Source organism: Lotus japonicus, chromosome 3, assembly GCF_012489685.1.
Source record: "Lotus japonicus ecotype B-129 chromosome 3, LjGifu_v1.2".
In the NCBI taxonomy this organism is placed as follows: Eukaryota; Viridiplantae; Streptophyta; class Magnoliopsida; order Fabales; family Fabaceae; genus Lotus; species Lotus japonicus.
This window is the reverse complement of record NC_080043.1, coordinates 92568758-92623387: the sequence shown is the minus strand read 5'-3', so window position 1 is coordinate 92623387 and position 54630 is coordinate 92568758. Positions and strand designations below refer to the sequence as shown.

General features: G+C 33.1%; 5 protein-coding genes across 6 annotated transcripts; 2 read left to right on the top strand and 3 right to left on the bottom strand.

Annotated features, from left to right (window-relative positions):
• Positions 1 to 3658: 3658 nt before the first annotated feature.
• Positions 3659 to 7020, bottom strand: LOC130747479 (transcription factor bHLH63-like). The gene is made up of 7 exons (XM_057600427.1): positions 6276 to 7020; positions 5863 to 6111; positions 5616 to 5750; positions 5449 to 5520; positions 4934 to 5155; positions 4730 to 4832; positions 3659 to 4090 (listed from the first exon to the last, which is right to left on the bottom strand). The coding sequence occupies exons 1-7, from the start codon at positions 6681 to 6683 to the stop codon at positions 4053 to 4055; spliced, it is 1227 nt and encodes a 408-aa protein (XP_057456410.1). The 5' UTR covers positions 6684 to 7020; the 3' UTR covers positions 3659 to 4052.
• Positions 7021 to 25423: 18403 nt separating this feature from the next.
• LOC130747477 (protein RADIALIS-like 4) lies at positions 25424 to 27307 on the top strand. The gene is made up of 2 exons (XM_057600426.1): positions 25424 to 25879; positions 27086 to 27307. Exons 1-2 carry the CDS (start codon positions 25605 to 25607, stop codon positions 27111 to 27113), a joined length of 303 nt encoding a protein of 100 aa, XP_057456409.1. The 5' UTR covers positions 25424 to 25604; the 3' UTR covers positions 27114 to 27307.
• A 676-nt stretch (positions 27308 to 27983) lies between these two features.
• On the bottom strand, positions 27984 to 36456 carry LOC130747474 (probable methylenetetrahydrofolate reductase (NADH)). 2 transcript variants are annotated; one of them, XM_057600422.1, is made up of 13 exons: positions 36317 to 36456; positions 35742 to 35870; positions 35173 to 35597; positions 34406 to 34466; positions 34216 to 34298; positions 33831 to 34004; positions 31818 to 31991; positions 31375 to 31475; positions 31166 to 31277; positions 30126 to 30206; positions 29855 to 30032; positions 28519 to 28853; positions 27984 to 28402 (listed from the first exon to the last, which is right to left on the bottom strand). In XM_057600422.1, the coding sequence occupies exons 3-13, from the start codon at positions 35578 to 35580 to the stop codon at positions 28319 to 28321; spliced, it is 1791 nt and encodes a 596-aa protein (XP_057456405.1). In that variant the 5' UTR covers positions 35581 to 35597; positions 35742 to 35870; positions 36317 to 36456; the 3' UTR covers positions 27984 to 28318. The 2 variants fall into 2 exon arrangements, with proteins under 2 accessions (XP_057456405.1, XP_057456406.1); XM_057600423.1 differs by lacking the exon at positions 35742 to 35870 and having other exon boundaries at positions 36317 to 36448.
• Positions 36256 to 38390, top strand: LOC130747476 (cysteine protease RD19A-like). The gene is made up of 3 exons (XM_057600425.1): positions 36256 to 36889; positions 37404 to 37650; positions 37805 to 38390. Exons 1-3 carry the CDS (start codon positions 36332 to 36334, stop codon positions 38080 to 38082), a joined length of 1083 nt encoding a protein of 360 aa, XP_057456408.1. The 5' UTR covers positions 36256 to 36331; the 3' UTR covers positions 38083 to 38390.
• Positions 38391 to 42498: 4108 nt separating this feature from the next.
• Positions 42499 to 44747, bottom strand: LOC130747475 (3-ketoacyl-CoA synthase 4-like). Its single transcript, XM_057600424.1, has one exon. The coding sequence runs from the start codon at positions 44215 to 44217 to the stop codon at positions 42703 to 42705; it is 1515 nt and encodes a 504-aa protein (XP_057456407.1). The 5' UTR covers positions 44218 to 44747; the 3' UTR covers positions 42499 to 42702.
• Between the last annotated feature and the right edge of the window lie 9883 nt (positions 44748 to 54630).

Below are 54630 nucleotides of genomic sequence, written 5' to 3'. Positions count from 1 at the left end.
AATCAGATGAATTTGTACCTTTTTTAAATATTTTTTGAATTTCTTTAATCTTTAAACTATTTTTTCGACGAAAGCGATAGATATTTATTAGATAAAAAAAATCTTGAGAAAACCTCAAGAATGTTAGAAATAAAGTGAAAAACAAACAGCTATTGGGCTTAGGCCCTCCACGTTATTAAAAAAAAGCTACCTCTCAGAGAATCCTCAAGTTACAAAAAACAATATAAACCCAAAAAGAGGCTAAAACAAACAACAACATCTCCTTAGCCTTTTCCTTTCCTTCTATAACAAAAAAAGGCATTAAATTTGGATCTCCCTCCTACCTCTACAGAACTTTAAATTAATAAATCATTCAATCAGCTGGGCAATCACTATTTTGTAAGTAATCTTAGCCATTAGATACAAAAATCAATGGCTTAGTTCTTGCAGGAAAGGGTGGCTGTAGACAAAGGTGATGGAGATTGGAGAGGATTCAAATCCCATAGGTTAGGAAGTCTAGGAAGTATTTTTTTGGGTCAAGGATGTCTAGGAGTATGAATGTGTTTATATTTTTGCATCAATTATTATCAATATATCGAAGAATAGGATAACCAAATTTATTTTTGGTCACTGTTAAATAAAATTATTTTTGGTCAAAATAATATGAATATCTGTCCAACCCAAATATCTTGGGCCAGACTGTAGGCCCAAAAAAATAAGCTTCGAAGCTTGAAGTTGACCATAGCCAATTTTTTAAGCAAAAAAAAAATAGTTGATCATAGCCTTGCCTTTGGAATTTGAGTTCTACATTTGTTTTATGCTGCCTGCAAAGGAATCTTTCTGGTTTTCCTTAGCCTCTTCCACGCCTTGGAACTGGAATCGTAGTAAAACCGCGCCCCATCATGTGAGTGAAAGGGCAGAGAGTGAGACTTGAGAGAGGAAGTTTCCGAGTAATGATCCGTGGATATCTGCATAGTGCATGTACCCAATTGCCATTCAGAGTGAGAAATTAAAAAAATAGAAAGAAATAATGTATATAATATGCTACATGATGTGATAAAAACACATAGATAAAGAGAAAAATTATGTGTTTGTGTTGTGTCTTTGGTGCGTCGACGGATAATGACTCTAAAGTTTTTACATTAAGCTGAAGTGGGGCCAATGAAAGGAACATCCAAGACCATCTCTCACCATCCACAAATCAAAGAGAATCAACACAAGATCTTGGCTGTGGATGAGACAGGTCCACCAATCTCTCCATTATATATGGCTTGAAAGTGAAGGGAATTCTTGAGGCTCTTGTTGTAACTCCAAGATAAAATAACAACATACCCCAAGCCCAAGTGGTCCCAAAGTAACCATCGATGCAACCTTACACTGAAAAGCTCCTTTCATGCATATTATTAACACATGAATAGTTTATTGTGCAAACTATGCAAACTTTTCTGTGAATTTATAATGTTATATATAATCCTTTTGCATGGGAGGTCATTTGGGTGCTGCTGAATCACACTCATTGGAAACTTTGATGATGAAATTGGTAACATGTTTAAATCAACTTAATTTTTCTATAATCAATCATAACTCCCAAAAACTACTGACAAAAATTTATCCTCAGAATTGATTTTTTCTTTAAAATTAACATGAGACTACAATGTGAGTCCATGACACTCTCAGACTTCAAATTTCCAATGAACAATAGTAACATCTTTTTCATTTTTGGGTGACAATGTCTCATGTCCATATAATTCTAAAACATTTTAAACACCAGAGAATGACTATCTATCCTCGTAAGTTTTAACCTTACATGAGTTTAAATGTATTTTCTGATTGAAATGAATCATAAATCTTTGAGTACTTGAGGGACAAAAAGGCATTCTAATTAATGTAAGAAGTTGAAATGTCTGCCAATCCCCTTCTCCTCCCTTAATATTTAGGACTCTGTATCACTCTGTAGCTTAATATCACTGTCTCAATCAGCAGACTATTATTCTGTCCCAAAACCAAAAGGTGGTTTGAGAATTAGGGCCACTATCAGGCTCATGGCCTTGTTGTCTCTCTCAAGCATGTTCTGTGTTTGTCTTTCTGCATCATCCAACTAAATGGCTAAGGTGGTTTAATTCAATCACAGAAACTCTACTCAAACCTCCTATGCTTCTGCTTTCCCATTTACTTAACCATTTTATTTTTCTCCCTTTATTAAGCAGTAAATAGTACAATCATGAACTAAAAGAATGGCATTTCAATTAAAAGATAATGAGATTCTAAGGTTCAAGCATCATGATTTGTAGAGTAGAATACAAACTTTGTGCTATGGTACTTGAAGAAATTAGGACTTTGATGATGCAGTTTGTGGGGGAGGCTAAAGAGGTATCAAAGAAAAAAAATTGATTGACATTGAGGAAGATAATGAAAAAGTGGAGATGGATAGCTCTTAAAATTCAAGAAAGGGAAATAATATTTTGAACTTTGCTTCAAAAGGAAAATGTGGTAGTGGGGTGTAAGCATGGTAAACCAAATTATGAAAAAGGACTTCAAATAGAAAGTTTACCAAGATGTTGATCAAGTTTTTTACTTAAGTTTCATTCCTTTTGATTTCATAAAAAATGTGGAACTTATAGAGATATGTGAGATAATTATGAGATATGGAATTAGCTGTATACCTCCTTCCTATCATCATATTGGAGAAAAACTTTTGAAACAAGCAGTGTCTCAAATCGGTGCAATTCTTGAAGAGTTTAAGGAGGAGTGGAAGAGAATCAATTGTTCAATCATGACTCATGCCTAATGGATTGGTAAACAAGAAGCGTTCCAAGTTGTATTTTTTTTTTAATAGCCTTAAAGCCATAATTTTTCTCTATTCATCATACACTTTTGACATTGCTAAAACAATTGAAAATATTTTCCAAATGATGTAGTCAAATTTGAAGGAGAGGAGAATGTTATCCAAGTACTTACCGATAATGCTACAAATTACAAAACGTCAAGAGAGATGTTGATGCAAATCAGAAAGAATTTGTATTAGACACCATGTGATACCCATTTCATTGATTTGATATTTGTGGGATTTAGAAAAGAATATGAAGATGCATCAAGTCACTATCAAGTAAGGACGAAAGATCATCGCTTCAGTATACTCTAAAACAATGCTCATTAGCATATTAAAGAAGTTAACTTATGTGAGGGACTTGATTAGGCCTACTAGGTGTGACTCGATTTGCCATTAATAGGTAACTGAAGAAGGGAAATTTTGCAAATGTTAATAAAGAAAATGTTCAACAATGTCTTGGCGGTGAAGCCTGCAGTGTTGAATTAGTTGGAAGTTCAAACCAACTAACTTTTGATGTTGCCAATTTGTACCTTGATGTAAGTGTTGAACAAACTGTTCCTTAGGAAGAAAAGTTTGAAGATGACGATGAAATGGAAGAATTTGGAGGCTTTGAAGTTTGAAGATCATGAATTATGCACTTAGTTTAAATTTTCAGTTATATGAACATTTATATATGAATTATGAATTGACTATTCATATATGAATTATGATTATATCATGTACTAAATACTATTGCACTTTATAATTCTGGTTTGCTAAAATTTGTTTTAGCATGAGGTTAGAATGTTGAATATTTATTAGATTAATCTTAATTACTACTATTATATTATCTTTGCATACTATATCATGTACTAAATACTATTGCACTTTATTTTGGATAAACACTCTTACAAGTTTACAAGTCAAGCACTCTTAACAAAATTTTGATAAAACTTTTGTTTGACAACTTCTCATTGCATTCACTTGAAGTTACTTTCATTTTACCGAAGGCAACAGCATAAGCTTGCCATCAATTACCCTTATGTACATTGGTTTAGACGCCTAGCCACATATCTGCTCATAAATCAACCTTTTCTTTTTGTTCAAAAGGTGATTGAAGTTAACAGGTATTAATATCATCTTATTTATACTACGGAGCAGTGTACAACAAATATATGTTATGTACTTGAAATGAAAAAGAATCTTGATGAGAAGCATTCATTTGGAGTGAGCTCATCCAACAAATAATAATTGAAGATCTGCTTTACATCTCCATCTTCAGGTCACTGGCTTCAACCAAATCTGCAGAAGAGGTATAAAACAACACTTTCAGAATTAACATTCACAAGTAGCCTAGTTCAACTACTTTCTAAGTGGTAAATAATTCTAAGATAAGGGTTGTTGTGGAATGGCCTAAAAGTCTTGAAGATAAACCATTAACTCAGTCATCGCCCAAATTTCCAAAGAAATACAAGAATTTCAAAAAGAGGAGCTTCATAGGTGGTTTGTGTTTGGTTATACGGTGGGAAGCCTCATAATCAATTCTGGGAGAAGATAAAAAATGTAGCTTCTGGAGTTACTGTATTTTGGATTGTGTGTCACGACGAGTCCAAACTGACTACCATGCTTATTGTACCCCCCTTTACTTCACAAAGTACAATTAACTTCAAAGTTCCAACCTCATAAATGATTTTTGTCTTGTATTACAAACAAGTTAGTTATCTATAAAAATTAGCACTGATCTTTTTGTGTAATATGCCCTTAATACATTAACAGATCCTTTTGAAAAAAATTGCTTCATTTTGATTAAAAAGGTCTCATCAGTAACTGTAGGGTCCCATGTCTCTATCACCAATAAAAATCCACTCTGCTTTGTTTCTACTTTCTACTTTTAGGCTAAGGAAAAATAAGTGATTTGACAAGTCCTGAATCTGTAGCTACCTGTAAATGGCTGAGAAGGAAAGGATGATGATCTTCCTTGGTCAAAAGCCACACTTTGGAGGTTTTGGAAATCACCTTCCCATGATAAGGAGGGTAGAATTTGCTGCAGTGCATGCAATTAAAAATTAAGATCAGTTGGAACGTGAACATTAGAACATTAATCATTAGAACATGAACATTACAAGACACAGAAGGAACACCTACAGTGAAACATGATGAGTCAAGAAACGTTTCAGGCATAGATACAGGGACATTCATGTTCCTTCGAACCCCCATATCCGTAGGGATTATCTCTGTGTTGTTTACTAATCCACCACAATAGGAAACAAGTTGTTGTGCTGAATTGAATTGTAGATATGCGGGGTGGTTGGTCATGTCTGATTGCATCCCTATGGATGGAAAACTTTGAGCACAAGCAGGAAACACCTGTGTGGATCAAATAATATAAGAGCATATCAGCAACAAAAACACTTATATGATCATGTTTGAATCAACTTATTTTTTCTCAGAATCAATTCTAGCACCCAGAAAAAAAAGCTGATTCTCATAGTTTATTATGCCTTAAGAATTATTTAAAGAAAGATTTCCAAACATGCACTCAAGAAGCTTGTCCCCAGAATTGATTTTGACTTTATATTGATTGTAGAAAGTTTTCCAAACACGACTAAGAAATAAGAAGGATCTATAGGCTAAAGTTCTGCCATATTCATTGTCCTTACCTCTTTGACAAACAATTCATCAATGTTGAAGTCAAGCCTTGGATTTACAGCAGCTAATTTCATTGACAGGAACTGCATGAAGTGATAAAGGGCATTAAGTAACTTAATACTTCAACTTCCTACAGACCAATGTCAAAGGCAATGAATGAAGTTAGAGTAACTCTTACCTCAACTTGTCGTTGAAGAGACTGAACGTAGTTAATGATTTCATCAAGCATTCCAGCTTTTCCTGCAATTTTGTTGCAACCGGGTACTAAATCTTGTAAATACTTCATCCTCTCGCTAATTTTCTCCCTTCTAATCTGCAAGAAACATAACAGAACATTTACATTGAACTCCAAGTACATAGAGAAACACATTGAACCAACCTCTTAAACAAAAAAGAACAATTATTTTCTCTGTTAATCTACTCACCCTTTCAGCTAAGCTATGACTATCCGTGGCTTGACCACGACGTGCTCGGACATGAATGTATTCAGGCTTTTGGTTCTGAACCTCAGACCCTTTTGAATTCTCCTTGGAAGTATCCTCAGAAGTTTCCCTGCTGTTTCTGTTTGTGCAGGACTTGGTATTCTTGTTGCTGGTTTTCTCTGTGGTTTTGGATTCCCCTTCCTCACCACTCACTTTGATCCTCTTGTCTTTGCTATCACTCTCCACAAAAACCTAAACACAACCAAACAAAACCCTCACAGTTAATCGAGCAAACATTAAACAAACTATATAAATTTCCACACAACATGACCAACACTCACAGCAGAAACACAGAAACTACTCAATTCTATCCTACAAGAACAGTGTGGAATTGTAGAAAGCGAAACTTAACACACCTTGGAATTGGAATTCTGAGCCTTATTATCAGCTTTCCTCTTCTTCAAGCTTTCTTTCCCACTCACGGAACCCATCATCTTCTTGGTAGCAGAAACCAAGTCACCATTGCTACAAGTCCTTGAAATTGCAGAGCTAGCATCAAACCCAGACCCGAATCCCGCAACAACAAACTTTCCCAATTCAGGCCACCCGTTTTCAAAACCCGGGTCAGGTTTCACAGAGCGAGCCACCACCTCACCAAGCGCAGAATCAGCACCACCACCACAAAAATAGCCTTGATTCTCATGCTCCTGCTCATGCTGCCACTTCTTGCTGCTTACCCTTTGCCTTTCCAGCACTGTCATGTCGGAACAAGCTCCTCCTCCTCCACCTCCCACAGTCCCTGAAGTGTTGAGACAGTGCAACATGGTTGGTTTGAGTTAACGTTGTTGGTTGTTGGCTAGGAATGAACAGAGTAGTAGTACCCTGCAAACTCTGTGAGAAAAGTGGCCACCACGCAATGTGTGTGGGAAAGAAGAGGAAAGGTGAAAACAGAGGTGGGTCTCTCACGAGAACAAGGTACAATGTGTGTGTTGCTAACGTGCGCACTTGTGAAAAATGTTCTGTTCTGTTCTGTTCGTTAAGGATGAGGAAGACAAAAGGTTCAGCGTTATATATAAAGAAAAGAAAAAATAAAATAAAATAAATTTTATTAATTTTGAAAAATAAAATAAAGGGGGTGGGGGATGCCGGAATCTGAGAAGGAGTGGCCGGAATGATGGGGCAGAGAACCAGCCGATATATCCATAACCAAGGCTGTGGGATCTGGGGCCCACTGATATGACTGCCACGTGGGCATGTTCCAACCCCTCTAAAACGGCTGCGTTTTGCTTCTTCTTTTTCTTTTCCTTCTATGGTAATAAAGGGATGGTACTATTCAATAAAGTGAATTGGTACTTTGGACCTGTTTTGATTTCGGGTTTGTTTAGAGGTTAAGAATTAGATTAAATCTAAGTATCTAGCTAGTATTCTTTTGCTATACCACTCTTGCTTTTCTCTTCATTGCACTTAGTTTCAAAAGCTTGATAAGCAGCTCTATCGCACTAAATTAAAGTAGTTTTACGGTGAAAGATTGAGACCTAAGTTTGATAAAGAGAGGGATGAGAGAACATAGGATATTTAAAGGAAGGGAGAAGGTGGTGGCTTGAGGAGGAAGAAATATGACATGAAGTAGAAACAAAATCATTCTAAAAGGATAGAAAAAACCTTCACCGTGGAAGCGGGAAACTCACTTGAAGTGGGTGTGATATGATAGTGAAAGTGACTTTTATAATGTCAAAGTTGATTGAGGTAAAAAAAAATAGATTTTAATAAATCACTCTTCTAAACTTACAAAAATATAAAACCATTGATCGGTTAATAGTTATTCTTATAACATAAATAATCATTAGAACCTAACATAGTGCAGTCATACAATTGACAACTGCATTTTTTGAGATTTGGGACAACCAGCAAGACAACTAGAAATGTGTTTTCAACTTTTTTTTTATAACTTCACAAATTGATGCGATCTTAAACCACCTCAAACTCGCATATCAATTGTGTAACTAGCTGCCAATGGTTTACATATAATACTATTCTTGAAATCAAGGGAACTATACACATTAAACAGTAAACTAGCTAAACACATAAGGTGAACATGTAATTAATTTTTAATGAAATTAAATATTTCTTCAACTAAAGGTTTGGTAAACATGTGATCAACTCTGTACCAAAAAAAAACATGTGATCAACTTGATACTCTCAAAAATCCAAGTTGGATGTCACCTCTTTTGAGCATTATCTTGATAAATGGCGTTTAAAATCAATCTGTTTAATTAAATCTTGAGTGATGAATGGAGTTCTTAATTAGAGACTTATGGCACCTACTTGTTGCTAAAGATTGAAATTTCATTGTAGCTCATGAAATAGTCTCATAAAATTTGTGAGCAACAGTAGACACATATTTAGGTTCGATGGTGGACAATGCAATTGGGATTTGGTTTCTACATGACCATGATCAACGCATCATCAAGAAATTGACAAGCACAACTTGTAGTCTTTCTTTCCACTCCATCATTAGCAAATTGTGCATCACATTAATCCGTGAGGTCATAACTGTATCCTTTCTTGTACCAAAGGCAATGGTTAATTATACCAATCTAAAGATTCTACTAATAGCAATCACATGAGGTTAATTGGTTATAGATTGAAAGAACACATAAACTAACAAGAATGACAATATTTTGGCCTACTAGCAGGTAGATATAGCGCTATTCCAAACATACTAAAAGTAAAATGTGCTTTATTTATCCCAATATATGAGAATGTACCACCCCCACTCTCTCTCTCTCTCTCAAAAAAAAAAAAATCCCAATAGATGAGAAGGTTGTGGCACATGCTAATGTTGAATTATGATTAAAGGTCTATATCAAGGAGTTGCTTGTGTTTGATTAATCAACAAGTCTACATAAATTCAAGGTTACAAGTTAAAGAAAGTGATTGAAAGAACAACTTGCAAGACTGAATTAGATAATCATAGGTTAGTAATTAACATCCTGATTAGTAGCTGATGTAACGTGGATTTTTCAATTTTGTTACTTGTCAAAGAGTTTTAGCAATTGTAATGGGACAAATTAAGTGGTCAAAGAAAATAATATCTTCTGCTATAATCTGTTACTGGAACCTCAGTGATATCACTGTGCCATTTCCATATTGAGCCACATGACATTAACAATCAATTGTCAAAATCATGCTTTGTTAATTGCTTGCAAATTTGTGCATCCATTTGAGGTTTGAAGCAATATCATGACCAAATGTAATTTCTCAGATTGGTAGGAAACAATTCCAGAGAGGATGAAGGCAACTCCCATTATCATATCAGGGCCCCTCCCTCACCTAGACCTCCCTCGCTCTATATCTCTCTAACTTTATCTTCTGTTTCAGTCATTCTATCAATTATATTTCTTTCCCTCCTCTTTCTTTAGGTCCCCACTTACTAAGTACTAGTTGCATACAAATAACAATGACCCTGTACCACAGCTAAGGCAAATGGGTCCTGCTTTCTATATCTCCTTTTCTTTGTGGTATACATCAACATAAAACTACTATGTCACTATACCCTTTTAATTTGTTTTTCTAGTCTTTCTTTTTGGTTTTCTCAAGTGCTTTCCTTTCCATCCTATATCCTCCCCCCTTGACTATAGCTCTCCATATACAGTGCATTTATCATTGAAGCAGTAGCACCTTACACCCTGTACAAACAAATGTTCTTCTTCTAGTTATGTTTATTGAACTATTAGTCAAGTGCCATATTCTCCCTTTGCAATTTTCTCAAAATGGAATTCGTGATTAATAAGCGGAGAAGTTTGCATCATTATACCAAATAAGTTTTTGGTCCCTATCCTTTACAAAATGCTTGGTTTTCGTCCCTCACCGGAGCAAAGGTGGGTTTTAGTCCCTAACGTTTGTCAAAAGGTTTGGTTTTGGTCCCTCCGGAGCTCTGGGTCAACGCCGGAGCTCCGGCAGCCCATGTGGCATGGCCATGTGGGATTAATGGGCTGATGTGGAATTTGTTTTATATTTTAAATTATTTAATAAATAATAATTAAAATTGATAAAATAATTAATAATTAAACTATTCCTAATCTGTAAAAAAAATAATTAAAGAAAACATAACAAAAAAACTCTTTTAATCACCTTCTTTGTTCTTTCCAGCACCAAAAAAAAAACCTTCTTTATTCTTCCTCTTCATGGTCATCTTCATCAATGAAACCCAAACCCAGAAAGAATCCTAAACACACAGGAAAAATTCTCAACCCAGGAGAAAATCACCCATTCAATTAAGAGGAAAACCCAGAATAATCACTAAAATCCCAACCAGTGCGGAGGAGGAAAGAACTTAAAATGAGCAAATGGTAGACTAAAGAACCCAGAACCCATACACATCGCCACCCACCGCAACCCAGAAGCCATACCCATCGCAACCCCCACCCCGAAGAACCCAGAACTTCCACCCATCGCAACCCAGAACCCGCAACCTAAATGAATGGCTTTGTTCTTTCCTCCTTGCACAGATCTGGGTTCATCTTCGATTTGAATGGCACCACAGATCTAAGCATCGACTGTGTGTGTGTGAGAGAGACAGAGAGACAGAGCTCACGACGAGGTCTGGGTGTTGGTCGCGCATGTCGGTGTGGCGGCGCAGGGGGCCTGGGTCCGAAGGGTGGCGTGTGGTGGTCGCCGGAGTAGAGGTGCTGGAATGGATCGGTGACAGGGCCTGGTGTTGTGTTTGACACAAAAGTTTTGTGAAGGGAATGCACAGTGAGGAGCAAATGTGGAATGAACTTGAGAAACTAAGAATGATGGTGTTGAATTGGTTTTTCTTTTTTACAAATTGGTTTTTTTTTGTTACATAAAATTGGTTTTATTTAGATGTGTTAATTAGATTAATTAAGTTTGAATTAGTTGTGTTAATTAGATTAGTTTTTCAAAAAAAAATAAAAAAATTAGATTAGTTTATTAGTTTAATTATGTGTTTTTTTTCAAAAAAAATTATGTGATTTTTTATATATTTAAATGAAAAAAAAAATCCACGTCGGATTTATTAATCCCACGTGGCCATGCCACATGGGCCGCCGGAGCTCCGGCGTTGACCTAAAGCTTCGGAGGGACTAAAACCAAATGTTTTGGCAAAGGTTAGGGACTAAAACCTACCTTTGCTCCGGCGAGGGACGAAAACCAAGCATTTTGTAAAGGATAGGGACCAAAAACTTATTTAAGCCTACCAAATAGTATCAAATATAACTATAGCTTTTGCTCAATTGCAATTTGTAAGCATTTTAATGTCAACAAACTATTCTTCAGATAAGAAAAAAATTGTACCCTGCTGTTATAGCATGGCAGTTTGAGGCATGATGTACGTAGTGGCTTTTCTTTTAGCATAACCTTCACTTTTCTCATAATCAAAACTTAGCATGTTTGAGAATCTTTTACAAATAATTCTAAACTAAAATCAATTTTAGGAAGAATTTTTTGTATGTAAATTTTGAGTCACGGAATCTATTACGGTACTTAGTAAACGGTAAATTTTCTGGTTAATCGAGTCCTCCCGCACCAAACCTCCCACTGCACGCCCTGGAACCGTCATGGCTAGGATAGCGGCAACTCGGATCCCCCATAACGAACCTTAGTCGAACATCTGTCTATCGTACCTAAGAAAAACTGGCACCCTTTATTTCAACATTTGTCTTGAAGCCCTGCACAACTCTTGAACTCAGCACTGTCACATTGCACGCCACAACAACAACAACTCAACCTAGCTCGAGACATGGCCGGAAATGCCCTTAAGGTCATCCATATGATACAAGACCTGCATAATCAATAAACGACCCTCACTTGCCATTGAACTCTCTGACTACTAATACCAATTCGTGTGATTTGCATCTCCCGCAGCCGAATGTGTGCATCTCGACCGATTGCATCCCCCGTAACTAATGTGTCCATCTCAACCGATTTACATCCCTCACGACGGATTGTGTCCACCATATCTCATTCAGAGTCAGCATCTCTCCAATCAAGTACGAGCCCGACCCTAGAAGTTCCGAAGTGTGTCCAAACCCACCCGATTAAATGACACGTGAGAATATCTAACATCTCTCATTCAGATTGATCTTCATTTCATTCATATTGATCTTCATTCTACACTTCCTACTTATCTCCCACATTTGAACTTGGACGTAAAAATGTCATTGCAGGTCCCCAAATAGCGTAACTCAACGACATAGGAGCTCTTATCCGGTTCAAAGAAGCACTCTATTGACGAGAAAAATCATCATTTTTCCTTCCCTCAACACTTCCAAATGATTTGATCAAAATTATTTCTAAAAAATAAGTTGATCCATACATGCTATCTTGTTATTTGACACTAAAAAAATTATTGAAGTTTCCTCATAATTGATTTTGTTTTTAAGATTATTTGTACAAGGATTTCCTGACATTGTTGATTTGCTTCTTTTTTCTACTGTTGATAGAGTATCTGCTGTTGTTCTACCCTTCCTGTTTAAAATTCCAAAAATATCTCACCAGCTAATATATGAAAAAGTTAATTGGAGTGCCTTCTTATATATCTTATCTAATTGATATGTGCAAATATATGAGCCAAAATAATAATTGGGAGAAGGATCGGAGAGGGCATATGAGGAAGCAATGGAAGAGAGGGTGCAGCAGATCCAATGCATTGGGAATCCTTGTTCATGCTGCAGGCCCCTCCTCCTCCCTATTGAATAAATTTAGTGGCCACAGAGTTAAAAAAGAAAATTGGGTTCTTGGAAACTCTGTTGATATCTGCTGCTCCATTAGTCCACTTGCAAGTTGCAAGTGATCATTATGCAGATGGATAATATGGGGTTCCTTTCTCCTCTTTAATGCATAAACATGCTCACCAAACAATATCCCTCTAAAAACTTGGTCTTCTGCTTTCTGTCACAGTATCAGTCTATGATGCCAACATATTTATTAATTTCCACATACTATCAGCATAAGTTATTGGTAATTCAAATTTATATGTGTGAGTTTCTCTTCCCGCACATTTATTAATTTAAGTGTTTCTAACTTGACATCTGAAATGGCTAGACATTGGAACTTGACAATATAACCATTAATAATTGGACCATATCATACTAGCACTATGTCCCATGATGAGAAATACTAAACATTAACCAAATGAGAGCCTCTTTAAAAAAAACATATATATGTATTTTTTCATTAAGAAATTTAATTACAGGAAATTAAAATACCTAAAAAACACTTCATTGTTTCTGTGTCTTAGACTAAATCCGACCCCAAATTGGATACTCCCTCCGTTCCAAAATATAGGTTGTTTTAAGTTGTGCACATTGTTTAAGAGCTCATTAATTGATAATTTTTTTGATTAAAATACCCCTATTTAAAGTTGTGTTATATTAAGGAGAGAGAAATGTTATTATTGGTTAAGTGGATAGTGAGAGTTGTGATTGGTGAAAATTGAAGATGGTAATTAAGAGATATAATATTAAATAAGGGTATATGAGGAAGAAAGAGAGAAAAAATGCATTGGTTTTGCAAAACAACTTATATTTTGGAATATAGTACAAATTTTAAAACAACTTATATTTTGGAACGGAGGGAGTATGATATTACCTGAGCTGGCTTATATTTTTTTTTGGAACATCGAAAGCTGACTTATAAAATGCTTGAAATTTTGAATTTTAAAATTGTATAATAATCCGGAAAAAAAATTATACATATATAATAAATCATTAAATCTACTACCTAAGAGTTAGGACCCTGAAATTATAACTTCCAATTTGATATTGCTAATTTAAAGTCTCATTTAATTGCTAATGAAGACAACAATTGTTCAAGTTAATTGAAGACATAATATGCCATGGTTAAGTGGATCTCAACCCCATGGTTCATTTGGTATTTGTGAAGATGAAGTAGGCACAATCAGTGCTAGCAGACATAGCAAAGCACGGGCAACGAAAATGATAGAAGGGTATCTTCCTTTGTGCTAGCAGACATAGCAAAGCATTCGAAAGCGAACGCTGTATTAATGGACCCATTACACAATGGAAAATATATTTTGGTTAGATAGAAACAGAACGCTCACCAATTAAAAAACCATAATTTTATCAAAAGCAAGTTCCTCTAACTATCATAATAGTAGGTTTTATCAAGAGAGTTAACGGATATTTAATTAAAAAATTCATAAGACATGTTTTTCTAATTTGCCTGTAAAACATGATCATTACATTATTATTTTTACTTAATACATCAATATTGTTATGTTATTAAATAAGTTTAATTTTTGAAAAATCATTTAGTATAAATTACTCTTTTAGTGATATGCAATGTTATATCAACAACATAAAAATCATACTGATAAACAATCGAAATTAGAAAAGAAACTCTTGCCACTAAAATAAAAAAGGGAAAAAGTTTAATAATTAAATGAACAGTTTCAGGATAACAAGAAACATGAATGCGGCTATGAGCTGTTCTTAAAGAAATATGCATGGGTGAGTGGTACATGCATTTTTAGATGATGACTAAAAAGTCAAAACCAAAAGGAAGGGTCAACGACAATATATATGTGCAAACTTCACACCGTTTAAAAACAACTTAAGTACATTTTTTGTCTCCAAGTTTGATTATGGGAGATCATATAGTTTTTAAGAATTTTTTAAGCAGATTTAGTTCCTCAATTTTTTAAGTATTGCTATATTTGTAGTTTTTAAAACAGTTTTAAGTTTTTAAACAGTGAAAACATGTTTGATACGATCTGTTTCAAAAATTGTTTATAAAAACAATTCTCATTTTTATTTTTTAAAATTAAAAAACCAAAACAGTTAAAATACGTTTTCAATTTCTGTTTTTAGTTTTCAGATATCAGTGTTTTAAATGTTGGAAAACATGATATTTAAACTATTTTCTTCTTCTGAAAACTTTTTAAAATTGTTTATGAAAACTGTTTTAAAAACTAAAAACTAATCAAACTCTTTATCATTAGTAGTTATTTTTAAACTCTCAACTTCTTTTTTTTTAATGAAAAGTCATCACAAATTCAACCAACTTAATCATTGTAGATATTATACTTATCAAAACTCACTAATCAAAATATTAAATTTCAATAAAACCTTTAAAATTTCCCATTTCTTTCAACTCTAATCTCATTTCCTTCAAAATCCTTTAAAACTTATTAAATTTTCACCATTTTTTAACTTTTAAATTTAATTTGTATCATTTATCAAGGCCTCGTTTGAGAAAATAGCTTAATTAAGCGCTTATGGTCATAAGCGCTTATAACATAAGCGTCCATTCATAAACTATGTTAACAAATTTACTAAAATAAATTGAAAATTGACTTTGTGTTTAATTTGTTTGAATTTATAGTATGTTTTGATCAACTTCTCTTTACAAATAATTAATTTTGACACTCAAAACTTATTTGCATAAGTTTTTTTTTCTTAAATTGATCATCTCTTTAAAATTAGAAATTGTAAATGAATAACGTAGATGTAAAATATCGAATAATACATTATTTTAGACCCATTTGACTTGATGGCATGATGAGAGCTTGAATGAAAAAATGTGAATCCAAGCACATTTAATTCTCCCCTGTACTTCAATGTAAAGTTTTACATTAGCTACGTACACATGATAGCTTTCATGGTGGTTTGTTGCTGAACGTAGGGTTTCCTAAATCGTAAGTGCGACCAAATACTCTATCTCAAAGACACTAGTAAGTACTAAAGACAACTTTCCATGTCTCTACCAGCACTACCAAAATGGCCAAGCACAGAAAAGGAGCTGTTAGCATGCATATTCCATTTCTCCCCACCTCTTTAAATTTCACCATATTCTTTTTGTTTTTATGATTTTTTTTTTCAAATGTCTTTGTTTTTCTTTAAATATAGAGAGTGTCTTTGAATACAGAGCTAACATATATTTTTTCAAATCTACCAAAAGAGTTTCGTCTACCTTTTATATTAAAATACATGCTAACCTCTATTTGTAATAATGTCAGTAAATACCCAAACATACATAGCTTGAATTATCCAAACCAAAACCATTAGACCTTAGAGGATTGTGACGATGTCCTTCTATTGGACCCGTTGGATTTTGTCTCTGATAAAATAAATCTAGTCAAGATAGTTAAATGTGTGTTTAAATTTTTGTTGAAAATTCAAATTCGTATGATCCTTACTTAACAATTTAAATTTTTAGAATAATTATATTCGGCCATTATATTTTGATGTAGGTGATATCCGTTTGTGTTTGCACCGACACAAAACCATATACACCTTGCATTGAGGCTACAATTTGTGCAGATTCCCAAAGTTATTTCGTTTCATAGTGTGTGTATGGTAATTATGTTTCAACAAGGTCCAGCATATAGGACTGCATTTAAACTATACTGTGAGCTGAATGATGATCCTAGCTAACCACCAAGACAAGTTCCGGCAATATGATTCTTCTGTTTTCCTTTTCCATACAATTTTAACTGTAATGGAAATCAGGTATGCCAATTCCTAATTCAATTCACTAGTCAAGAAGGTAACTTTCAAATGGTAGCAGTATTACTGCAGCTGCAACGTGATATACCTGGCATAATGTCTGATATCTGAGGGAGGGGAGGCTGAACCACACCGAAAAGGGTCCCTAGCAGCAGGTTGTACAGCTTTGTTCACAATGAATGCTGCTTTCCATTAACAGGTTGAGAAGATACTCACCATTGAAGGCATGATGGTGACAAGATTTGACCACCCTCTCAGACATTTTCAGTCCTTTACATATGTTTTTGTTATTCGCCTATAAATATAGCATTTCTCGTTTTTGATAATTAATTTTGAATCTGAAGAAATTAAATTGATTCTGGCTCTTCAGATCATTTCTACAAGAATTTTTAAACATGCACTGTGAGTCCATATACACATTATTTCCACTACTCCACATTGTAGATTCTCCTCATGTAAATTCTTCTCATACGCACCTAACATCTTGCCGACGCCAAAACAAACATACACTAAACTGCTCTAACTTCAGAACTATGCATAAAAATATGAATAAAATTGGGAATTTGACCAAGCGTAGAATGTGTCTAATTTGGGTCCCAAAATTCATGAGTGATGATACCTATTCAATTGGGGTATGCTTTCTCCTAAAGGTCTATTATGTTCTTTTAGTTCTCATGAGGGTAGCTCTTATGACCTCCAATAATGGGGTTTTAATTTTATGGCGTTTAACAAGTCATTAATGAGATAGTCATTATGGGTAAGTTAATGGTATTTACGTGTGCAGAGAGATACACACATGGTCCCTTTGATTCTTCCCTATGACCCTATGCTCTCCTCTAAGTCGGCCATCTTACTAAAAGTCCCCATTGTTAAGTTTGGGCATTCACTCGACAGGTCCACAACCCTCAAAACCCTAAACATTTAGTTTCATGTGCTTGAATGGACGGACTTGTGACATTGAGACTCATTGGTATCTTAACCAAACTAATTTTATTTTTTTGGTAAAATTGAACTAAATAATACTAAGCCTTCATCAAGAATACATTAATCACTAGAAATTAAACCCGTGCGTTGCACGGGTTTGTTTTTAAGTTATGTGTCTATTATTTGTAAGAATAATTTATGTAATATGAAATATTATTGAATAGTAGATAGTTAAGAATATGATAAATATATGTAATGTAATTACATTAATAAAGCTCAGTAAAAAATTTATTGTACACTAATTTTTTAGTATATTTTTCTTTAGTATAAACATTTGGTACTGGTCACCCTTTGGATATACCTACAGATTCGAGATTTAGTCATAATTAAGGCTTCTCATCCCTCCTTCAGAGTATATTGTGTGGGGATCGAAGCACATGTTTTATATTTTATGTTTCTTTAATAAAAATTATTTTCAATTTATTTGTTAAATATATGTTTAAATAGTAATGCATTCTCAATATTATGTAAAACAATGAAAATATATAATTAGAGCTGAATAATTTAGTCCGTGTTTGTGTAAAGTCATCTATAAAAGTAAAACTACTTTAATAAAGTTGTATTTATCTCTTGCTTTCATGTTTTGGCCATGAAAGTAGTGTTTTCAGCTGAAACTTTATGAGAAGTGTGCTAATGAAAGTTTAATGTCAAAACATATTCTTAGTGACACATATAAAATTTATATTATTTATTGCATAATGAGTATTTAGTTAGTTAATATGCAGTTTGTAAGAGCATATATTTTTTAACTTATTTATGAATTAAGATAATAATTTATCTTATTCGATAAATTTTTATAGTTTTGAAGAAAGTAAAAAATTATAAAACCTCACAAGACAATTTTATAAACACAAATCGTTCAACCTAGTGAATGTCTATTACAGTGGTTAAAATTAAATCTTTGGATCCCTGAGATTTCGTCCTTAAGGAATGCACTTTATGATAGACCTTTAACTTTCACTACACTTGATAGAACTTGATTCCCTCAGTAGGGGATACATGTGGTTAACACAAATAAATTATAAGGACTAGTTAAAAAAATTCTTAAACTCGTGTACCATAATAATGTGCAAAAGTGAAAGTTGGTTAAGAATGATTGTTATTTTTTATCCATGAAGAAATATTGTAGCTATATCAAATATAATTTCATTTAGGAAGTTTATTAAATACTTCATTGTATACTACATTTTTAGTCTATTATAGATGAGTGCAACAACGATAAACCTCATAGGAGGTTATGAAGTCATATTAAATATTATTAGAAAACATATTTGAAATCAAAATTATAAAATTAAACTATTTTGACAAATAAATTTAATTTAATTATTCTATTATTTTTTATAACTAACATGACATGCACAACATATATATTTTATATATATCTCCTAATTTAAACTTAGTTTCAAATATATTTAATTTATTTATCATCATATATATAGTTAAATAGAAATATTACTCTGATAATTTTAACTATCAATAATTATTTAATAAAAAATATTTATTAATTTTAAATCTACTTTATCTACATTAATTAATTATAAATATTATTTATAATTGGCTTAATAGCTCTTTTGGTCCCTCACTTATCACGATTTTGCGCTTTAGGTCCCTCTAGAAAAAAATTAGCAAAATTAGTCCTCACAATTACACTTTTTTACCGCTTTAGTCTCAAATAGGGATATTTTTGCAAAGAATTAAGCAATGTTGCGGATCAAAAGTGCTAATTTTTTTATTGGGGACCAAAAGTGTAAAATCATGTTAAGTGAGGGACCAAAAGAGCTATTAAGCCTTTATAATTAATTAATTTTAATTCTTAATATTTGTGAACTCAAGTTATTTTTTTAAAATTATAACTATTATTATTTAATATAGGTATTTTTGTGAATATTTGATGTAGGTAGTTGAATAGCTTTTGATAATACAATTTTTTTTTTTTCAGTTTTTAATCTTATTATTTAATATATTTATAACAAAGATAATTTGTTATTACTTAATGCATTATAATATATGTAATCTTTACTAATGTATTTAATGTAATGGTTCAAGTGTGCTTTACTTATATATAGATATATAGATTATGGCATTTCATCAAGAAGCTTGAGAATTGATCATCCCCAATTAATTAACATCAATTATAACTTATTTGGTTTTGTTGTATGAAGTTTCATAATCACTTATGAGAAGAAGTTATAAAATGTAACTTATAAAGTTACTGTACTTAAATTGTGTGTTAATCGTAAATCCAACCACACCATTAAAAGTGGGATTTAATTGATAGGTAGAACCTTGAGAAAGACTTTGGTATGCCAAAGTTGGTCAAAAAGTGCTTGCTACATTAACAATTGCATTTTTCATATCACCCTCTTTCAGATTGATATATTTTAAGGAAATAATATCATTATACAACAATGATGCTCCCAAAGTCAGATACATAGAAGAAGGAAACCCACATAGCTTAAGAACATCTAGGGAGAAAAATAAGGTAAGATGAATGGAGAGATAGAGACAATATCACATGAAGGTTTTGGAGCAAGCATTAAGAACAGAGACATGAAAGGCAAAGACTAAGACTAAGCCATATTTTAGAAAAGATAGAATTTTGTAGTCAGCAACTAAAGGGGACTAGAGGGACCATGAGATCTCTGGGAGCGTATATAGTATCTTTGCTACCCTTAATTAACAGGGCATATGGGCTTGTTCCCATTTCTTGTGGGCACAAAACTAACTCATATCATTATATTTCTGATAGTATTTTATTTTTTTGGGTGCAACAACTCATTGTGTTTTTGTTTCTCTTCAAACCCATTTTATACCAACTAAGTAATAAGCATGCGTAGCTGCCTGTTTGTGCCTTCCTATCCAAGTATGCTGATAAGGCTCCTCAAAGTTTAAAAGCCTATATTTGGTATGAATTTAATTTATAATATGTTGTAAACTTTACCCACAGAAACTTAATGAAGTGCTTCTGAAAATAAACGATTACTCTATAAGTACTTATTGTATAAACACTTATCCATAACCTAATATGAGCAGATTATCAAAATAAACTCAAAACCGCTTATATGTATGTTGTAAGTTGTTTATGCAAATTCTCTTAAATACTAGTGTGAACGTTTATGCTATAAGATAATCTTAAATAAGTTATTCTAAACAAGGTACTTGATTAGACAAACTCGCTTCAGAAGTTTAAGCAAGTTAACAGTTCTGTTCTGATAATTGCCAATTGTTAGCAAATAGCAACTGTCCTATGAGATTGGGTTCGAGCTTCCTTACTCTACTTTTTGTTCCATACTCTATTGCTCTAAAAAGAAGATCAATATCTTTGAAGCCAATCAATCATCTTCCTCTAAAACGTCATGAATCTGCACATATTCGCTGGCAAGCCATCATAATCAAATCCAAATGGTGAATTGAGTGATGATTGTTAAGCATATAGACCCTTGAAGTCATTCTTTAATCAATTTCCTTAAAGTTTTCCTTTTGCTGTTGGATTGAAACCTCCTCCTCTTGGACCCCATCCCCAACAAACACACATGTTATGTTTCATTTGCCTTCCAACACACAGTCTCAACTAAGTACCTTAAGTAATTGGATGGTAAGAAGTTGATACATGGTCCATTTTCTATTCTTTTTTTTACGACATGTGTACTCCTATTTGAAACGGAAAGTCGGAAACATTCACATCCTAATTAAATTAACCCTCACAGCGAAGCTTGAACCCAAGACCTTATTGAAAGAAATAGTGTGTATTACTTGTTGAGACTTAGAGTAAAAGATGGTGGGAAATGAACAAGTCCTTCAATAATATGATTATGTCTGGTTAGTTGAAAGAAAAATCAATATGATATTCAGAAATCCAGCTGTATTTGGTGGATTTTATATTATTAAAGTATAATAAAACATAATATGGGAATAGATAGCTCTGTACACCACTCTTAGGCACAAAATATTCTACATATTAGATGCTCATTTTCTTGGGAAGTTCATGTATATTGTGTATCAGTGTATAGTTCAGGAGGCTTTAATGAATTTTTAGGAGAATAAAATGATTAAGTCAAAGAAAGATCTGCAAACCCCATCCTTTCTGGTTCAGACTACTCATCAAACTAAATCTAACATAACTAGATTTTTCTACTTTGACATCTTCCATTTGGCTAGTATTTCTATTGACCGTATAGCATGTTTGGTTACAGTTGTGTGGAATAATATAAATAAACTTTATGTTTTAAGAATAAAGTATGTTTTCAATTTTTATAAATGGTTAATTTTTTTTTAAATCGAATTTTGGTCTTCATCCATCAAATAAGTTTATTTACACTTGGGAAAAAAAACAATAAAACTACTCAAACAAGTCTAAACATAGATAAAAAATAACAAGAAATGAGGAAAAAACTTCCAAATATGCAGCAATGATGCGTCGTCGCGTCCCATAAAATTTATCTAGTCGGAGCTTTAGCAACGGTGTTTCACTCATGGGGAACATGAAGAAAATTGAACTTCCAATCACACCTCAACATGTCTTTGATCAAAATAATCACATTTATGTACTTGTGAGTAAGTACATTAACATTGCAGATAAATAAGTCAATGACATCCTTACAATCTGATGCACACAAAACCTATTTGTGCGTAAGTTCCCAAACATGTTTCTCCATGGCTAAATGTTCTACATAAGTTTCTCTCTAGATATTGATAATTATCTACAAAATTTACATATATGAGTGTAAGATGTGTGGAACACGATTTATAATACTTTATAGTTAGTATTTAAAATATTTTTAATAATTTCCAATTAAGTTAAATGATTGTATTTATAATGCTTTGTAGTTATTGTTTTTTTTTTGTTACATACATGAGGAAATTTGTAGTTATTGTTTTTTTTTTTGGTCAATATTTGTAGTTATTGTTTAAATGAATTTGAATATTTTTCAAGAGTTTATAACAAGACTAATATATTTTAAAGCCCAATGGAAAATAGTTAATGGACTGCAAAACTTTGAGTTAAAGCCCATTTTGAATAGGGTTTGGGAAAAATCTCAGATTCAATGCAATTTGGAATCCATGCATAGCCCACCAAACAAGATTTGCTAATACTCTCTCAAGATCAAACCACTAAAATTTTATTAGACAAAAAAATATAACGACTAAAACTTCTATTTTAGTTTTACCCTACTGTCTATCTTCTTTTTTCCATAAACTCCATGCCTCCATGGAATACCCTAGTTTTATAATTAAAAAAAATAACTAGTATTTTGGTGAAAAAGAAGAAAAAATAACAAAAAATACTCTTTTTTTGGTCATTATAACAAAAAAGACTAGAAAGTGAGCTTTCACTATAGCATCGGTCCCAGCCCATGCATTGAAGTTAACTAGTTTTATCTTTGATTATCTTTCCCAAGTTTTTCAATTTTTGTTTTCTTTCATGTTGTGCATATATAAGTGGGCCGTAAAAACCATGATAAACATGCTGTATTCTTTAATCTTGACCCACTCTTTGATCTTGGCCTATAATATTAAATTACTGTCGGTCGTCACATAATTAAATGGTTAAGATTTTAACATCTCACTCCCACATAAAATAACCTCACTATTTAAAATTTTAGGTTAATTTGAACTATCAGGGATCCCATGTTAAATCATCAAATAAGTCTCAATTTAACTCAATTTTTTTAGGAGAATGTCAAACACAGCTCACAACAGTATCAAAATCAAGTGGAATGACTGAACTTTCATTGCTCAACCCTCGCATCTCATGGAAAAGCACCCTATCTTTAGGGAACAATTTAAGCCTCAAATACGTTATCAACGCCAACCTACCTTTTTATTTGAAACTCAATCTTGTTCTTTTTCCACTACTAGACTATAACTCCACACCAAGTTGTGCAAAGAAAAACAAATATTATCACCTAAGAAGCAAGAGCTAGCTACGTGATCAGATGATGTGATTCTAAATTAAATTGGTTGGTCCCCAAAATGGGAACCTTTATCTACTCATCACCTAGTCGCATAAATAAAGAACACCTTCTCTATACTTTGCAACAATTAGTACTCTTATCTATCTATCTCTTAAGATTCTCTTTGAAATTTCATTAGAGATTGCACGGACCAGGTGTGAGTGGTGAACTTCTGAGTTCCCTTTTGTGACCTTTGATATTAACAACCCCAAGGTTCTGGGCCCTTGGTCCTTGATGAGCAACGTAGACACCCAATTTATGACTGAACCTACATGTTTCAAATTTTAGAGTCTTTTGGGACCTCAGCAAGTTAGGACCACTCCACCGTAGTAGATAATTCCATTAAAGGAATAACACCTAATTCATCATGAATAGAACTTTTCCAAGGTTTTAATTTGTTTGAAAAAGTGCTAGGTGGGTGGAGAGGACTGAATTCTTAATTAAAATATTTTTTAATTTAAACAATATGTATATTCTAGTGACACATTCTTGTTCGAGTGGGGTAAGATCATTGTGGGCGCAAAACTTTTCCTTAAAAATATTTAATGCAGTTGCATTTACTAAAACACACAAAAAATTAGCATAATTAACTAGCTAAGCAAACCTGTCTTTGAAAAAAGTTTGCATATCATCTATTCTACAATTTTATTTGCCCTGCAACAATATGTATGATACTCACATATTTTAATTTGTGTCTCTACTACACCATAACTCTTAGACATAAATTTCTGCATCACTTCAGGCGTAGACTATACACACACAAATTAACATAGATTATGGTGCAAACGATTGCAAGATTTAAAGATACAGTAGCAATTTGCACAACTTATGTAAGTTTGGATGGTTAATAGAGAGTGGAATAGAATGTAATGACATGATGCAGAATCAAATAAAATGGATATTATATGGAATATAATGATGAAATCAAGAAAAAGACTTGTTTCATCTAATTTCACCCAAATTAGAAAAGAAGAAAAAGTGGGATATTAGGTGGAATAAGATAGAAACCATTTCATCAGTTTGATGCAATTGAAAAAACACGCATCCCGACACATCAATAAAAGAACCGAGATTTTTGAAACGTCAATTCAAACGTAGAATTTCATTGAGTTCAACAAAAATCCAAACATATACTTCACCATATGACGACCTTTGTTATCCACCCTATTCCAAGTCTTTCCATCAATTATGAAACTTGTGATGTGAATTCAAGTAAAATAAGGGATACCCCTCATACCCAACCAGAGAAAAGATCAAGCCAGTAGGTCCAGTTAAAATCCTAGCACCAAAGCATGCAGAAGAAACAAACAATTTGGTGTGGTGACATCATAGTACAGGTTTCAGGTAGCCAGCTACTACCACCCTTGGAATGTTGCTCTGGGTAAAGATTGAAAACCCCAATTCCAAAGATCTATACAATAATAAAGTAATTCTGCATGCTAAGGCTCAGTAAATTTAACCCTTTCCCAGTACTACTGGCAGATTCTTGCCATTCCAACAAATTATGTCAGTGATGACTGATTTTGAGATACTTGATGATAAGCACTTATCTCTGATGCCAAAGATTTGAGTCTAACTTGAGTGCCATACCAACCAAAAATCAACAAAACAGTCTCTAATCCAATCAAATTACTTGATGCACACTGATTTCAATTCAAAATTCAGGTAATTTCTGCCACCTTGGCTTGCTTCATGACATGCAGGTGCAGTTGAAGGGTCTAAATTGAAGCTATAGTTCAGATACTGATCCTGGTCCTGGGCTAATTGAGATAAAGGGTCTAAATATTAGGCCATGACAGATATTAATGAGCTTTGAAACTAGCATTTTAGTGGTTACCCTAATTTTGATTACAACAAAGTTGATTACATATAACATACTTAAACTAGTTGAAGTTAAGTTTGTAAAGTTCTTAAGTATGAATAAGTTCCACCAAATATGCAAATCAAATCTTCAGTTGGAACCAGGTTCATTTGAAACTGATTCCCTCTGGCTCTATTCAGTACCAAATAAAATCCTCTTGTCCTGCTTCATTTCGTGGTTCCAAAGAATACAGGTCACTAGATCTTCCAACTTTTGGCAATTCAGATTCCAAAAACCAGCTACAACCCACTATCCTCACCAATATATAAGCACATCACAAATGCATTTTCTTACACAACCTACCTTTCAACCAAAAAAAATACTCATTGTTCTTTTTCCCTTACCATCAATCTTTCACATTCTTCTATAACTAGCAACCTAAAAAATTACACTCTCTTTTAGGCTCTTACCATCCAACAAATTAGCTATTTAGAGAGTAAATTAAGATTAGTCATGGCCTCAAGCTCTCTCAGCAAACAAAAGCCTTGTGACTCAGCTTGGACACCAAAACAAAACAAGCTGTTTGAAAAGGCGCTTGCGAAATATGACAAGGACACCCCGGACCGGTGGCAGAATGTAGCCAAAGCAGTAGGTGGAAAATCGGTGGATGAAGTGAAGAAACACTATGAGATCCTCCTGGAGGATCTCAGACACATAGAGTCTGGCCATGTTCCCATTCCCAATTACAAGTCCACGCCAAGAAGCATCAATGTGGATGAAGAAGAGAGGTAATTGCAATGCTTCCAAAGAAAACTGATATTTCCTTTCTATCTTTCCATCTATATACCATTAACTAACTACTTTTTTCACAATCCCTTCTAAATTCTCATCTTTCTCACCCTTGCATTGTTCCATTCATGGTCCTTTTTTAATAGCTATCTATACTTTTGTATAAACTCCAATGTGAGCACCAAGAAATGGTTAGTTCATGTGGTACATGTCTAGTTCCCCTTAAGCAATATGTCGGATTCGAGTTCTATAAATGGACAAAAAAAAACCTCTGGGAATCTAGTTTCACCAAGATGTGAATGTTTTGGTTTTGAACATGATTGACTTATGTGAAGAATATATGTGCTTCACCCCCCCCAAAAAAAAAAAGTCCAATGTGAGCCAACAATATTGCAAAACTGCATTTGATATGAATTTTCATGTTAAGGTAGAAAAGAAGTTGCTGCTAAAAACTTCTGCAGCATTATTGTGAAACTAGATAGTATATAGAAAGAACATCAGTCTAGTAACTAAAACTAATAGTATTTTTTGTCAAATTTGAATATTTACATGTGTAGCTTTACTAGTTCTGGAGGTTAAATTGCATGAGCCAGGGGAAAATTATATGGTAGTAAAACACCATTTTCTTGTAACCAAGAGACATGCACGTTTCTTGTTATGCACCACAAATTTCAATTTCAAATCTCTAAACTCAAAAATTGTCTACTTACCTATTCAATGTCAATCTAACAAATGCTAAATTAGGTGTAACTGCTTTCTCTTTAAACAATTTTATGTCAAACTGTTTTTGAAATTTGTGCAGGGCCGGCCCAAGGGCCAAGCCACCCAAGCAAGGGCTTTAGGCCTCCAAATTTTGCTTATATTACCAAATAAAAAAAGGCCTCCAAATTTTTCTTACTAAGTAAAAAAGGCCTCAAAAATTTTAATAAATAAAGATTTCTTTAGATAAAAATGCCTCACTTTTAAAGTTTGCTTTAGGCTTCATTTAGTATTGGGCCGGCCCTGAATTTGTGGCAAAGAGTGTTGTATAATCACTGGTGTAAGTCATGCTACAAATATCTTGTTACACTGCAGAATTACTATAATCCCTCATCAGACATTGAAATATTCAATCTGAAGTCATTATTCAAAATTCTGTTACAACTTACAACAACATTGCTTATATACACATGTGTTCATTTTTATTTTATTTTTTGTTGCTCCAGGCTTCTGAAGTATCTTAAGCTGAATTGATTCGAAGCAATACCTGTGCTATCATCAACTATCGGCAGCAGCATCTATGTGGTTTTCCATGATGAATCTGCAGAAATATCTTCCTCTCTTTATGAGTCTCTCTTTATTCCATTTCCTGTCATTGTAATTTAGGTCATTTCAAATTTTGAATTAATAATCTTATTCTTGAAATAGTATCAGTATCAAGTTCTTAACCACAATATTCTGCCGTTTAAACTTTTTTTTTACACCCTTTAATGTCAAGAACAAGAACATACACAATAAGAGAGGGAGGGAGATTTATGTTTTAAATTTTCAATTCAAACACTTAAAAATATTATCATTTCTACTGGAACGTAGATTTGGACAAAAACTCAAATCAAATTTGGCTTCCAAGAACCTAACGTGACCACGATTTTGGAGACTTGCAATGCTAAAATTGAAGCCAATACCAAACAAAACATAAGATATACTACAAAACAAGTAGCGCCATAAGCCGGCAAATTGTGGTACATGTTGGGAAGGAAATATGTCATATTCCTATGACCTATAGATCTATCCAGCTCGGACAAAGACGTGACTCAGACATAGAAAATAGTAACAAGTATGGCAGACATATTTAAGCAAAGTTCAGTCTAGCTTAAACCTATTTCCACCCGGATGGGCTTTTGCTTGAAATTCACTTCAAGCACAAAAAATAAACCAATATTTGAAAGCGTCATTAGCTATTAAAGTAAAATATTTAGGGACGGCCTCAACGCCAACGTTAATTTCAACTCTTTAGTGTCGGCTTTATCAACGCAAAATGTTCATAAACAATGTTGCCAAAAGGATCGAATAGCAAATTAAAATATATGTGCTTCAATTGTTGAAAAGAAAAGATTTTAAAAATAATCAATTGGTTAATAGTATTGAACTACTTGCTTTAACGGATGGAGTATAAAGTTGATATTTGTACACTCTAATTTGAAGAATGATAAAACTATAGGCATTATTTTTTTGATTGTGGAAGGTAAGGAATAAGGATGGTATGTATTCTGCAAACAATAAGTGCGGTAAATTTGGGTGGTGAGGGAATGTGTGAGGATGGTACTAAAATTATCGTCCTAAAACTATCTATGTGATCTGATCCATACTACTGATTTTCATATCGTTACACGAAAAAATAACATAATAAGAAAAAACTTGACCAACAGAACGGGTCGTACTGTATTAAGAAGCTAATATCAGAAATCTGCAAACACGCCGAAAAGATCACCATTGATGTAATCATTGTCCACCAAGCTTACCAAGAAATAGCTTCCCCCCACCTGTGACACAAAAGAGAAAGAATTGTCAAAGCAAAAACATCACTGGCATTCACAATACATGGTATTTTAATTTAAAAGACGGTAATGTGCAAGGTTTTCGGGGTTCAAAAACTAACCTCTTCAACCAATTTCCTCGATGAATCACCCTCAGGGTACAAGCACGCCCATCCTCTTGACCAAATTTCAAATGCTTCATCCTTCCATACATTGAAGCTGACAGGATCAACAATGGTCGGTTGTATAATCTCCTTGGCTGGGAAGACCGCCCATGTCACAGCATTCACATCAGTTTGGCTCACATTAGATTTCCAACTCCCTTCTTTATTCACAGCCATGTATGTTAGAGATGGCCAATCCTTGCATTTATCAACAAATTTATCCAGCTTTTCATTAGAGCAGAAGAACTCTACATATGCCTTCTGATAAACATACCCACCAGGTCCACCCCAGCCTAGGCCAACATAAAACAAAGGATTTAGTGCATCTCATGTTCATCTATACCTCAATCATAATTGCACTGGACATTCTCATCAGGAAATCTCGATATTACATTCTGTCTCCCGATGATGTTTTCAGAACATTTCATTTTTCATTTTACATAAAAGTGAATGCAACATAAAGTATCACATTTAATGTAATGTACCTTCTACCTAAAAAAGGGGCAGAAGTTATTAAAAAAAGTAATTATAGGGGAAATTACGAGCACAAGTGTTGTTTGTGTTACCAACTTACCATACTAGCTTGTGATTATTAATTACCACAGCTTATCTGATTTAGCAGACCAGAACACAAGTAGCTCAGCACTGGGATAAACAGTTTTCATATTTCATTGCAACTAAAAATCCCTGATTTCATGCATTGAATTCAATATGATAACATGGATGTCCTTATCTGGTCTAGGCTCATCGTTTAATCTTAAGGTGAACAAAGGCAAGGCAAATAATCAGACAGCTAATATGGGCTAATGTGCCTAATCATTGGGTTAGGCAATGATTATACCATTTAAACTAGCTGTAAGTAACACATACCAATAGAACAGTTAAAATTATAATTGTCTAGACTTTGGAGAAGAGACAGGGAACTCTGGCTGTTCATAGTTCCACTCAGTCCTGTTATTAATTAATGACAACCTAGAACCTTTGCCTCTTGACCAGTGTTGAAAATGGATGGCAGAATATGGTGGAAAGCCAAAAACAGGCCATATTTTAAAAACACTGATAGCGGTTATGGCAGAATATCAGCCCTGGAGGCTTCCTGGAATTCTGCTATGACACCGCCATGGCCGATATTTGACAACACTGCTCTTGACATATTCCAAAATGTGCTCCTTTAGAAATATTTCAATGTCTAACTTGTGCGAGAAGGTTAGTACAAATTAGAATGGTCTAATCCTACATTCAGGAAAAGAAAATAATCCATGTATGGACACAAATCAATATCTTTTACACCCACCTACAGTAGGAGAATCTGACTGTTCCCCATTAACTGCTGGCTGGCTATTGATGGTCAGGAAGCCCTTCATGTTAATCTTCTCCAGCAGCTCATTTATGATCCTTGTTTCTGGTTGAAGACCATCTAGGTCTGACCAAGGACTGCTTCTCAACCTTCCCAGACAATACAATTTGAATCTCTGATATATAACAATTAGCACAAATTTATTCATGCTAAGTCAATGCTTTTTGTCCAAGAAACTGTAGCAATACTGCAAGTACAGTAACCCTACCACATAAATATCTTCAATGCTTCTCAAGGGAACTGCCCATTCTTCAGTAAGCTTCTTATCCCGTGCACGTGGCCGCATGAACTGTAAGAAAGAAATGATTAGTTAACAGGAGTGTAAGAATTACAAAACTTATCAATTTCTGAAAGGCGTTAAGTGTTGGGGATATAGGGGAGCCAAAGCAATGAGCCAACAAAGAAGACCACAAGAGAACCGAACACCACATATTTACCAAAACCTTAAGCCATTGGTTATGCAGGTCTTATCTCTTATATAGTCTTCAACAATTCCATTCTTAAACAACAAGGCACACCAAACTCACACCTGAAAACCTAACAAACCCCCCTCAAGTGTGATGCGAGTCATCACCACATGACAATGCTCCTTGTCCCATTCTTCAGTAAGTTTCTTCAATGCTTCTTGTCTCGTTCTTTAGTAAGCTCCCCTCAAATAGGATTATCTTCAAGTACAAACGCACAATGAAATAATGTCAAAGAGTCAAACACTCAACAATGTAGGCTCCACAAACATGGGAAGGGACCAGACAATGAGCCAAACACTCTGCTCCACAAATCGGTCCAAATCCCATAAAATTAACCACCGTGTCCAAGGTTAGACTTGAGAACCAAACCATCGGTTCTGATACCACTATTGGGGAAATAGGGGGAGGCAAAACAAAAGAATCTGCACTTGGGCCAACAAAGAAGACTAATAAGAGAACCAAACACCGCATCTTTACCCAAAACCTTAAAGCATTGGGTATGTGGGTCTTATCTCTTGTGTAGTCTTCGACTAGTCCATTCTTAAACAATGTGAGACTCCAAACTCACTTGAAAACCCAACATTAAGGTAGAGTGTTTCATTCTTCTTCCTTGCTTTCTGTTTGTATTCTTGTTATCATTCACAAAGTTATTAGATTGTGCATATGCCTTTGTTATGATATTCTATTCATATTTGCAAAACTAAATAGTTTCATGTAAAACAGTGAAAGAAAATCAGAGCATAATATCAACAGGTTAAAAAAGTTAATTGATTGTATGCACCTGATAATCAGTTAATGCACCATATGATGGGTTGCCAGAATCACCCCAGCGCCCATGTGGGTACTGATCCCATCCTATGGTCCTTGAGATGTAGCTTTTTGGACGATTTGCCCTATGATAGTTGGATACAAAAGTAAGATCTTCTTCAAACAAACAAATACCCCTCTTATACTTCGGAACAAGACATAGCAATTGCAAAGTTAACATACCAAAAGATTGGACGAACATCTTCTCTGACACGGAAAACATTTGTAGGGCGTCTCCAAGGTAAGGACCTAGAAATTTTGGACTCTTCAATTAAGCCAAGGCTCTGCAAGCAATAACATTGTATCAATTTTCAAAAATGTGAAGTCTTGCCAAAGTAAGATTAAAAATACATGAGATATAAAACTATTCAGGTGCTTTCACACCCAATAACATAAGCTTTTGGGATATGACCAACTATAACTACTAGAATTGAATCATTGCCATATCTATTTTTCTAATAAAAACATTCCTTTCTACACAAGATAAGCGGGTCTCAGCAGTGTCAATGTTTCAAGACCAATGGAGGGGGAACTTTAGATATAAAAGATTAATGTGCATCCATCCTATAACTGAAAGATTTTGGAATATTTCACAACCTAGAATATCACATCAAATAGGAGACTACCGTTAGTATCGCCAATGCTGATTTCTCCATATTTAGCGTATAAAGATGCAATGTCTTAATTCCATGAGCTAAAATTTTTCTGCACATTTCAGTTCCCAGGTGAATTCCATAAAGCTTAACAGCTTCTTCATTATCCTTGATAGGCTCTAAAGCAGCCATAATCTCAGCAGGTATCTACATTATTTCATTAAAAAACGAAAAAATATATTAGAATCCATGATACTTGACTAACAAAACAACTTGGTAAAGAAGTAAACGTATAACAGACGTATGTTGTGTGAGCACTTTCCTTGACAACCTTATGTTATGTCTAGTTTCAAGCATTGATAGGAAATGATATTCATCTTTTGAAAAGTATTAATGTGTCCAAGATTATAATATTTCAAAAGTAGCAATTATATGATTTCATAATTGCTATTATCAAGCATCTACAGTTACCTATCTGCAGATTATTCCATCAGCTGAAAACAAAATGCAAAGCCTCTTGTAAAAATGTCATAACATGTAAGAGATCATAGAATAACATTTTATTTATTTTACATTCAATGACCTTCACCAATTGAAATACAAGAGCAAACAAGCATACATAAACTGAAATTTATAACAAATTAATGAACACTTCGCCATAAATGGGAAATAAAGTGTAACTTATCATCATAACAGTAGCCAATGGTTTAAGCATGGATTCTTTAATATAGAACAAGAGGAAGGACCAAAAGAGGCAAAATAAGTATTAAAAGGATTGGATGTATAAGAACTGGAACCTTTTCTAAAAAAGAATGAGTTTATTAAAAGAATAGAACAAGACAGAATGAAAGGATATGACACATTACTAAGACAGAAAGAAAAAACAAAAAACTTATATTAAAAGAAAAGTCAATATAAGTCAAAATTCATTTTGGATCCTACACGACTTATTTGGTGATTGATGGACCTCAACACAATGGCCATCCAATTGAAGTAACCCATGATAAGAGTGGAGGAATAAGGATAGTTTAGGAAGTGGAGTTGATAATTCTGTTAGGCATGTCTCTACCAGAAGAAACACTTGGCAGCAGACTATTGGATTGAATGGTCCAAAAATCATAGGAGGGGACATGAATAATTTTGCAGATATGGGGCAAATGGAGGGTGGTACAAGGAGAAGATCATCATTGTGTAATTTTGCGTAGCTGAGGTCAAGGGGCAGAGAAAGCACTGCTTCTCTGATATCTTTCTTTCACCTTGCTCTTGAATCAGCTAACAGCAAGATTGTTCAAGAAGGCTTGAGTTCATGCTAAATTCCTAATAACTTCACTTTTTATCTTTTCTCTTATTTGAGAAATGACAGATGTTTTCCCCATTAAATAAATACAAAAACAACAACCAAGCATTTTCCTACTAGGTGAGATCGGCTATATGGATCATACATTCATACTACACCAAATTGACTAAATTATCTACAATAATTTTCCCCTAACACTAGGTGAACTGCATTTGGGAAGATACTCAAAAGAGAGTTATTTAGCATGTAGTAATCATTGACACAGTTAAATGCACCAAAACTGTATGTCCAAATCTTCTGCAAATGAAGAAAGGAAAATCAGTGAATAAAAGACAGTGAAATAAAAAATGAGCCTCTACATGGAACAGTTTATACATAATCATACAATTTTAACTAATGACTCACATCAGAGAACAAATTCGAAGCAACCAAGCTACACATGTGAAATATTTGAATTTCTTTTTTAAAATCTGATAACTTCAAGTACAACGAGCACACATAACAGACATCAATGCAGTAGGTTAATACCCTAGTAGTCAACAATAAACTTTGCATGCACCTATCTAACTGCAAGTAAAATTTTACATGACAATGTAATTTTTATGCACTTTCTGAAGTTTGATTAATATTAATGTTCAACTTTCAAAGGGCACAACCGAGTTTTTCTTCCAGCTTGCATGTAGACAAGGATAGCAATATCAAACCTTGAGAATATTTAACACAAGAAGTTCTATACAAGTTTTTCTTACCTTTGTCTTACAAAAACCAGTCATGCGGATAAAGCCCTTGTAATTATTAATGGGCATAATGCCTGGCACTATAGGACAAGTTATTCCAATTTGGAGGCAGTCATTCACAAATTTGAGGAATATATCCGTATCATAAAATAACTGAGTGACAATCAGATCTGCTCCGGCATCAACCTATAAAAATAACATATACTTAGAAAAGGAAGCAAAAGACAACAGAAAGATAAACAACATATTCCCTACCCTACAACATCCCCCTTGCCTCCAGGCCACCCCTACGTGTTAACTTTTTCTTGTGTCCTACTTGTTTAAGCAGGATAGTAACAGACAATGGATAGAACTTTTTAGGCAAAATATGGGTGGATTCTGATTTAGTGACAGAGACCTTGCTCTTCAGGTAAGTAAGTTCATTTTGATAAGCTTCTGTTGTAGCCACCCCATCACTCCCTATAGCATCCGGATGTGCCTCTGAAGACAATATATTATAAGGGTAAATGACTGTGGAAAGAGGAGCAGAAAAGTAAATGATAGAAAGTGATAACAAAGTTGAAAGGAATGGTAAGAAAAGCATGAACCTGGATAACCAGCAACTGTAATGCCAAAGTAGTCACCATATTTGGCTCTGATATGTTTCACCTGCAAAAAACATCAGCATTCACAAAGTCAAGACTCAAGACCAGACAAGTGACCTAACAACTTCTACAACTAGTGCCAAATTTTATGACCTAAGCTTCAGGTTTTATCAGCGGCAAGGATGGAATATAATGTACCATATTTTTTTGGAAAATTCTGTCTTCAAATTTGAAAGTTTGTTTAAGAAAAGGTATACTATTCTTTGCATTTTCAGTTTTTTATTATTTTCCTAGTGAAGTAAAAACATCTTCTCAGTAGGAGGAAAATAACATTTCCTTCCTCGGATAAGTCCTCGGGCACAATAAATCAGACACTGAAAAGTTATAAGAATAACAGATTACAAATGAACAGGCTTTCACAACACAGGTTTCCATGAAAATGTTTTCTATGAAAATAGCTTGAACAATTATTTTTTTTATACCAAACTCAGGCTATTCTCCATGAAATAAATGAAGTCCAAGAACTACAAAGCTGAAGTAAAATAGAGCATGAGCTAAGGCCTGATATCATATAATGATACCAGCCAAAGCTGGCAAAAGTATAATTATCCTGCTAGAAACTGGTTCCTATAAGCAGAGTGGTTTGGTACCCTTCAAGCTATTCATGCTATTGCAATTTAAAAAATTTAAATACTCAAAGATACATGGCACAAACAATAAGACAAAAATTATGAGTTCAGCAAAAAAATAGAAAATTGCAAGACAGGTACCAGATCCCGTGCGCAGGCAAAGCCACCTTCTGTCTGGACAAATTTGTCCTGACCATGTGGGGGATCGCCTCGAAGAGCAAGCACGTTCTGGAGGCCATTGGACTTGATTGTCTGGAGTGCATTGTCAATCTTCTCAACAGGCATGTTGGTGCAGGTGAGGTGCATCATGGTTTCCACACACACAATGTTCTGCATCTTGTTGGCAATTTCCAAAGTTACATCAGCGGTTGATCCTCCAGCACCCCAAGTGATATCACAAAATGAAGGATTGTGGGCCACCATGCGGTCCATCCTCTCAAACAGATTATCTACCCCATCTTCAGTCTTAGGTGGGAAGAACTCAAATGAGAACACAACTCTATCTGGATCAGCCGCTGCAGCTGCTCTTACTTTCTCTATCACCTTCATTTTGTTCTGATTTTATCCTGTCACCAACCAATAATACATTAGTAGAACAATTAAATCCAACAGTTAACTACTCAATTCAATTCATAAAAACATTATATCAAATCCAGAAAATTTTAGGTTCTATATCAGATACATGAACATCTATGATCTAAGTAATGTACCTATCTATCTATAACTGTAAATAAACAAAGGAAGGAAATAAAACAAGAGGCACGGCGAGGAGGAACGGTTGACCGGAACAGGCTCATTGATAGGAGGAGCTTTTCTCACGAGCGACAGTGTTGGAGTTTCTGTTTGGAGAAAAGAAAACCTGATTTAATTTTAACCATTAGATTAATCTAACACCTGAAATTGACTTAGCAGTATATAATTATTATAATTTTAAGATCGGATTTTTCTGGACCAGAAGATAGGTCTAACGGCCAATCTAAAACTAATTAACAACCTTAACTGCCTAACTGTCATTCAACTCCAAAGTAAGGTAACTCATCAACACTTTTCGATTTTAAATTTCATCATCAAAATCAATTTCAATATATCATCATATCATAACTAACAATATTACAATAACATTCCTTATCTTATCTCCTTAGAAATCGTCATCATAGTTTTATGAATCTTCACATTCATTATAAATACTAGGATTGTTATTGTTGAGCATGCCACTATCACATTCTCATTCTCATACTCATTCATATTCATTCCTTTCTCATTCTTAGCCTAACCCTTACGTTACCTTAGTTTTCTCAACATGGTTGATCATCGGATTCTTTTCCTCATGTTTGTGTTCTTCCTCTTCTTCTCCGTTGTCTCCTCCGACGGCGGCGTCGACCCGCTGATCCGTCAAGTGGTCGACGGCGAGGGTTTGGGGGCGGAACACCACTTTTTGGAGTTTAAGCGTCGGTTCAGGAAGGTGTACGTTTCTGAAGAAGAGCGCGGTTACAGGTTCAATGTGTTCAAGTCTAACATGCACCGAGCACGCCGCCACCAGCTGTTGGACCCGTCTGCGGTTCACGGCGTGACGCGGTTCTCTGATCTGACGCCGATGGAGTTCCGCCACAGTGTTTTGGGCCTCAGAGGAGTAAGTTTGCCTTCTGATGCAGACAGCGCTCCCATTCTTCCGACTGATAATCTTCCGAAGGATTTTGATTGGAGAGAGCACGGTGCGGTTACCCCTGTCAAGAATCAGGGTTCATGTGGATCTTGCTGGAGTTTTAGTGCAACTGGGGCACTTGAAGGTGCTCACTTTCTCTCTACTGGGGAACTTGTCAGTCTTAGCGAGCAACAGCTTGTAGATTGTGATCACCAGGTTTGTTCTGTTTCTTTCTTTTGCTATCACCATGCATAAACTTCAATTGATGGTTTCCTCTGTATTGTACAATTGTTCAATGGTTATGGTTACTGTTTTTGGAGATTCTTACTGACCAAGTGCTATTGCAATAAGTGTGTTTGGGACCTTAAACTCAATTCTCATTGGCTAAAATCACTTTTAGGTGGTTATACAAATTTGACAATTGATTATTTTAGTTCCAAAATCACTTTTACTTGAAAAATCACTTTTATAGCTAGGTATATCGTGTAATTTCATATCTGGATTTCACAAGAAAATCACTTTTCCCATAATATTCTTCAAACTTCAATTACTTCACAATATTCAACTAATCAATTTCATCAAAATCAATTTTATCCAAAAATCAACTCTGACAACAGTGGTCCAAATATGAATTTATAGCAACTCAATATATGTGCAAATGTGGATTCCTTAATTAGCAGTTGTTCCTTGCATATTATGTTGTCTAAACCAGGCCCATTTACATGTGCAGTGTGATCCAGAAGAAGCAGGTTCTTGTGACTCTGGCTGCAAAGGTGGATTGATGAATAGTGCTTTTGAGTACATCCTTAACAATGGTGGAGTCATGCGAGAGGAAGACTATCCTTACTCTGGTACTGCAGGTGGGACTTGCAAGTTTGATCAAACAAAGATTGCAGCATCGGTGGCAAACTTCAGTGTTGTCTCACGTGATGAAGATCAGATTGCTGCGAATCTTGTCAAAAACGGCCCTCTTGCCGGTAAGTACTAAGTTCATGTTTAGATACATAGTGAAAAATCATGGTGATCAAAAGTAATTTTCTCTTATCTTTTGCGATTGTCCACTGCATTTATTTGGAGCTATTTTTATAGAGTGGATGTTGATGACTGATAATCTTGTAACTTTGAATGCAGTGGCTATCAATGCAGTATATATGCAGACATATGTGGGTGGAGTGTCATGCCCATACGTATGTTCAAAGAAGCTGAATCATGGGGTCTTGTTGGTGGGATACGGTTCTGAAAGCTATGCACCAATTCGGATGAAGCAGAAGCCATATTGGATAATCAAAAATTCCTGGGGAGAGAATTGGGGAGAAAATGGATACTACAAGATTTGCAGAGGAAGGAATATCTGTGGAGTGGACTCTATGGTTTCAACTGTGGCTGCTCTTCATACCACTGGAAACTAATCACTAGGATTTTAACATGTACTTTGGTATTTTCAATGTTAATTTGTTTGATTATTCAAAAAAAAAATGTTAATTTGTTTGATTGTTTGTTTCTTGACAAGGTGAATGTACCAGTTTAGTTTGTTTTGGTAACTAAGCCCACTGGATTTGGGTTTGGAAGCCTCAAATGAATGTCAGGCCCAAGAAAACCACACTATGTAATGTCTTCGTATTAATCTTGTAATGATGTGCATTGACCAAAAACATAAATCTTGTAATGATGTGCCAAAGTGCCTTCTATGGGGGTGAATTGGCCTTATCCACACCACATTGCTCATGATAATCTAAAGTTATACACAAACTTACATCATTTATTTCTCTAAACTTAACCTACATATAGAATTTTAAGATAACTAATATTTATAGTGGATAAAAATATGAAAAGCAAACCGGAAAATGATTTTTTTTTTTGTCTTGGCCAAATATCATTGCAACCGATACAGTAAGCGTAGGAGAAAATGGTTTATAATTAAATAATATATTAAAAAAGGGAGGGGAAAGAAATAAAAAAAAATGAGAATACAATTTATTTTCGCGAGAATTAGAAAATGAATAAAGTAAAAAAAAAATTATAATCCATTTTTAAGTACATGATGATGATGATGATGAGATGATGACACCATGAATAGGTTGCTAATTATTATGGCTCTAAAATTTGGCTAATATGTCAAACAGTACTGGGACCCTCTGCATTTTTTTTAGTCTTGATGATCTGACCAATTAAAAGAAAATATTTTCTCTATCATTATCATATAATAAAGGCAAATTTTTGCTAACCAAATTTAAATAAGTAGTGTCCAAAGTGCAAGCTAGGGGTGTTCGCGGATTGGATTGGATCGGTTTTGGGGAGAAAAATTATCCGATCCGATCTCATCGGTTTTATGATTTTGTCATTCAATGGATTTTTTACTAAATTCAAATCCGAACCAATCCGATCCAATCTATAGCGGTTTGGATTGGATTGGATTGTTCGGTTTTTGTTTCACTTTTTTTACTTAAAAATTGTGTTGTATAAATTTAAAAAATATATAATATATGATAAATACAACGATACATAATTTATAGCATTAATATAACATTCATAAATTATAACATAGTCAACATATTTTTAAATTATGATTATAATTGTTTACTTTGATGCATGTATATAGTTCAAATAATTACTTGAACTGTTTTTATTAAAACGTAATTTTATAAATAAGCATGTGTGATATAATCAATATATATACAATAAATATGTACTATGTAAGTGTAAATGGAATGATATATGTATAACTAAAATTATACATATTTGTGAATGTTCGGTTTGGATTGGATTGGTTCGGTTTTGGAAATCAAATCCAAAATCCGATCCGATCCAATAAATAATTTCGGTTTTTTCAATTTTTAGTCCGTTCGGTTTTCGGTTTGATTGGATTTCGGTTTTTTTGATCGGTTTGTCGGTTTTGTTTGGATTGGTTCGGTTATGAACACCCCTAGTGCAAGCAATGCAGTTGCTTGAATTATGCTTAAATTTACCATCTACTCCCTCCGTTCCAAAATGTATGTTGTTTTAAGTTGTGTACATTGTTTAAGAGCTCATTAATTGATAATTTCTTTGATTAAAATACCCATATTTAAAGTTGTGTTATATTAAGGAGAGATAAATGTTATTATTGATTAAGTGGATAGTGAGAGTTGTGATAAGTGATAATTAAGAGATATAATATTAAATGAGGGTATATAAGAAAGAAAGAGAGAAAAAGTGCATTGATTTTGCAAAACAACTTATATTTTGAAATATGATATAAATTTTAAAATAACTTACATTTTGGAACGGAGGGAGTATATCAGTAGATTTTAGCCTTCTATTTATTGTTCTTTCTTTTGACATGCTAAAGTTTTTATAATTTGAAGTGCCAGATGAGGTCAATAATGTACTGTCCTGCAAGAAATTATTCTTGGATAGTTGGTATTTTCCTGTGTGTGTGTGTCACAGCCTCACAGGTTGATTCGCTGGTAATGTTAGAATTATAAATAGAGGTCTACGGTTTCTAGCCCATAGTTTGAAACTTAGAATTTATAATCCCCCACATCCATCATCTAGAAACTGAGAATCATTCAAATGAAGATGTGGACAGGACGAGGTGCTTCAAATTTCATGGGACTGACCAAGTGTTATTGCAATAACTGTTAATTGTTAACAATAATCACTGTTAATTGTTAGCACACTAAGCACTAACAAGTTGACCAAATAATTTTTCCATTTGCAATAGTACCTATTAAAATATAATATGGTGACCCTAATGCGGACCACTTTTAAAGTGGTTTAATTTTAGACCATTTTTTTTAACCTACTATAACAGGTCAACACATCTTTTTTTAAAGATATTTAATATATGACAAATTTTTAATGATTTTTTTTCTTAAAAAATATAATGTATTGACCTGCTATACCAAGTCAAAGTAGGTGGTGTAAAATTACACCACCTAAAAATGGTGCATATTAGGTTCTCCCCTATTTTTTAAGGGGAAATGTTACTTACACACCTCTTATAGAGGTGGAAGAGGTGGAATGAGGAGAGATAGGAAGAAAAGAAAAAGTAAGAGAGAGAAAGTATGAGATGTGATAGATGATAAGAGAAGAGAGATAGAAACAAAAATAGGTGAAAATGAAGTGTTTAAAAAATGAGGTGTGTATATATCATTGTTGATTTTTTAAGTGGATTTGGGGCCGGATAAGTATGTGATTAGAAATTGAACATCCAATCACTTGTTTAAGGAACGAACTATTGAACCACTATATCAAACTCACTCACTTGATTGTTTCAAATTTCACATAAAAATACTAATTAATATGTTTGGATAATTGGTGCCAAAGATTTTTAAAATTTACTTTTGAGAAAAAAAATGAGCAAAAAGAATTGAGAAAAAGTACATTTTTTTTTTTCATTTTAAGTTGTAATTCAACGCACACTAAGCATGGACTCTTGGGTGAGGCTTTATTTGGTTGAAGGGAGGGAAATAGGGAAGGATAGAAAACACGGAATTCGATGTGTGAATTTAGACTATACCTTAATCTAAATTCACACCTCGAATTCCGAGTTTTCTTTCCTTCCCCCTTTTCTTCTCTCCAACCAAACAAAGCATAAGCAATTTGGTTAAAATAACAACACAGATGATGAATTTTCGTGCTAACTCAGATATTAAAGGTAGAAACTTGAGTTTTCTACAAATCAATCATAAGGAGCATTGTTTATTTAAACTAGACAAACTTACAAAAGGAGTCAAGTCACTTAAAATTGAAGATTCGAGTTGCCTATTGATGAATTTTAGGTCTTAATGTTGATGCAAATTATAATATTAAAAGGGGTTTGTATCTTACTGAGAGACAAGAAGAATTAAATATTCAAGTACCATCAAATTATCTATCCACTTAATTATTCAAGCTGAAAAGGCTCATCAAGCTCCTCAATAATTACATTGATTATATCACAGATTCAATATTATCATGGATTTGACCAAGACCAAATATTAAAGCTGAGACTAACAATTAACAAATGTAGGCACAAAGGACAATGAAACAGAACACCCCATTTGGTATGGCATCATAAAAGCTAACAAACACTTCGTGTGGTAGAACGCATCAAGCGCTGCAGCACTGAAAAGAAAAGAATAAGATTTCCTTTTTCAAAAAGTGCTGTTTGCAAAGGCTGGCCATGTGCTTTTTCACAGCAGTATCTACCACACTCATAATTGGGAAATTCTTAGCTTAACATGTGGGTATAAGATAAGATACTTTAATACTCTCTCGCAGCTTCTTGCTTTTCCATACTCATAATTGGGAAAAAGATGGAAAAAGATATGATGCTCATGCTTCAATGAATTGGCAATACTATTCATCTGGACTTTTCTCATCTGCTTTACATTAAAGTTCCAACAAAGTTCTGTTTTTGGCAAGCAAAATTCTGTAGCTGTAACCAAATTAAAACATCTACATTTGCAGCTTTTATTAATTTAGTAGGCTGTATTTGGATAATTGTTACCTAACTCTTATTATTTATTGAAATGAAAGTTTATTTATATTGCATTTAACTAGTATTCAAACACAAGCTAACTGCATGTTTGGAAACGTTCGAAGTGTGAAACCAAGATTAAGGTGAACAAAAGCAAAAACTAAGGGAAGTTGTTTCATTCTACCATGACTTTCGATTCTTCATATTTTTCAAACAAGCTTCAAAACATGCACTTAGATGTGTTGCTTTTGTTGTATGCGTATGTTTTAATGCATATTTAGATATACCGTGGAAAATCACTATGAAGCCAAAATGCACTCTACAATGTGATTTTTGCTTCAATGTGTGATTTTCTCACTCTACTTAATCAAGGAAAACTCAATCATATCAACACTACCATTGATAATAATTTACCCAAGACAATGGTTTAACAACAATAGTCAGGGTTCAGAGCTCAAGCAACCAAATATGCATGAAGTAACTGTGAATGAATTCCAAATATGAAACAGCATACCCACCCCTGAGCCAATAAATTTGGAAACAAATGAAGACCCTCTAACTCATCATAACAGAAAACTACTATCAGCTAAGCAAGTACAATATCAACTGGGTACCTATCAATGCAATCTTCCCATGGACTCTTGGGTGAGGCTTTCACATGTTTCAAAGCCTGCCACACAGCACTGTTACACTTGAACCCACTTCCAAATGCAATCTGCCAGACTCTATTTCCCTTCCTCATCCTTCCCTTTGCCTCAGTGTAAGCCAACTCATACCAAATTGAGCTTGAAGAAGTGTTCCCAAACCTATGCAGTGTCATTCTAGAAGCCTCAACATGCCCAGGCAGAAGCTGAAGATTCTTCTCAAGCTCATCAATCACAGCCCTGCCACCAGCATGGATGCAGAAATGATCAAAAGCAAGCTTGAAATCAGGAATGTAAGGCTTGGCTTTTGCATTGAACACCTTCTTAACAATCAAAGTAGCAAAAAACAGAAGCTGCTCGCTCACTGGAAGCACAAGAGGACCCAAAGTTGTGATGTTAGTCTTCAAAGCTCCACCAGCAATAGCCATGAGATCCTTTGACAAAGAAACACCAGTTTTCCCAGCTTCATCTTGCTCCTGATAAACACACCTGAATGCTTTATCATCAGCACCCTTATGAGTCCTCACTACATGAACAAGCTTATACTTCGCTCGAAATTTATCCGAGGCCTTATTCGATAACAGAACCGCAGACCCGCCAACACGAAACAAACAATTGGGAATCAACATAGATTTCTTGTTCCCAAAGTACCAATTCTGAGTAATATTCTCAGTGCTAACAACAACAGCATAAGTGTTCCTATGAACCTGAAGCATGTCTTTAGCAAGATCAATAGCAATCACACCAGCACTGCAACCCATTCCCCCCAAGTTGAAACTCCTAATGTTACCCCTAAGCTTGTACTTGTTCACAATCATAGCAGAAAGCGAAGGTGTAGGGTTAAACAAACTGCAATTCACAACAAGAATTCCAATGTCCTTCGGCTTGATCTTCGTGTTAGCGAAGAGATTATCAAGCGCACCATACATAACCTGCTCTGCTTCTTCCCTCGCCGCCGCCATCGACGGCGTCGGAGGGATATGATGCATGGCTTCAGGGACATAGGTTTCTTCACCAAGCCCAGAACGTTCGAGAATCTTGCGCTGAAACTCGAGAGAGGAATCGTCGAAGTCGCCGGTGAGCTTGGAATGGTCCATGAACTGTGTGAATTTGACGCTGAGATTTGAAGGGGGTTTGTAGCAGGAGTAATCGATGAGGTAAACGGATCTGGGTCGGGACATGATGTAGACGGTGGATCCGAAGACGAGGATGCCGGAGCAGATGATGACGCTGACGAGATTGTACTTGAGGTGGAGCCAGAGATGGTGGAGATCCACCGGGTTCATCTGAGAGGCTTGGACGATGATGATGGACATGAGAGGAATCAAACAGAGGGTTAGAAGGTGAGTGATGAGGTAATGGTAGCCGAGTTTGACGTACTTGAGATTCACGCTCTGGAGGAAATCCGGTAACCGCCGCGTCTGGTGGATCTGAACGCCGTCGACGTCGTTATTCATGGTGGTGGTGGAAATTTGTTCAGATTCAGAATTGGGATCTGATGTTTTTGAATTTTGATGAGGGTAAGAGAGTGAGTGAGTGAGTGAGTGAGAGAGAGAAAATAAGAAAGTGTTGTTTGGTTGTAACTGTAATCTGTAACTGCAAGTCTGCAACTAGTGCAACAACCAAGAGAATGGACCACGTTGTTGTTAGGGGAAGGGAAGGGGTGTGTTGGAAAAGGTGAATTTCTTGTTAGCTATGCGCACGAACGAACGCACCCTCTCTCTCTCTTTCTCTCTCTTTGGATTGCATGCGGTGGTGGTGGTGGTGGTGGTGGTGGTGGTGGTGAAAGAGAAGAGAGGGGGTGGAGGTAACCACCGTGGGGAGTGGGAAGAGGGGTGTTTGTTTGGTTGGTTGGTTGGTTGTGAATTGTGAATTGTGAATGTGGGGAAATGAAAGGTGTGGAGGAAGGAAGTTTGAATGGGGAAAAAGAGGTGGCGGTCAAAGCAGAGCAATGTGATGAAATTCAGCGTCTTGACTTTCTAACTGACACCAGCTGTATTTGGGTTTTGTTTTCCTCCACTTATTCTGGTTACTTCGTTTTCCCGCATTAAAAATATATATTCACTTTAATTGAAAACTCGTAGTATTTTTAATACACCGAATATCTCATATGAAATTCAAGTTTCAACATATATTAATTAATAAGAACTAGTGTTTTTTTACCCGCGCGTTGCACGGGGAATATGTCTATTGTATTTGATACATCAATTAATCATGAATGTGATTATGTGAGTTCGTTTTTCGTTATTATTTTTTAAATTCTAACTTATCTATGTTTTTTTTAACTTGTTCCCAATATGTGATCTTCTATTTCCCTATTAATTCTCCTTTAATTGTCTATTTTTCTCCCTCAATTTCGTTACTCTCTCTTTTCTCTCATCTAATATTTTAAATTTTCGGTTTCCCTATATCTTTTTCCTATTTCCCCATTAATTGTCATTCTCCCCCTCTCTCGTAATCCCTTCTTTCAAATTCCCCTTTCTCCCATTTATTTTTCTATAATAATTTCTTATTTCTGGAATTATTAAAACCTTTCATTTTCTTAAACATTTGAAAACCAATCAAATAAAATATTGTAATATTCTTCGTATCCGTCAAATAATAACTGCTTTATTTCCCCAAAATAATTAAACAACCTAAATCAATAAATTTTCCTACGCCTATAATTCAACATATTTTCATTACAAAGAATGCCTCAAAAATCCAGTGAATCATAATTCTCCACAAATCTCAGCCAAGTCCATGTTTGTACATTTACAAAATCTACAGACAATGACAAATCAAAATTGACCAAAATCTATCATCCGATATGCTAAATTTCACTTCCACTTATATTAATAAAAGAGATATTTCCCACAACCTTCCCATTTCTTGTCTCATCTCAATCATAGCTCCACTTGCTCTCTTTCACCTCAACATGCTTCTTTACCGCCAGATGTAAGATAGAATGCAACATGGCCAACTCCTCGTTAGCATTGAGGAATGGTGTGCTTCTCTTTTGGTTAATGCAAGTTTTCTCTTATGCTTCTTCTACTTTGTCCTTTGACCTTCTTCAAATAAATAAATACTCTTAGTGTTTACTTTTAAGATGGGCAAGTTCTAAAAGATAGAAAATATGAGGAGATTTTAGATATCCGTAGAAGTAAAACAAACAAAGCAGATCCCACCAAATCTACAGAAAGAAACAACTATTGCATTCGAGTTTCTACCACATATAGCGGACATCTAGACCAGCTGATAGAGTTCCTGCAACAAAATCAGCATTGGAATCATCTCCCAAATAAACTAAGAATATTTCTTCAAGTCTGCAAAGCCAGAGTAGTTGGACTAAACAAAAACTAAAATCAAATTCAGTGTCCAATATGCTTTCCTCAAATAAAATGTGAATCAAGTCCATATGGTTTCATCCTATCTTTTCTTGTAGAAAAAAAAAAACAAAACCGAGCAAACCCACTCAGAAAAACAAAAAAAATTCCAACAAAATATATTTTCTCATACAATTAGAAAAGGGAAGAATTGCATATCTAAAGAACTTCTGCAAATCACAGCGAGTCATCAAAAGAGAAATACAGAGGGAGAACCACATATTGCATACGTCCTCACTTTCTACAACTTGTTCAAAGATGCAATACTTCTTCGTAAGAAAAATCACACATTACAAAACCACAGATAAATTGGCCCCTTGTTTTAAAGTAAAAGAGACATACCAAAAAAACGTACTTCAGTCAGATGGTTCATGGCCAGTGCCACCACCCACATACTCAAATCCTTGTATCAAACTCTTTAAAGTACAACAAAAAAACAAATAGCAAATTCAGGCCTGGGCGCACTTATCACAGTAGATTACAATAACAAAAAACTCAAAGCAAACTAACTAATATAGAAATTGAAAAACATAACACTAAAGATTCGAATAATCAATTCACAAAAACCCTTAAATTAAGAAAAATTCACCCTTAGACAAAAACCCCAATCTCCAATTCATGAACTATGTCTAATCTACGTAGTTTCCACCACTCCTCACATCAGCAACTGCATGGGTTGTATGAGAGCAGTTTCTCAAGCATTCCTTCTCACACTGTTCGAAGAAGTGTCTCTCGAAACTCGGAAGACTCTAATCCAGAGATTTCTGATATGAACCCAACATGAAACGCAAAAATAAGAAAATGCTCAAGTTTTTACTTAGCACATGCATTTGACACCAAATTTTGACGGGGCCTATCAGCATAAAACACACACTTCTGATATTTGCTCTAATGTGTGATAATCAGCACTGGAGTACAATTGTGCTACTAATCAAATCGAGTGAATCAGATTCATATCATAAGTTACAAAAATCAAAGGCACATTTCAGTCAAGTGAAACAAAAAAATGATATAATGCCTCTCATGTGAACACCCCAAAAAATTATCAATATATGTGAGAAAAGAACAAAATAATTCTCCCATCCAAACTCATAATTCCCCCATCGAAAATAATTCTATCCATAGGATCAACTATCAAGTATCAAGACAGGTTAATTCATAAGTTATGTAATACCAAAAGTAATTGTGGTTACTTCACCAATGAACTCATACTAAAAATGAATTTAAATTGAACTTAAGGAAATATGTAGAGCAAAGTAAGATATGTCACCCAATTGGCGTGCTAAAACATGATTGATTATATGTAAAGTTGATGAGTTTCAGGGAAAGATGAACCAACCTTAAGAATGGGCTAGACATGCTCATGAAGATTAAATATGAGCTCTTCAAAAGCTTTCATCAATTTGAGTGACCTGTGCATCATAAAAGAAATAATCATCAACCTTGCTTCTTCGTAATAATCAAACCTGGAACCGAATCAGGAATATTGGCTACGTTTCAGACCCTAAGGAAGTTTTAAAGGAAAAAAACTGAATTAATTTTTGAAATCAAAGAAACTTAATCACAATATGCACAAAAATCTTCGTTGGAGGAAGGCGCAATCTTAGATAATTAGGGCAAATCTTTTAAAATTTTAATATTTTATGAAAAAGTTTCTCAGATTTAAAATTACCTTTAAAAAATCTGTTTCAAGATTTGTTATGAAAATAAATTTAGGTGAAGAAAAATTTTGTTTTTAGAGTATGAATTAAATTTTTTGGTGTTTTTATTTAATTCAGAATTTTATGAGTTTTTATTGTGATTTGGTATATTTTTGATAGTTTTTATTAATTATTTTTAGAGTATTAATTAAATTTTATGTTTTTTTATTTAATTAAGAATTTTATGAGTTTTTGTTGTGATTTGGTAGTTTTTATTAATTAATTTTTATGATATTTTTATTGAATTTTAGTTTTTTATTTAATCTAGGTAAATATTAGATAATTAGGGCAAATCTTTTAAAATTTTAATATTTTATGAAAAATTTCTCAGATTTAAAATTACCTTTAAAAATCGGTTTCAAGATTTGTTATGGAAATAAATTTTAGGTGAAGAAAAAGTTTATTTTTAGAGTATTAATTAAATTTTACGGTATTTTTATTGAATTTTCGGATTTTTATTTAATTCAGAATTTTATGAGTTTTTATTGTGATTTGGTAGATTTTGATAGTTTTTATTAATTAATTTTTATGGTATTTTTTTTAATTTTTTTACTTTATCTAGGGTAAATCTTAGACAATTAGGAAAAATCTTTAAAATTTTAAAATTTTATGAAAACTTTTCTCAAATTTAAATCAAAATAGGTCAAGAATAATTTGATTTTGATATAAAATATGTTAAAATTTTATTTAGTAATTAAGTGTGACACATGTCAACATAAGAGAAAAGAATTAATCTGGGAGTGACACCTCATCAAATAGGCCTGAAAATTAATCTGGGAGTGACACCTCATCAAATTGGACTGATGGAAGTTCTTCTTTTATAATATATATTGATGATATTGATATTGATTATTATTATTATTATTATTATTATTATTATTATTATTATTATTATTATTATTATTATTATAATTATTATTTGAGAATATATTAACAAATTAACTTAAGCTACAGCTTTCAAACTCACTCTTTTAAAAAAAAAGTTTGGGATATATTAATTAATACTCTAAAAATAAATAATAAATAAATTAAGATAAAATCAAGAAATAAACCACCTAAATCCTAATCAAATCTAAAATTTAAAAATGTATTTTTTTTACTCTAAAAATAAATAAAAAATAAATTAATATAAAATCAAGAAATAAACAACATAAATCCGAATCAAATCTAAAATTTTAAAATGTATTTTTTTTATGAGAATTAATCTGAGAATGACACGTTTTTTTTTTCCAATTAGTGAATATTCTGCACCCTAGAAGATTTTCTTTTCCTCAATCCTTTTGCTTTTGATTAAGAAGAGAAAAGCAGGAATCATTGAAGCATATGACATCTTACAATTAGTTGAAGAACAAAATCAATTCATGAAGAAGATTGAAACAGAAACCCAAAATGAAGTCTTGAAGAACAAAATACTCTCCTTCAACAATTTGAAAGGACTGTGGTGAAAGAATTGTATTTAGTGTATTTGTGAATCTTGGGGTGGAACCCTTGTGAAACAAAAAATCAAAGGCACATTTCACTCAAGAGAAACAAAAAATGGTGTATTACCCCATATGTGCGTACCCCAACAAGTTATCTATATATGTGAAAAAAAAACAAATATAATTCTCTCACCCAAAATAATTGTGGTTACTTCACCAATAAACTTATACTAACAATCAATTTAAATTGAACTTAAGGAAATATATAGAGTAAAGTAAGATAAGTCACCCAATTGACATACTAAAACATGAGTATATGCAAAACTAATGAGTTTGAGGAAAACATGAACCAACCTTAAGAATGGGCTAAACATACTCATGAAGATTAAATGTGAGCTCTTCATATGCTTTCATCAATTTGACTGACCTGTGCATCATTAAAAAAAAATTAGTAAGTTGTGCATCATTCACATATAGTGCAAATATTATGCTTATACACACAACTCAAACATGATGAATAAAAACGGGCAAAATTTGAGAAATTAATATGAATTCAGACTATCCTAAGTTTCGTAAATTTCTATAAATTATAACAAAATCTGGTTTAGAATGACTTCACACGCATGAATTTCTACAAACTATACTAAAACCTGGTTTAAAAAAATACAAAAGTGGAAGAAGAACAATAGAAAAAACATTACATCAGAATCAAAACATTACGTCTTCAACAATGATTAGTTAAAGGGTCTATGCAAAAATTTGTAAACTTTTGGATCAAAACACACAAAATATGTGAAATTTAAGAATCCAGGAATGAATTACGAACAAAGGATAAACTGAAATGGCACAAAATATGTGATAAACTCTTCTTCACGTAACATCATCTTACGGCATACCTCTGTCCTGATCGCGACATGTGGCAGAGGTAGAAATAGCAGTTATCAAATCTCTGTGTGTCTATGGTAGCTTTGTGGACCCTCAACACCAAATCAACTCCCTTTTCTTAGAATTAGCATTAAATAAATAATAAGATAAATTAAGATAAAATCAAGAAATAAACAACCTAAATCCTAATCAAATCTAAACTTTAAAAAGGTACTAAATAAAGATAGATAAAAACTACCAAAATCTAGCAAATCACAATAAAAAACTCATAAAATCATGAATTAAATAAAAATATGAAAATTCAATAAAAATACCATAAAAATTCATTTATACTCTAAAAGTAACTCAAAAATAAAATAAAATATTTCATGAAATTAAAATTAAATAAATAATAAATAAGGATAGATAAAAACTATCAAAATCTAGCAAATCACAATAAAAACTCATAAAATCCTGCATTAATTAAAAATCTGAAAATTAAATAAAAATTAATTATTATACTCTATAAATAAATGTAAAATAAAATAAAATATTTCCTGGAAGTAAAATAAAATAAATAATAAGATAAAATTAAGAAATAAACAACCTAAATCTTAATTAAATCTAAAATTTAAAAAGGTACTAAATAAAGATAGATAAAAACTACCAAGTCTAGCAAATCACAATAAAAACTCATAAAATTTTAAATTAATTAAAAATCCGAAAATTTAAGAAAAATTAATTAACATACTCTAAAAGTAAATCTAAAATAAAATAAAGTATTTTCTGAATTTAAAATAAAATAAATAATAAGATAAATTAAAATAAAATTAAGAAATAAACAACCTAAATCCTAATCAAATCTAATATTAATTAAAAAAGGTATTAAATAAAGATAGATAAAAACTAACAAAATCTAGCAAATCACAATAAAAACTCATAAAATCCCGAATTAATAAAAAATTCGAAAATTCAATAAAAATTAATCAATATATTCTAAAAATAAATTTAAAATAAATTAAAAGACGAAATCTTATCTTTTAAAATAATATCAATCAATTATTTTAGAATATATAAAATTAAAACATATATCAATTGAAAATTATATCTTCTAAAATAATATCAATTAATTAGGTTAGAATATATAAAATTAAAACATATATCAATTGAAAATTATATCCTCTAACAAATTGACACGTGGAATAATTTTTATGAGAATTAATCTGGTGCTGACACGTCACTAAGAATTAATCTGGTGCTGACACGTCACTATGAAAGTTCTTTTTTTCTAATATATATTGATGTGCGGGAAAGAAAATGTTTTCAACATATTAATAAATTTTATCTCATTCACACATAAAAATATAAGAAAACAAATATTTGAACCTGAACCATAACTCTTTCGCCCTTTGTTCCTCTCTTCAATCCTTATGTTATCTAATTCTTAGGGACAAATGATTGTGTGCTTACTTAGATTAAAAAAGATATTATTCTACCACTAGACCAAAAGATTAAAAAAAGATAAAATAGAGGTTTTTTTCTTTTCTCAAATAATTCATAAGTAATCATAAACATTCATAATTTTATGGGCTAGATCTTATGGTAATGGTATTTTCATAGACAAAAGCATACTTGGTCAGCACAGCCCATGATTTCCGCCTCCCATTCACGAAATACTATCCTCTAGCTATTACAAAAGGACATGTGAACATTATTTTTGGTCCAATGACCCTCAAAATGAGGGCAAAATATTATAAGTTTATAGTTCCAATAAATGAGAATGAGAACTATTTCATCTACCTTGTTTAAAATTTATAGATGTAATTCATTTTTTTTAAACATATTATAGTTATAATTCATATAGGATGTGGTTATAATCTCAAAGGGTGGGTAGATTAGGATTATCTTATGTTTCAGTTGACATGGTCATGTGATATGCAAAGATCATAATCCTAGTAAGTTTGACAACAATCTTCTTCCATTATCTCTAAATATGTGATGAATGCTTCGGCTAATGATCTTTCAAAAAAGATAATTTGTATTTTAGTAGTTATTGTTCATACCAATATAAGAGATATATGCCTCAAACTAAAGTGGCGACATTAATGTCGTCTCACCTCAGCTCCATTGTAGAGTATGATCGTTCGCTCACCATCCTCCGACTTTGAGTCATGGGTAACTGAAACAAAAAATGCAGGCTCTCAAGGTGATCTTAAATCCACCATTAATTTTTCATAATTTAATGGTTTGCAAGTTACTACATATACTTGTCAAAGATGCCAATTTGCGGTTAATGGCCTTTATCGATGCGCTAGTGATACTAATACTAATCTATATACATATGTAAAGGAGACTTGAGTATTTTGCATTAAATACATCAAGTAATTCCTACCTCTACATTAAAATACATTAAAAATAAAGAATTTCATTTGCAATAAATATATTAGATAATAAAATTAAAACTGAATATATTGTAATGTAAAAAACTATTCAACTACCAACATTAAATAATATATTTATAAACTTATTTATCTTCATTTTTATAATTATTTATATATTAATTATAAAATTTCCTATACATTTAAGTAAAAGCTAAATATAATGTGATAAAAAAATTTAAACATATGTACTTAAAATATTAATTATTCACCTCAAGTTGAGAAAAAAATTAATTTATATACAGTAATATATTTTATATAAAATAAATATATGAAATATCAGAAATAGTCAATGAATAAATGCTTTTTCGTAAAGATATATTTATAATTTTTTTTAATAGTTACATGTGTTGTTTAATATAGATTATAATTTTTTTTGTGTTATTTTATAAAATAATTTTACATACATAAAAAATTAATATATTATAATTATTTAAGTCTTTTAGAATAATCTTTTTATATACATTAAAAAGTGTATAGAGTATACACAAGATGATATTTAGAATAAAATTTTATTAAATAATATTTTTATATGGAAACATTATTTATAATTAAAATTAATTAATTTTATTAATTAAAAATTAGCAAATAGTTTTAAAATTAAAAAGCGCAGCAATAATTTATTAATAAATAATTTTTAAAAATATTTTTAAAATTAACATTATTAAGTATGACGTGGATGTAAAAAAGTATGACGTGTGTGTATTTTTTTCATAAATTTATTCAATTATAAATTTTGATCTATTATGTATTAGTAAAAAAGATCAACTTAAAGAAGTACAACAGGGAAAAATAATTAAGGCTAAAATTAAAAAAATAATTAATTTACTAAATAATATTTTAGAATATTAAAATTAAAATTTATTGTAATTATCAAAGTTAAAGCTAATTAATTGTTGATAAAAATTATAAGAAAATGTTGATATAATTTATTTGGTGATATTAAAACCTATTAATTGATTTAAAATATTTGAAATGCACTTTATAATTTATTGTATGTTTAAATAAATACATTTTTAAATTGTTAAAATTATTTCAATGGTAATTATTAAATTTGAATAGTATTAATTATTTACACAAAGAAAACTCTAATACTCATAATGAAATGTTTTAACACAATTATTTTTATTTTATAATAATTTATAAGTAAAAAATATTTAATATATATTTAATATTTTTATTTAAACTATAATAAATTTTATATAATAATGATAAAATTGTAAAAACACCCGTGCAACGCACGGGTTTTATATCTAGTAATATTAATAGGAAATCTATGGATGTTTACATATTGTCTTTCTCGCTCGAATATTAACGGAATTGCACTATATTACATATGTGATATATACATGGTAGTATGGTACAGACAGTTGTCACAAGTCACAAAATCAATTTCCTGAATTAAGATATTGGATCTTCTTTGATATGATATCTGTTTCCCATGTTTGGATGTGGAAAATGGAAATAGAGTAGGAGTCACGCTACCATGCATTGAAGAACCGCCCAAATGGAGGTAGCAATACCAATAGGCAATAGCAATTAGCAAGTACCAAGTAGGGGTAAATTAAATTTATCAAGAACCTGGAAGCAAGGAATTATATATTTCCCCTAATCCTGCATTAGCGATTATCATCATCGCCAAGGAATTTTCGCCAGAGACAATGACAACGTACAACGTAGATTTTTGTGGATTTTTTTTCACATGAAAATCACACACTTTTGGTCTTGATCTAAGGTGTACTTTTGGTAGTAGTGAAACTAATTCACCACCCACAACGCATTAAGCGGGATGAGCTCACTAATGAGGTTTTTTCCATTCATTGAAGTTCAGAATTAATTCCTTAATCACTTTCTTGAGAGATGAAATGTTGAACCACTACATTGATCAATTGGAATTTTTTTTTTTGTCTGCGCACAAGTGCTAACTTGTGTGAAATACACTAACAATCCCTCCTAACAAATTATTTTTCTAAAGTTTGATTTCGTGATCTCACTCTTACACAAATCTAGTTTATCTACCACTAAACTAACATATTCTTCCTTTCTTCTTTCATCCTACCTTTTGTGCAAGCATAAATACAT

What these genes read in the sequence shown, in the direction of transcription:
- LOC130747474 (XM_057600422.1), bottom strand. Translation starts at nt 35,580, where the DNA reads ATGAAGGTGATAGAGAAAGTAAGAGCAGCTGCAGCGGCTGATCCAGAT. An exon ending in TTGCCTGCGCACGGGATCTG is followed by an intron (nt 34,467 to 35,172) that starts GTACCTGTCTTG and finishes TGTTTTTTGCAG; the next exon opens with GTGAAACATATCAGAGCCAA. An exon ending in CTGGTTTTTGTAAGACAAAG is followed by an intron (nt 31,992 to 33,830) that starts GTAAGAAAAACT and finishes GAAATAATGTAG; the next exon opens with ATACCTGCTGAGATTATGGC.
- LOC130747476 (XM_057600425.1), top strand. Translation starts at nt 36,332, where the DNA reads ATGGTTGATCATCGGATTCTTTTCCTCATGTTTGTGTTCTTCCTCTTC. An exon ending in TTGTAGATTGTGATCACCAG is followed by an intron (nt 36,890 to 37,403) that starts GTTTGTTCTGTT and finishes TTACATGTGCAG; the next exon opens with TGTGATCCAGAAGAAGCAGG. An exon ending in CAAAAACGGCCCTCTTGCCG is followed by an intron (nt 37,651 to 37,804) that starts GTAAGTACTAAG and finishes CTTTGAATGCAG; the next exon opens with TGGCTATCAATGCAGTATAT.
- LOC130747475 (XM_057600424.1), bottom strand. Translation starts at nt 44,217, where the DNA reads ATGAATAACGACGTCGACGGCGTTCAGATCCACCAGACGCGGCGGTTA.
- LOC130747479 (XM_057600427.1), bottom strand. Translation starts at nt 6,683, where the DNA reads ATGTTGCACTGTCTCAACACTTCAGGGACTGTGGGAGGTGGAGGAGGA. An exon ending in CTCAGAATTCCAATTCCAAG is followed by an intron (nt 6,112 to 6,275) that starts GTGTGTTAAGTT and finishes GGTTGTGTTTAG; the next exon opens with GTTTTTGTGGAGAGTGATAG. An exon ending in TTGACTCATCATGTTTCACT is followed by an intron (nt 4,833 to 4,933) that starts GTAGGTGTTCCT and finishes CATGCACTGCAG; the next exon opens with CAAATTCTACCCTCCTTATC.
- LOC130747477 (XM_057600426.1), top strand. Translation starts at nt 25,605, where the DNA reads ATGGCCTCAAGCTCTCTCAGCAAACAAAAGCCTTGTGACTCAGCTTGG. An exon ending in AATGTGGATGAAGAAGAGAG is followed by an intron (nt 25,880 to 27,085) that starts GTAATTGCAATG and finishes TTGTTGCTCCAG; the next exon opens with GCTTCTGAAGTATCTTAAGC.